Source organism: Camelus ferus, chromosome 9 (assembly GCF_009834535.1).
Source record: "Camelus ferus isolate YT-003-E chromosome 9, BCGSAC_Cfer_1.0, whole genome shotgun sequence".
Lineage (NCBI taxonomy): Eukaryota > Metazoa > Chordata > Mammalia > Artiodactyla > Camelidae > Camelus > Camelus ferus.
The window spans coordinates 12,159,524-12,228,925 of record NC_045704.1 but is presented as its reverse complement, the minus strand read 5'-3'; the positions used below and the strand labels follow the sequence as shown (position 1 = coordinate 12,228,925).

Below are 69,402 nucleotides of genomic sequence, written 5' to 3'. Positions count from 1 at the left end.
CTAGGGGGCTGGCAATATTATCATGCCCATTTTCCACACAAGGAAACTGAGGCCAAGAGACACAAAGTTACCATAGACACAGAGTCCTATAGCTGGAACGGGGAGTCAGGATTGGTGTTTGGGGTGCCTGGCTCCAGAACTTGCTGTCTTCACCATTATGCTATCACACCTTGATATTTCCCAACATGTGGCAGTTCAGGTGTGAGTTTTTCTTAGAATAAGAAATCCTGTTGGGGCTGCCATGTGTACCCAACACCCCCGCCACCACAGCTGACATCTTCTGAACGCCTACTATGTGCTTATGTGCATTTCAGAGACACCCAAGGACAACCCATCTCTTTTTAAAATATGTTTGTCTTTTCTTTTTTTTAAATGGAGTACCGGGGATTGAACCCAGGACCTCAAGCATGCTGAGCACGTGCTCTACCACTGAGCTCTACTCACCTCCCTGTTTGTCTTAAAAAAATTTTTTTTTTGCAGGGGGAGGGTAATTATGTTTATTTATTTATTTATTTATTTATTTATTTATTTATTTATTTATTCATTTATTTTTAAATGGTGGTACTGGAGATTGAACCTATGACCTCATCCATGCTAAACATGTGCTCTACCATTAAGCTATACCCACCTCCCTGTTTGTCTTTTTAAAAAAATTTTTTTCTGAGGGGTGGTATAAATTAAGATTTATTTAGAAGTGGCAGTACTGGGGATTGAACCCACGACCTTGTCCATGCTAAGCATGTGCTCTATGCTAAGCATGTGCTCTACCACTGAGCTGTACCCTCCCCTCACCAACCCAGCTCTTGAACTGAAGGTTTCTGGCTCATTCCATAACTGGTACCAAGAGTGGGGGTTTTCAAGGAAACGTGAATTTGTTTTAGGGTGGATTCCTGGGTCTCAGTGTGGTAGAACACAGGGGAAATTCCTGCTCCGTACAGCCTATGAGTCATGGGGAACTGGGGGGAGGAGCAGGCAACTCAACCACTGGCAGCAAGGACAGCTTAGCGGAACGGCTGTGTCCTGTGACATCAAGGGGCTCTTGGTGGTGAGGGGATGCCCTCCAGTCCTGAACTGCCCAGTGAATCTAAGTCAGTGGTCCATACACAAATCCTCATGACACTGTGTCCAGGGGTGGTTGATCCCATTTTACATATAAGGAAACTGAGGCTCTAAGAGAGCAGAAGTGACCCTGCAGGGCCATCCAGTAGGCAGTGGCAGAACTCTGAGTTTCACACCCCACCCTATACCCCATAGGCTGTTCCTTTTGAAGAGATTGACATCTGCTTAGAGTTCTGGGGGCCTGTTAGAAACCAGAGCAAGGACTTTCCAGCCTCCTGAACATGGGAAGAATTGAGAAAAGGGGGCTATTTTGGAAGAGAAAGGGGAGAAAAACTGAGCAGATACTTTCCCCCACTGTCAGCCTGACCCAGATCCTCTCCAAGTCAAAAGGTCAATTCTCCAAACTCTGGTAGACTTCTCATTCCTGCATTCCTGTCTTCCTGGATGGGGAGCTGTTCGGGCTGGGCAAGGCAGTGTAGCTATGCAGCAAAATGTTCACCTTGCCCAAAGAAACGTTTGGCTCTTGATTGCTCCTGTGGGTGAAACTCTAAGCCTTTAGAATGTTCTGCCTGAGGGTTTTTATTTAACTGAGAAATCTTGGGCCACACCAGATGGTCTAGGTAACAATGCGATTGATGGTGGGGTCTTTGGACCCCGTGATATCAGCTTGACCTCTGGAGGGGCTGAGCCTCAGGTCAGCACGTGGGCTGTCAGCCATGTCTACATGACTGAGCCATAATAAAAACCCTGGGTACTGAGGCTCAGGTGAGCATCCCTTGTGGGCAGTCCTCCGTGTGTGTTGTCACACATCATTGCTGAGAGAGTTAAGCCCTGTCCGCATAACTGCATCAGGAGAGGACCAGTGGAAGCTCCCGCCTGGTTGCTCCTGCACCCAACCTTATGCCTCTTTTCCCTTTGCTGATTTTAATCTTCATCCTTTTCCTGTTGTAAAATGTAACCATGTGTGTACAACAGCTTTTATGAGTTCTGTGAGTCTTTCTAGAGATCACTGAACCTGAGGGTGGTCTTGGGACACCCCCCCCCCCAAATTGCAGTAGTGTACTAGACTTCCTGGGGTTAAAATCTAGGGGTGGGAAGGTTATAGCTCAGTGGTAGAGTGCATGCTTAGCATGCATGGGGTTCAATCCCCAGTACCTCCATTAAATAAACAAAAAAAACTCCAAACCAACAAACCTAATTACCCCCCCCAGAAAAGAAAAAAATAGATAAAAATAAAAAATAAAAATATTAAAAAAAAATCTGGCTCTTCTGAGTACAGGCTTTGAGACAGTGCTCTCTGGACCTCGTTCCTCATCATGGTCCCCCGGACATCCTGCAAGTGAGATACTGAGCCCCACCCCAGCCCTCAGCAAGTGTGAGCATTGGTGTAACCTTCCAGCTCATGTTACCTCCAGACTCCTCATCTGGACGAGGGCACTCATGATTCTTCTAGCTCTCAGAACCCCGCTGCTTCCTAGCTGAGTGACCTGGAGCCAATCACCACCCTCCTGAGCCTGTTTCCTCTTCTGAAAATAGGGATTATAGGGACCACAAAGGGCCGTCGTGAGCAGTTGATGAAATACATAATGGACCTCGCACACTGCCTGGTACCCACTCGATGCTCAGTAAGGACATCCCAACATGTGTTGAATGACCACTGTGTGCTCAACTTGTTCTTAGCACTTCACCCCTGATATATCATTTGAGTTTGTCAGGTGCCCCAGGAAGTAGTCACTTTTATTATTCTCATTTTCCAGATAAGGAAATTGAGGTACAGAAGATGCCATCCATTTACTAAGTGGAGGAGGTGGGATTTGAACCCCGACAAGTCAGGCTGACTCGAGAGCCTGAGCTTCTAAGTAGCTATGTGAGGTGCTCAAAGATGCCTGAAGGGGATATATGGTAGCAGTGGGGTTGGGGGTGGGGGAGGGTGAGCAGGAGGCCCACAGAGTGAAATCCAAAAGGTCAAGGTCAAATGGACCACACAGCTCCTTCTCCTTAGATGAGAGGTTTGGGGGACCAGCAACAGGCAGGATGGAGGCAAGACTCTAGGAGGAACTGGCCCCACCAGGAACAGAAAACTGAATGTGTTCTCCTCTGAGACTCTGAAAATCCTGGTAGTAGTGGAAGCAGGGGGCTGGCCAAGATGGCTGGGGGTGCTGACCTGCATCTGGGCCCCGGGGATAGCCTCGGATTCGCAGGTCGTTGAACTCCTGGCACCTGTCACTGGTGTCGGCATCTCGGACCCGCGCACAGAGGTCTGAGACCAGGATGAGTGCCCGACGGCAGAGGTCATCCTCGTAGTCTCCTGACATGGTGGCCAGCGGGTCCTGCGCTTGGGAGGGGCCGGGCAAGGGTGCAGATGGGGAATGGGATGAGGGAGAGGGGGTGGGTAAAGGGTGAAAAGAGACAGAAAAGGAAGGATAGGCAAGGGAACAGAGATTGGGGGCAAAATGACAAGGGGACAGAGATTGAGGTTAGATGGACAAGGGGGTGGAGATTAAGGGAGGAGTAGACAAGAAAAAAGAAATTAGGGGCAAATGGACCAGAGGACTGAAATTCAAGGTAGACAGGCTAGAAGATAGTAACAGGGCTTGGGCAAGCAAGGGGTTGGGGAGTGGCGTGTAGAGAAGACAGAGAATAGAGACAGATGGACAAGGAGGAAGAGAATGGGAAGGCCAGTCAAGGGGCAGAGATTAAGGATGCACAAATAAAGGGATGGACAGACAAGGAGACAAAGATTAGGGGTGCATAGATGAAGAGACAGTATTTAGGGGTGGGCAGGCAAGGGAACAGCCATTCCTCATTCTTGCCTTCAATAAATATTCATTGAGCACCAACTACATGCCAGGGACCATGCCGGCTGCTGCAGATCCAGCAGGGGACAAACCCCATGCAGTCCCCAGCTTCCTGGTGTCACATTCCAATGAGAGGAGACAAAGAGTAAGCAAGTCAACAAACACACACAAACAAACATACACACATAAACACACAGTTCTCAGACTGTGAGAAGTGCTCTTAAAGAAACAGTTGGAAGATGTGTCACCAAGGGACCTGGAGGTGGGCAGTTGGGGGAGCTCTTTGAGACCTGAAGGGTGAGATGGAGCCAGGCAAGGGTAGTCGGGCTAGAACAGGGAAAAGCTTTCAAAGCAGCAGGAACAGCATAAGCAATGGCTCAGAGTGGGAAAGGGCTAGGCAGTTCCAAGGAACAGGAAGGTGTAGACAGGGAGAGGACAGAGAGAGGGATGGATGGGGATAGAGAGAGATAGGAGATGATAATGTGTGGTGCTGGCTGGGGAGGGATGGAGATGAAGGATGCAGAGATGGGGACCAAGTTGAGAGAGGGGGAGATGAGGGGAGGGTAGACTGAGGTAATGAGAAGGACAGACTGGGGCCCAGAAGACAGGAACACATGAACAGACAGAGAGAATGTTAGAGATACTTGGGATGGACAAGCCCTAAAGAATGGGCTGGTGTATAATTCATGGGAGTGTGAGAGATGGGCGGACAGAGGGGCAGTGATAAGTGCCAGGCGAGAGTATGGACAGAAATATCTTTGCGAGACAAACAGTGGACGGGAGAATGGATGGGATGCAGAGATAAAGGACAGCCAGATAAGGGCCAGAGATCACAGGTGGACAAAAGGATACAGAGGAGGGCTGGGAGGACAGACATGGGTGCAGAAAGAAGATTGGATGCCGGTGGCCATAAAAGAAAGGGGACCAAGAGAAAGAGCTGGCTGTGGGGAGAAGGGGAATTAGCCACACATGGTTTGGAGCTAGACATCAGAGATGTACTGGAAGGAGGGTGCAGAGGAAATCAGAGATGGACAGATCGGGGCTCACAGAAGGACAGGTGTCGTGGGGTGCAGCAGAAGGCCAGGACTCCGAGACAGTCATGGTCAGACTCACCTGCACTTATCCCTGCCGTGTCCTGGATGGCAGCCGAGGCGGCGGCTGGCGGTAGCCCATGGGGGTTGCAGAGTGGACAAGGGGCTGCGGACCTGTCCCCACGAGCCAGGTGGTGGGAGGGGGTGCCGGGTCTGGAGGCCGCGGCCGTGAGAAAAAGCTCAGTTCGAGCCTCACATCTTGTCCTACTCGGGCCAGCTGCTCGACCCCAGGCGACCCCCGGGAGGTCCAGCCACCCCCTCCCACCTCCGGGCCCCCAGCTCCCGTTAAGCTTAGAGACTACAATTCCCGGCAGGCCTTGCGCTCGCGTTGCTGCGGCTTCATAGGCCAGACGCTGCAAGGGCTGATGGGAATTGAAGTCCTTAATGCCTCTCCCGGCTGCAGAGAGGATGGGAATTTTTTTGGAGGTGGGGGGGTTAGGAGATGCCGGGGTCCCAAGGCGCTGCAGGGGAGAGGAATGATGTCTGGGACCTCGAGAGGCCGCGGAGTCCTAAGTTCTTAGGGGCCATGGAGTGGGTAAACCATCCCTACGCCCGGGGGAATCGGTGGGCGAGGTTGGGGTACACCCAGGTGTTTCGGGACCCCCCCTTCCAGGGCCACTTGCCCCTCCCCCGGGGCGGCCAGCAAGCGCTGCAGCACTCCCACTCCCCGGCCGGAGATTCGCGCACCTCTGCACCTATCCCCGCCCCCACTCGCAGGGGCTGCCCCCCAGGATCGGGCTGGGGCGGGGGCTGTGGCAGGGGGAAGGGGAGGAGCGGACTCACCCTGAGCCGCCGCCGCAGCCGCAGCAGCCCCGCGAGCCGGCCGCGGTGCCCGCTCGGCTCCTCCCCCCGCCCCTGTCGCAGGTCCGCGGCTCCTCCCCCTGCAACCCCTCCTTCTTTCCCTCGGAACCTGCGGCTTGAAAGCCGAAATCGCGCGGCTGCAGCGAGGAAAGAGGGAGGTTTCCTGGGACCCAGCATCAGAGACCCAGCTCACTTCCACAGCCAAGGATGCCGAGATCTGAGATCATGACCCTCTGCTCCCCCAGGATCCAGGGGTCACGGCCCCCCACTCACTCATCTCTCAGACTCAGAAGTCCAGGATCCCAGTCACCTCTTCCCCGAGGACCCAGGGTACTGACATTCCAACTCCTTCATTCTTAGATCCAGGAATCCATCCCTCCTTCTCCCTCCTCCCCCAGGAGTCTCGGCCCCCCAGCCCCTTTCTCCAGAGGACCCAGGACTTCAAGTCCTCTCGGAGGACCTCTGAGTGCTGATGATGGGAAGGGAGGCAGAGCCTCAGAATCAGCGGTCTCAAGTCTCAGCCCCGTGTGGAGATAGAAGCAAGGACCTGGATTTGAATCCTTCCTGGACCGGCTTCTGCCTTTGTGACCTCTCACTCTTTGCTCTGAGTTCCAGTTTCCTCATCAACAAAATCCAGACAATAAACTTGTTTCCTAAGGGACCCAGAGGTTTGAAAAAACAGTCACTATAGACGGAACATTGGCACCAAGTAGGTGCTTAATATTTTTTTAAAGCAGCATGTACACCTCTAGTGGTATATTAACAGCGGTTAATGATAATTGCCAGTGTGATCCAGACACCAAGCCAAGTGCTTTGAAAGCATTCTCTCATTTAATCTTCACTTTGGCCCTGTGAGGTGGGTACAATTATGTTATTCCCATTTCACGGAGGAGACGACTGAGGCCAGCAGAGGTCAAATCCCTTGAAGATCTAGAGCTCCGTAGCCTCAGTGGCAGATTTCAGGGATGGCTTGGAGGTCCCCCAATCTTCCTCAGTGCTGCCCCCTGCCTCCCAGTGACACCCATAAAATATAATATCTAAGTAAAAAATTGCTGCTGCTTCTGCAAACTTTAAGACGAGTTCCCTAGGCCCTCCCTTTAATTAGATGATCTCCCCAGTTGCTGCCTATGTATACATTTCGCAGTCATGTTGAATCTCTTGGAAATACCTCCCAGGTTCACTCTGAATGCTATCCTCTGTACTTCTTGCATTCTCCCAGATAGACCTACATTTGCACCCAGGGAAGCTTGCACAGGGTGGGGGTGGGGGTGGGGCAAGCCCACAGATATGTGCATGCAGGTGCTGGCACCCCAAATACCACTCTTACAGCCAGACCTCCCCCCATGCCCACCGCAGGGTCCACAGGCAGCTCTGTTCCATAGGGAGAGACACACAGAAGGAGTCTGCAGAAATACACACACTCAGAGAGGTATACATGGATGGGTTTGCCAGAATCCCATGACGTGTTCCCAAAGAGGCACCCAGGCGTCAGGGGGCGGCCGTGGCGCACTGGCCATGCGTGCGACTTTGGGAGTGGGAGCCCCTAGTCCAAATCCCAGCTTTGCTCTTTCGTCATTTGTGGCCTTGGACAGATGACTTGCGTTCTTATGCCTCAATTTCCCCATTTGTAAATGAGACTAATTTAAAAAAAAAACCAGATTCTGGGGCAGGTATATCTCAGTGGTAGACCTCATGCCTAGTGCCCATGAGGTCCTGGGTTCGATCCCCAGCACCTCCGTTAAAAAATAAAAAACAAAAACAGATTCCACTTCGATGTTATTCTGAGGATAAAATTAAATTCAAGAGAGGTGCTTAGAGTAAGTGGTTAATGTTTAGTGTTGTCGTAATTAGTAATTACATGAATTTGCTCAGGTACTCTTTAACTGCATTTTACAAGTGAGACTAACGGAGGCTCAGAGAGGGGACGTGCCCTGCCCCAGGTCACACAGCTGGGAAATGTCAGAGTTGAGATTCAAAGCCATGTGGTCTGAATCTAGACTCCTTGTGTACAGCCACTACATTGTTTGCATCTGGAAAGTTTGAGGTTCTTTCCTGTCATCACCACTGGGGATGTAGAAGAGTGCAGAGCACTTGACAGGGAACCAGAAGAGAAAGAGAGGCATTCATTCAATTCAATCCATGCAGCCATTGGTAGATACTTACTGAGCATTTACTGAGTGCCAGGCACTGTTCTGGGCACCAAGGATTTGCCTGGAACAAAGCAGACAAAAATCCCAGCCTTGGGAGGTCTCATGGTTTAGCGGAGGAGACAGACGGTGGTCAGATAACTGCATATGAGGATCAGTGCTAGGAAGGAAAGTCCAGGGTGCTGTGTGTCTAAGAAGAAGGTCATGGAAGGCTTCTCTGGGCAAGTAACTTTGGAGCTGAGCTCAGAAGGGTGAGTTGGCGTGAGCCAGGTGATGATGGGGGAGGGGAGGGGACTGCTCCAGGGAGAGGAAATTGTTGGTGCAAGGCCTGGGGTTGGAGGGAGTTTGGCACATTCAGAAACACCGCTGGGCACATAAGCTCCATGGGGGTAGTGCTTTGTTTGGTTTACTGCTGTGTCTCCACTGTCTGACATGGTGCCTGGCACACAGTAGACAATAAATATTGGTGGGTTGAGTAAATGAATGAACAAGTGGGTGGGTAAATAGAGAATTGTATGTGTGTATGTATGAGTTGGAAGGATAAATCAGTGGAAGGATGGATCAGTGGATGCTTGGAAGGATGGATGGATGGATAAGTGGGTGGATAGTTGAATGGGTGGATGGATGGATAATGGGTAGTTGAATGGGTAGATGAGTGGATGGATGGATGGAAGGGGGCATGAATGAATGGATGAGTTTGCAAAATAGCTATAGATTCACACGCAAATGTGCCTGGAAACAAATGCAGACACACACCCAGAGACATGCACAGTGTGTATAAACACAGGTTCACCTCTCCTCCTGGTGCTCCCCTGGGAGAACAAACACTGAGAACAGAGGTAAACCAAGCTGGCCTGGGCCTCTGTGGATGAAGACGCAGGGAGACAAACCCTCTAACCAGAGCTACAACCAGCCCCACCCCCACTGCGGTGCTGACACAATTTCTGGAATAGGAGGAAAATGCTGATTCAGGGATTTGTGTCCCAGGCTGCATGCCAGGCCAGGGAGTGGGACAGGGATGGCCCGAGAGAGATGGGGTGAGTGGTGGAGAGGGGCAGGTGGGGCTAAGGCAGAGAGACAGGAAAGGAAGCAGAGAGATAGAAACAGAAAGATGGCAAAATAAAGCGATTGAAACAGAGAGAGACACCACACAGAGACAAAAACAGAGAGACATGCAGAAAGGTATAGAGACACAGAGAATGAGAGACAGAGGAAGTCAGAGGGACATGGCATAGAAATTCAAGTTCAGACACAAGGAGAGATGAGGAAGGGTCCAGAGACAGAAAGGGGGAGAGAGAGGAAGAAAAATAAAGCCACAGAGAAAAGTGGAGACACAGAGATAGGAACATAGAGTCCCGGATTCCAGAGGGAGGAAGAGAGACAGGGACAGACAGACGTGCACACGCACACACAGATGCAGAGAGAGAGAGAGAGACAAAGACATTTAAAGGGGGATGAAAAGAGAGAGCTCCAGAAAAGGCAGCTAAAATTGGACACAGAGCAGAGAACTAGGAAAGGGAATATCCTTCAATTGTCTCCTCTGTGCCTGGCTCAGAGAAGGAAAGACATTTACTCAAGGTTGCACAGCCTGGACACAGCATTTAATGCCAGTCTGTTTGACTCCAGAGTCCACGTTCTCTTCTTCACCCTATGTTATCTCATGCGGATGAAGAGGGACAGGGTAGATGGGGTTGGAGGATGCTGAGTGTTAGAGGGAAATTGTCACTTGTTTATTAACTCAACTTACACATTCTGCACTTCCCTGATGCTGGAGAGCCAGAAATGAGTCAGAGCCCCCTGGTCTGGAGAGGGAGGCAGACACAGACCAAAATCCCTGAGCAAGACAGGGAGAGTGACAGTGTTCAGAGTTCTGGAAAAAAGAGCAGATAAAGAATGTGCAGGGGAAGGAGACAGAAAACGCAACTTGGAGGAAGAGGGCAGGCTTCCTGGAGGTGGGGGCACTTGAGCTTCTTATGAATGGATAAGGGCATATGGGCACCAGGAAAAGGGCAGAAGGCAGCACTTGGAGAGTGGAGACAGGAGTGGGGGTGGGTGGAGGAGGGATTAATTAAATAAAGCAATTAATAAAAGATGACTGAAGAATGTTTGAAGGGAGGAGGTGAGAGAGGAGGCTGGAACCAGATCATGCAGATCTCAAACGCCTGGCAGAGGGGCTGAAACATTGTCCAGGGGCACCTGGGAGCGGAGGGCTGGAGGCAGGGGAAGGGCAGGATTAGCTCTGGGTGGAGAAAGACCCCTCTGGAACCCTGTGGGGAGAGGAATGAGGAAGGGAAGAGACTGGAGGATGTGAGGGCAAGAAGGAGGCTGTGGTGAGGGTCTAGGCAGGAGAGGACCTTGAGTCCTGGGTAGGGGTCAGGGCCGTGGGGATGAAGAGGAGAAGAAGGAGCAGAGGCAGGAAGCAGAAGAGATAGAGCTTGGAGACTGACAGGCTGTGGGGGCTAGATGTGCTTGTCGTCATGGGAATGAAAGATGTCCCCTAACCTATAAGGATGGACTTGGTAACTGGAAGTGAAGGACAGCCTGATGGGAGAAAAAGAGACATAAGGATGCCATTAAGGAATCAGGGCCACAGAGGAACTGAGTCTGTTTAAGTATGGACTGTTTTAATTGCCAATGACAAAAACTCAAATGACCTAAGCATAAGAGGGAATTAATTGGGTGGATGAGGGCTTCAGGCACAGCTAGATCCAGGTGGCCCAATCATCATCAGGAATCTGACTGCCTGCATCCTTTGTCTCTGCTTTCCTTGTGTTGTCTTTGCTTCCAGGCAGGTTCTCTCCCCATATGGTGATGCGATGGACCCCAGCAGCTCCAACCTGGGCTCTGACCAGCCAGGCAGCCTCATTGGAAAAAGACAGATCCTCTTTTATAAGGTCCAGCAAAAGTTCAAAAACTGACTCTCTATTCTAGATTGAGTTTTAAGCTCAACCCTGAACAAATGACTGAGAAATCAAGATGCTCCCTAAAAAGCAGAGAACTGATGCTTATCAAGCAGGAATAAATGACAGTTAAGGCAGAGGCCTGCTGGTAGTGGAGAGAGACTAGAGGTACAGGTAACAGAGACTGGGAAGATAAAGAACTAAAAAAATCCAGGCTTCTCTCCCACAGTTTCGGCTAAGAGCTCTGAACAGAGAAGGGATGTCCAATGGGTACCTATGTGGCTAAACTCCTTCCCTCCTGCACTTTGGGCCTGGGAGTCCCCAGACCCTCCTCTTCCAGATCTAGGAATCCAGGCTCCCGGCTCCCTCCTCTCTTAGACCCAGGAGTTGGAGCCTCCAGCCCCTCCCCCACCCTCTGGTGGTACCATGGCAACCAGGCCCCTGGCCCACCTTTCCCTCCCCCATATAGAACTCAGTTTCTGTTTGAATCTCACCTGTGTCTAACCACTTCCTGCGTGTAACAGGGATGAGCGGAGGGCAAGTGGGAACAGAAAAGGGATGACAGAGGGAGGGAGTCAAGGAGCCCGGCAGAGGCAGATATGAGAGAACAGAGATGGGGACACATGGAAAAGGGACTGGGAGAGATGGGGAGAGAGATAAGGGGAGAGAGAGAGAATGATAGGGTTAGAGAGAGACAGAAAACTATGAAGAGAGGGAGGGATGTGGGGCTGGGCAGATGTCTGAAAAACTGATGGAGAAGGACACTGGGGAGATGGGACAAGGGAAGGGGAGAGAAGTGGGGAGAAACAGGATGGAGAAGTCGAGGGAAAGAGTGGAGGAGAGATGGGGAGAGAGACAAGGAGAAATCAGGGGAAAGAGATGGGGAGAGCAGGAGAGCGGGAGGAGGGCAGAGAGATGGGGAAATGATGAGGAAAAGAGTGTGAGAGAGAGGGATCAGGGAAGAAACTCAAGGAGACTAGGAGACATAGAGGAAGAAACAGAAAAATGGGAAAGAGGGAACTGGGGCACACAGGGAGTCCCAGAGGTTAGGGGAACCCTGATTCCAATGTGGTCTCAGCCTTCCATATTTTTGCCCCGGGGCTTTAAAGACAAGAAGGAGGCAGAAGTGGAGAGAAGGAGATGGGGTGGGTGGCCCAGTCAGAGCTCTTCTCCCCATCCTCCTGAGACAACCCCTACCCGCCTTCCCAGGATGCAACAAGAGGTGGAGCCCCCGCGCTCCTCCACCGCGGGCAACCTCAGCGTGCACAGGGAGGCAGGTACTGAGCTGTGTCTGTCTGTGTGTTTGTAAGCATGTGCGGGTGGGGGTCCTTCATTTGAGCATCATGTCACAGCCCTGGCTTGCAGCGTGACCTTAAGCAGATCACTGGCCTTCCAAAGAAAGCGCTAACACCCAAATTCTTATGTCCACCAGATTCCTGGGCAGTACCCTTTAGACCTCAAGCTACATTTCCCATGAGGCCCTGCAGTTCCCTGGCCAATGTTCTGGACTCAGAACTATATTTCCCATGAATCTTTGGGGCTTCAACAACTCTTCTAAGGCAATTATGCCCCTGCTAGACTCCCTGCCCTGGTCCCTCACACTCTCCTTGTCTCCCACACTGAACTCAGCTCTCCTAAAGCTGCTCCTACTCATTGCTTCCTATGTTTGAATGGACCCGGTCCCTGGGCTAGAATCCAGGCACTGTCCCCTCATTCCCTCCCACAGCCGTCAGTTCCCAGCCCCACCTTCCTGCTCATTCTCTCTGCCCTGTCCTTATCTCTCCATCCCCACAGCCCCAGGTCAGCTCTTGTCCTCTTCCATGTGGATCCTTTCTCCATCTGACTCCCTGGTCTCCAGTTTCCCCTCTCCACCCCATTCCCCATATAGCTCTAGAGGAATCCTTCCAGCACTCAGTGCTAACCCCATTTCTCCCCTGCTCGCATGTCACCCACATTCCCTATCACTTCCAGGACAGGGTCGCAGTCCCTCAACCCACTGTTTGACACCAGCTGACACATCTTCCAGGGCTCCTTATTTCCACTCTACTTCAGTACAGTTCACTCATTCATTCACTTATTCAACATTTCTTGAGTAATAGCTTGGTAAGGATTCATTTGGCTGGCAGGTAATAGAAACTTGGATTTAATGTGGTGCAAAGAATAGGAAAGTCATGATCTCATCCAAAGACCCGAGGTGGGGCAGGGTTTGTGTTTGGTTGGGTCAGCAGCTCAGTGATGTCACTGAGAACCTAGTTTCTATTTCCCTGCTTTTTAGTTTGGGATCTATTTATCCCTTTGCACACCAGCTTACATACCTCATGGTTACAAAATGGCTGCCACAGTTCCAGGCACCACTTCCAGAGGTCTTTCTCTTAAGAACCCCAGATGATCTCTCCTCATGTCTCATTGGCGAGCACTAAGTCACCCACTCACTCTTGTCTCAATCCCTGGCAAGAGGAATGAGATTATTATGATTATTTTAGTCAGTGGGGCTACACATTAGGTGGGAGAAACTTAAAAAAACCCATACCTAAATCTATTTCAGATCCCAATTAACCAAAATCTCTAGGGCTGGGGTCCTAGCATCTATATTTTTTGAAGGCTTGCCAGGTGACTTTGTTGAGCAGTAGGAGTCGGAAGGCATTGGTTTACACCAGATGAGACATTCCCGAGGATACTGGGGATTGGTGATCCTCGGCTAGTTGCATGGGTGGGGAGTGAACCCTCCTCAAATGGAGGAAGAAGGGTGGGAATGGCTGAGGGGGTCTCCTTTCTGGGTGTCTGCTATAAGCACCTACTCTGCACCGGCTGCTACACTAGACATAGCAAACGACCTAGTGGCAAAACAGTTTCTCTGTCCTCAGATTTCTTTTAGTGTCTTTGAAGATCTCTTTCATTTGGAGACCCCCCTACTCTCCAACATCTCTAACCTAGACTGAGTCACCTACCTGATAAATACACTCTATGTATAGTATAGCTTCAGAAAAGTTGAGTGGAATTGAGTTGACCAGTTGGCCTCTTTTGTAGATCGACATTTGTTCATTTCAGTGTTGCTGTTTCCTTTGTGGTATTTGGGAACCAACAACCTTGCTAAAAGCGTTGCTGTTAAGGCTGCAAACTTTGGCTTAGGCCATTAGAAAGCCTGTGGGTCCCAAGTGTTTTGCCTATAGTTCCTAATGAATGAAATGACCCAGCCTGTTCTCATGCAGGGAGGGCAGGCATGAAACACACCATCTCACAAATAATTAATAACCTACAATTGCAAATAAGCACTCTTTAGCTTTGGGCCTGAAGAGAATTCTGAGAATATTCTCTTTTGCTTAAGGACCTTAGCCCCAGATGGTGCTTCTGCATAAAACATCCTTTTCTCTGCCGTTTCTTTTCTTGGCAAACTCCTCCTTATTCCTTAGGTCTCACTGTAGACATCGCCTCCCCTAAGGAGCCTTCCCTGATTGCCCTCAGACTGGGCTTCCACTCCACCTCATGACACCCCCACTGTAGCAAGCATTGCCCTTTACAGTGACTGCTTCTCCCACCAGACTGGAAGCTCTTGGAGGGCAGGTGGGATCTTACTAACCTCTTGGTCTGCAGCACCCTCCAGGGTACACGTGGGGGCTTGGAAATACCGATAGAGGTTTGAAAGTGTTGTGTTTACTCAGTTATTCAAAACGTACTTTTTTTCCTCCTAACTTATTCCCCTATTTATTACATGATTGGGGGAGTGTGATTAGGTATTAATTAATTAATTAATTAATTAATTTAATGGAGGTACTGGGGACTGAACCCAGGACCTCGTGCATGCTAAGTAGGCACTTTACCACTGAGCTATACCCTCCCCCACCCCAATAAGTACTTGTTTTTAAATTTATGCTTTTATTAAGATATACATTGAAATGAATACATCAAAATCACAGTTGTGATTTAGAAATCTTTATGTCAAATGTCACATTTCATGAGAAACAGTTCATTCACATTTTAAACATACATCTTTGATGTTGCTAGAGTTGTTTTTGAGTCATTTAACACATTTCTCCAGGGCATATAATTTTCTTTCTAAGTTGCTTGTGATGGAAATTTGAAAGATTTTTTTATTATGGAAAATTTCTAACATACACAAAAATTGAGATAACAGTACAATGAGTCCACATGTTCCAATACCTAACTTCAGTTACTGTTAATATTTTGCTAATCTTGTTTCATCTAGGTATCTTCCCCAACACTTTCTTTTTAGGCAGACATTCTAGAGGACAAGTTTGTTTTCAAAAAAATCCCAGACGTAATTCCTTTTCACCCATAAATACTTCAGCACACGTTTCTAACTTCTAGGGATTTTTAGAAAACATACCTACCATGCAATAATTATACCTAACAAAAGCAACAATTTTTTCTTAAATATCATCTCATAAATTTACCAATTTAAATTATGCTAATTATTTTACAATTTCATTTTTCACAGTTGGTTTGTGTTAATTAAGACCCAAACCAAGATGACACATTACATTTGATAGTTATATCTCTTCAGTCTTTAGTCAATAAATATGAACCCAACTGTGTGCCTGGTGCTTTGCCAGATGCCAAGGGCAAAAGACAAGTCCTTGACCTCATCTTGCTCACAAGATACAGGGGAGACAGATGTTAATTAGAAATTCATAGAAATAAATGTAAAATTGCAACTGTGATGAGAGCAAATACATGGTGTTATGAGTTCATGACAGGAACTGTTCCCTGGACACTCAGGGAGACTTGATTAGCTAAGTGAGGGGGAAGAGAGTTTCACGTGGACTTGCAGCATGTGCCAAGGTCCTGTGACAGGAGGGAGCATGGAGAGTCAAGTCACAGAAGGGCAATGGTCCTGGAATGCAGCAAGTGAGGATGACGATAGTATCTGATCAGGCTTAAGACATCAGCCATGGGGGCGTGGGGAGGTGGGTAGAGCTCAGTAGTAGAGCACGTGCTTAGTATGCACAATGTCCTGGGTTCAATCCCCAGTGCCTCCATTTAAAAATTTTTTTTGAAATAAGTAAACCTAATTATGTCCCTTCCCTCCTCAAGAAAAATCAGAAACAAAATAAAGAGGGAGAAAAAAAGACATTCGCACAGTCTGATCATGTGTAGTCTTGGGGCCCACAGGGAGAACTTTGGACTTAATTTATCCCAAGACCATAAGCCCTGGGAGCCTTTTGAGGAAAGCAGGAGCAGGGGCAGCAATATGGTCAGATCTACATTTCAAAATGCTATTTGATGAAGTAAATGAAGAGAGAGCAAGTGAGGGGTTAGGAAGCTGTTGTCTAGACAATAGTGGGGTGAGAGGTAGTAGCATACTGAGGAATTGAGAGCACAGATTCTGGATCCAGATGCCTAGATTTTTTATCCTGATTATATCACTTGGGCTGTGTGATCTTGGGCAAGTCACTTAACCTCTCTGTGCTTCCACTGCATCATTTGTTAAACTACCGTATCTCAGAAGGTTGTTGTGAAGACTCAATGGAAAGAGCTTAAAAGGTGCTTGACTTTTTAAAAGGGACTCTAAACACATAGTTATTATTACTGTTAGGTGGACAGATTTGAGAAGGAGATGAATACGTTGGAGGGATGGAAGGGAGGCCAGGATGGCTGGAGAAAAATGATCAGAGAGATCAACATGCAGGGCAGATACTTCTCAAAGGGGATTTTGTTAAAATGCAGATTCTGATCCAGCAGGTCTGGGGTGGAACCTGAAATGCTCCCCAGACCACACACTGAGGAATGAGTCCCCATCACAGGGAGGACTTTATCCTGAAGGCAAGAGGAAGCCTCTGGCGATTTGTATGCTTCGGGTACTGAGTGGAAAAGATCACCCCAGCTGCCCTGCTGAAACAGATGGGAAGTGGGAGGATGGGGACCAGAGAAGGGCTTACTATGGTACAAGCTGAACTATGTTGATGCCCTGAAGCCAAAGACCGCCAGGAGCATAGCTGGCACAGCCATGTGCTGGAGATACCTGCCCCAGCTCACAAGAGACGACTGTTGAATTTTGCAAGCAGGTGGTTAAGACCATGGGTAGCATCATCATTATCTGAGTAAGAGGTTGCTAGAGAGGACTTGTTACAGGAATTGGGCTGTGTTGGGTGACTTGAGGAATCTGGGAAGCAGGCTTTGCTCTGGATTGGATGTTGGCAGGAAGCAGAGGTAAGTCCATGACAAGGGAGGAATGAATGACCCCAACACTGGTTGGGGAAGAAGCAGCATCAGCTCTGAGCAAAGACGGGGCTATTTGGTCAGTTTTGTGGTTTGGGTAGTGTTCATGTTTTGTTGTGTTGAGACATGACTCCAGAGGGTTCTCAAAGTCACAGAGTGGCCTTGGCTGTTGTTGGTGTTCCGTGAAATTGTTTATGTCCAACAGGAGGGCACCAGGGCCTCGCTGGGAGTGCCAGGTCAGCTCCTGGCTGTCAGGGGCTGCTTTCCACTTTCTTCAGCTGCCATAACAAAGAGACCCCCAAACTCAATGGCATTAAGAAAATAGTTGATTTCTCTCTCGTTTAATGGAAGGCAGGTGGTCGGGATGGGTGGGTAATCTCAGCCCCACGAGATGACTCAGGGATCCATGTTGCTCCATCATCTCTAGCAAGGATGAAGCTGGCTTATTGCTGCATCCACATTTCAGTCCAAGGGAAGGGGCATTGAGTCTAAGACAAGAAATTTTTTTTTAAGCAAATGATTTCAAAGTTGCACCCCTCATTCCTGCTAATGCTCTTGGCGAGAACTTGGTCACATGCCCACACCTAGCTGCAAGAGAGGCAGGCAGCTGTTGTCTCCTGCCAGGTGGCAGAGTAACACTCTAGGATGGTAGAGGAAGGGGAAATGATTTATGTGGGACAACTAGTGGTTGGGCATAAGAAAGACCAGTCAGCTGATGGAGGGGTTGTATAGAACAGCCTGATCTGAGAGCTGTTAGCAATCAAGTTCCAATCAGGAGGCCAGTTCTGAGAGTGTGGGAAAAATCACAAACTGGATTCAAATGCTGCTTGGTGAAGAAGCCAGACTGGGTGATTGGAATAGAAAACAAAAAGGGAATAGGAAACAAACAGAGATAGAATAGAAAATGGAATAGAAATCAAAAAGCCCCTTCCTCCTGCCTTGCAGTCTCCCTCTAGCGCCCCCTTTAGGCAGAGCCTAACAGGACCCCAACTATCAGAGAGGAAATGGGGTTGGTAGGGTCCCAGCCCTGGTGTGGTAGACCTGGGTGGAGTAGGGTGGAGTTTGGAGCTGAGAGACAACTGCTTAACAAGTGGCATAAGAACTATACTGGGGGTGGCATGGACAGCTATGGCGATGCTAATTAAGCAGAATCATGTGTGAGGAGTGTTCAGGGCAGCTGATGCTGGGTTTTCCATCCTCAGGAGCGCTCCTTGTGGACTTAGAGACCCAAGAGGAGACGCAGGCTCGGAACCTGGGCAGACCTGTCAAATCCTCGTGAGTGGTCCCTGGCCCCATGATTTCTGACCTCAGCAATTCTGTGTGTGATGGCAGTGACCCTGACCTTGGGAGGTCCCTGTCCCCTGGCTATCTTCTCAGGAAGCAGTACCTACGCCAGGTCATTGCAGAATATGAGGCGCTGGACCGGGAGCTCCCATGCATCCGCAAGTTCCCCATGCTGCCTGCTGCCCAGCCCCTCTGTCTGTGCATGGAGACCTTGGTGAGTGGCCCTGGCCCCTGTCACCTCAGGCTCCTGGTAGGGTGGCGGAAAGGGCATAGGCTCAGAAGCAAGGTGGACAGGGTTTGAACCTAGGCTCAGTGGCTTACTCGCTGTAAATCTGGCACCAGGATAAGCTGCTGAAAATTGATTGTGAATTTGTGAAAGGGTCAGTTGGCAAGTTTATTGCTGCTGATCCCAGAGGGGAGACCAAGAGGTAGAGAGAGGGGACACTGAGGACAGAGGGAATCCTGCTAATCCATCTACTATGAAATTCTGTAAAATTTACAAATATCGCCAACACTACCCCCCACCCCGCTCCTCTTCTTTGTGGCTTTGAACATGAGACACCCTCCCCAACACCCCCCCCCCAAGGCTTGCCTTTCTAGAGGTGACCATTTTCATGACTTCATTTTGGTTTCTCAGCAATTTTATATGCTATGACATATGGTATCCCCCTTTGACATGGTAATCTCAGACGGAAAACGTGGTTAATGATCAATATGTTTCTGAACGTTAAATAGATCGACAAGATGTCAAACCCCCCTACAATCCTTATTTTTTGACAACTGAACATTCTTTCAAATGCTAATATGACCATAAAAGGAAAAGTTTACGGCTTAGACCCTTGTGGAGATCTTCAGGAGCTGCCAAAAGCTCGCTATCCAACGCAGGTTGCTGGAAAAGTTTTCAGTAGATTGGCAAAGATGGCCATATTGGTGAATCACTCAGCCGACTGTTCATTGACTTTTGGCAAATCGGCTTGCTGAGAACTGATTTTTGGAGAATGACCTGGAATGACAGTAGAGATGCCTTGCTACCTGGAAGATTCCTATCCTCCCTGCTCCAGCAGGTTCTGCAGGTGGCGTCTAGGGTGAGGACTTCTTAACCCGGACTGAAGCCGGGTGTCACAGGCTGAGGCTCTCTCTGCAAACCCTCCCAGCCAGAAGAGGACCTTACCCACCTGGAGGTGCTGGAGGCCCTGGAGGCCGAGTTACCCGGGGCCATGGAGAGCGGGCATGTGAGCAGTATCCGCTTTGAGAACATGAACGTCATCTGTGGGACGGCTGGGCGCCGGGACCGGTGAGCCCGTGGCGGGAGCAGGGCCTGGAGCCACCGGGAGGGGCAGGACCTCAGAGAACGCGATGAGGGGACGGGGCCGGGAGAGGTGGGGAGGGGGCGGATCGAGGCGTTGGCGCCGTGTGGGCGTGGCCGGGAGCTAATAGGAGGTGCCCGCCAACCGTCGCGCGGGGAGGGGCCGGGCGGGGAAGCTGGGGCAGTGAGGGCCCCGGGCCTGGAGCGCCAGGAGAACTGCATGGTTGGTACTGGGGCCCCGAAAGGGCTAATAATGGGAAAGAAGAGGCGAAGCCGAGAGTGGGCGCAGGGAGGGGACAGGTGAGATCGGAAAAGAAGTTTGGATCTGGAGTGAGGAACCGGACTTTCAATGATCAAGGTGGGGACCGGGACGGGCAAGACCGAGCCGTGGGATCGGAGCAGGGGGAAGCAGCCATGATAGGGCGGACCCGGGACTGAGCATCTTAGGGGAGGGGCCAGAGTGATCGGGTGGGCCTGGGGCCTGAAGTGTCTAGTTGGGGGCAAGGCGGGGGGAGGGGACTGCGATCGGGGGACAGGCCTGAGAGCCACACTGAAGGGGCAGGACCCCCTGGAGTTGCTGGGTGAGGGTCGGGCCCTGGAACGGCGGCTTAAAAAGATGGAGCCTCGACAGAATCAAGCTGAGAGAGAAGACGGGGCCTAGACTGACCCAGGTGAGGATCGAAGTACGGGTTGACCTCGGCGAGAGTGCAGGGTTGGAGGGGAGTTTAGGGACGTAGTGACAGGTTGTGGGACTGGAATCGGTAAACGAACAATAAAGGCGGGGCTGAGGCCACCAGCGATTCCCCTTCCGTCTCCGCCCCGCCCCTCTCCTCTTGGCCTCGCCCTCTCGCAGGTGGCTCATCACTGTCGCAGATTTCCAGACTCGGTCGCGCCTGCTGCGCTCGGGGCTCTGCCTCCGCGGGCTTCCGCACCCTCTCGTGCGCCACGACGAACTGCTGCTGGGCGATTACCGCCTGCACCTGCGCCGCTCCCTGGTCCGAAGGCGCATGCTCGAGGCTCTGGGGGCGGAGCCGACCGAGGAAGACTGATGCTGGGGGGCTGGCCCTGACTGCGCCTGCGCACCGCCCAATTGGCTCGGGGGACCCCCCCCGGAACCAGGGAGGAAAGGGGCGTTGCCTCCCCAGGAAGGAGGCGGGGTCGGCTCGAGGGGTGGATACTGTGAGTTTAATTATAAAGAATGACCTGGTACAAAAGCCATTTCTCTCTGCAAAATCTTGGTGGGGAGTCAGGGGGAGGGAGGTGATGGGGGGGTAGGGACGAACCCCCATAAAATAATCCCGCCTCCCTAATCTTCCCCCAGTCCCTGCCAATAGACGCCCGGGTCCCAATCCTTTGAGGGATGAACTCTTGAGGCCCGAGAGAGGGACGACCAGGGCGCCGGGGCTTTCAACGTGTGCGATCCCAGTCCCAACGAGAACCAGAAGTCCTTATCCGCCCCCCCTCCTCTTCCTCCTCCCACCCCCCCTTGGAAGACAATTCTCGGGCTTTTATTTCAGGTTTTTTTTTTCTGGATTTTTTTGTGTGTGTGTTCTAGTTTTCTTTTTAAATATTTTCTTTTGTTATTGTTCCTCTTTTTGCTTTGTCTCTCCTCTCCGCCCCGCGCTGCCCCCCATCCAGTCCCTTTCCCCTCCCCACCCCAACCTCACCTCCCCCCTCCCCACCCCCTACACCCTCCCCAACCCCGCGGCACCCATCCAGAATGAACAAGCCCTTGATAGACGGGCGCCGCGCAGGCCCCCTGCGGACGGGGGGCATCCGACAAGGGGGAGGGGGCGGGTAGGGGCCCAGCGCGACCTCCGCCCCACTCCTTGCCACCCCTCCCCCCTCCCACGACCCTCCCACAAGGTTCCCCGCAGATCCCTGACATGGTGAGGGGAGAGGGCTGCAAGCACCCTCCCCCCATGGACGGAGCACCCCACCCCCCCGGGGGGGGGTAGGGGGCAGCAGAGGGGGAATGGGCTTAGGGGAAGGAGGGGGAGCTCCCTTCTTTGGCAGCTGAACATGGGGGAGACCTGAGGGCGATGCCCTCCCCTCTTTGCCCACAGTAGGGGAGGGGGCTTTCCAGGAGAAGGGGTGGCTTAAAATTCCCAAGCCCCAGGAATAAAGGGAGGGGGCAGCGTGCAGGAGGGAACAGCCATGCTGGTGGGAGGAGTTTCTTGGAGAGAGACCGGAAGGTTAGGAGATGGGGGGGGGGGTCATGTCTTCGTGCAAAATGGATGGACAGATGACCCAGGAAGGCCTGGGAAGAGGAAGAGGACGGAGAAGGTGAGAGAGGGCAAAGGCTGGCACAGGGGGAGGAGGAACTATGGAAGCAAGAGCTGTGTGCGCAGGGTCTTCTCCCGCCAGAAAGAGAGAGAGTGTAAAGAGCTAAGAGAACAGGCTGAGCGCGAAGGGCCGCCAGAGCCGGGCCTTCACAGGGACAAAAAAAAAAAAAGTGCCAGGAAAAGAAATGATACAGCCCAAGAGTATGCAATGGGACGAGTGTGCAGAGGAAAGAGGCGGTCGAGTTCCCCAAGGGAGGCAGGAAGAGTCACCCAAGAACCGACCAGAAGAAGTAGCATTTCAAGAATGAGTGTGCAAGCCGAGACACAGTGCGCGAGAACGTTGTTAAGGAAGAGAAAAAGGCTCTGAGAGATCTGCAGAAGTGCTGGAGGAGGAAGCGGGTGCAAGAGTGAGCGGTGCCATAAGATTCACGGAAGAGCTGACGATGGAGATGGACAAGGATTGGGGCCACAGGGGTGCAAGGGAAGTGGCAGCCTGGCAAAGGGGAGAGGCGTGAGCACTGGAGACAGAAACGGTTCCCAGGAGGCACGTGGGCAAGGAGGGAGAGGAGGAGGGGGTCAGAGTGTCACCGTGAGACGGAGGGGTGGGTAGAGTAAGGCTGTGGGGGTTCAGGAATAGGCAGGGAAAGGACTTGAAGAGAACAGAGGCAAGAGCTTCGGGAGAGGCGCAGAGGGCAGCGAGTGTGCGAGGGTTGAGCCAAGGGGAGGATGTTCCAGAGACTAAATCTGTGTACGCAGAGTCTCTGAATGGGTGAGGGAAAGGGTGTCCCAAGTGTGTCTGCAGCAAGGGTCCAGAGATTGTCTGGAGTGAGAGGTGGAAGGGAGGGCGCCAAGGGGAGGGTCGGCCAGGAAGCTTCGGAAAGAGCAGGAATGAGGGGGGTGGGGTGTGGGAAAAGTAATGCAGCTGTGCGCAAGAGAAAGGGAGCGTGAGTTCGACAGTGGAGAAGGCCTCGCAAGCCAGAGTGTGCAAGACAGCGAGAGGGCGAATTTGTGCAAAACTGTAGCCCAGGGAGGGAAGAGAGGTGAGCAGGCGTGCAAAGGAGCGTGCAGGAGGCTGGGGGGCTGCTGTGTGTGCTGGGGAGAAGGGGAGAGGAGGGGAGCCGAGGGACCTGGAGAGGGGGGAAGGGTTGTCAGAGGGGCGGCAGGTGGTGGAATCTGAGGGCACTCCCTTCCCCTGCGGCTTGGGGGACGACCCCCATCCAGTCAGGCTAAGGGCTGACCCTCTATGGCTCTGTCTGTTACCCCCTCCCCAGAATCGACCCTTCCCCCCTTGTCCATCCCCTTCTTCGATTTCTTCCATCCCCCCCTCCGCTCCCCACTTCCCACACACAGTCTTGTGTCAGCTGCCCCCTCCTGTGAGGTGCAAATGTCTGGCCGGGATCAGGCCACCTGGTGACCTCCAGGCTTGGGAGACAAGGGTCAGGGTGCAGTTTTAGCAGAGTCCCTGGCCTGGGGGGAGAATGATAGTCAGGGGTCAGAGGTCAAGAAGCCAGCAGGCTCAAGGGTTCCGTGGACGGGCTGGTCCGTCCAGGCCAGCCATCACCTCTCCAGGAAAAATTTGAGAGCCCGGTCGATGTTCATGCGGTGACCCACTCGGGTCACACCCAGATCGACGTAGTCCTCCTTGGTCAAGGCGGGCAGGTGAGAGCCATCAATTTCATGGTCCAGGAACCGGGCTCGGTGCTCAGACAAGCCCAGCCATTCAAGCCAATCAGCCACGTCGAACTTGGTCCAGAACCCCAGAGGTTTAGCGCCGAACGGCTTGTCCGGGGGCAAGGAAAGCAGGCGGGTGGGTGAGAGGGAGCGTGAGGCCCCTGACAAGGCTCCCCCAAGACCCCCGGACATCCCGGGGTGTGGTGGCACAAAGACAGGGGCGAAGGGATCAGCCGAGCCTCCTGCCCCTCCAGTGGGGGAGCCACGGATGTCGAAGAGGCCCGGATAGAGGGGTCCGGAAGGCAGGATGGGCAGGGATGAGGGCCGGGGCGCAGGGCTGACCTTGTGCTCCGAGGCAGGCAGCAGTGAGGGGCTGGGGGCCCGGCGGAGCAAAGGTGGCCGCATCTCGAACTCCACGCCCTGGAGGTGGCGGGTGGACGTGGAGGAGGAGGAGGAGGCCGACGGCGAGGTGGCCCCTGGGGCTGCAGCAGCTGAAGGGGGCACCCCGGTTCCTGTGGGGAGTGGCGGCAGAGGTGGTTTGGGCCAGTTCTGAAACAGGCTGCTGACGGGTTTGGAGAGGAGCGAGGACTGGGAGTCTTCGGAGAGTCTGGAATGTGACAAGGGGGCAAGGGTGGAGGTGACGGGTTTAGGGGGCAAGGGCGGGGTGAGAAAGAGGCAGAGGTCAAGATGTAGGAAGAGAGACATGGGGTGGGGAGGATAGAGAGATGGAGAAGAGAGATGGGAAGAGATAGAAGGGGCGAGGGGGTAAGATGTATGTCAGGACAGAGATGAAGGGAGAGAAAAATGAGAGGACAGGGAGAGGGTGACAGTCAAGAGAGAGATGAAAGAAAAAGAGACATTAAGTGATAAGATAATAATCGCCACCACTTACTGATGCTCATGTGTGCCAGGCATTGTTCTAAAGAGCTTTACATAGTGCATCTCAATTGAATTCCCCGCGACAGCCCTGATGCAGTTTACTATTATTATCATCATCATCATCGTCATCATCAGCACAGAGAGGTTACGTAACTTGCCTAAGGACACACAGCCAGGAAGTGGCAGAGCCCGGTTATATGGCACCAAAATCTGAGCTCTTAACCACTACCTTATACTGCCTTTCGGGTTATGGCCAGTCACAGCAGAGTGGAAGACAGGGAGACGGTGAGAGAGGAACAGAAAGAGGGTGAGCATTCCGGGGGAGAGATGGAAGGGGACAGGGGACAGAGAAAGAGAGAGAGAGATGAGGAGAGGGAAATGAAAGAGAGAAGAAACAAGGGGAGAAAAAGGTTCCCCTCATCCCTTTAGCTCCCTCCAGAACAGTCCTGCCTCAGGGCCTTTGCACTGCCTCAGAGCCTTTGAACTGTTCCCTCTGCCTAGCTCACTCTTCCTCCAGGTAGCCATACAATTTGCTCCCTCTCCTTCTGCTGTCTCTGCTCATCTCACCTGTTATTTGAGAGACCTTCTCTAATCATCCCGTTACTGCATTTTTCCCCCTAGGATGATGACAATGATTTTGTGTATTGTCTTGCCTCCACTTCTGCCTCATTGGGCTATGAGCTCTAGGAGGGCAATGCTCTGCTTGTTTTGTCCATTGTGGGGTCCCTCTCACCCTAAAAGGCACCTAGTACATGACAGATGGCAAATCAATAACTGGTGGGGATCTGTCAACAAAATTAAGCTTCCTTTCCTCTACCCAGAAGACTTAAGGATAATCAGTGAGTTGCCTTAAAATCTCAAAGACCTGATAAAACCCATTAGACTATCACCATAAGGATATCAAACTCTCAAACAGAATTAGAGTGAGCTCTGCAGATGGACAAGAGGATTGAAAACACCTCTTCCCATTCTCACTATGTGTCTGAATCAAGAATGTGAGTCTATACTTTCCCTAAGACTAGAAGGTCCCGAATGAGCTTGAACTTTGTGGCAATCCCAACCAGCTAGCTGCTTCAGAAAATTTCTGCATCTTCCCCTATTTCTGCATCTATACTGGCTGGACTTCTGTAAGTAATCCCTCTCCTTCCCCATCTCATGGTACAACAATGGTCTCAAAGCCCCTGTGGGTCCTGTGCTGTCCTGAAAGAGGTGAATTCCTTTGCTTAAGGTCACCCATTTAGAAACCAGGACCCAAAGAAGCGTGGCTCCAGAACCACTGTGCCTTAAAGCATCTTGTCTGGAGCCATACTGGGTTCAAGGGACTCAGATTTCAGGGATTGTCAGAACTGACACAACCCACCAAAGAAACGGACATCAGCAAGTTGTGCTCCAACCTCCTTTGTTAATAACGATTTTTGTGCATCATGGGATGTGGGTTGTCATGGTGATGGGAGGAGACCACAGAAGCTCCTGAGATAAACAGGATTTAAAGTATCTGTGCAAGCATGCTTCTTTGATGGCAAACTTCTCCAAGCCAGCTTGGTTTGTTTTCTTTCAACCACCTGGGACTCTAAAGGGACACAGCTATGGGGAAGGTGGACTCTGGTACCCACAGCATCAGCCCCTCCGGCCTCCACTGCCAACCGCCAGCCCCTCTGCTCACCTCTGCCGCTGCAGGGAGGAAGTCCTCTCGGGGACGTAGCTGGCTCCCCCGTGGTGGCTGTCCCCGCTTCCCCCGCTGCCTCCCCGGGCCCAGGGCAGAGCGCCACCAGCTGCCGAGGAGCCCCCAAACTGCTGAAGCTTGGAGCTGAGTTCACTGATGATGCTGGCTTTGACTGTGGCCAAGGCTGAGGCCTGAGGCTGGGCTAGGGGCCCGGGCAAGGGTGGTGGCGGTGGGCCCGGACCCTCCTCCCAGGGCAGCAGCTTCCGAGGCAGGGAGGAGGCTGACGGTAGGGGCACCGGTGGGCCTTCTGGCTCTACAGCCACTGGACCCCCGGATACACCTGCTGTTGAGGGTCCTGAGCAACCACTCAGGGCCAGCAGCCCATCGGTTCCAGCCCCCGTCACCGAGACAGTGGGGCTGGTGGAAGTGACAGGGTCTCGGAGTCCCCCACTGGGGCCAGGCCGCAGGCCTCCACTGGCCCCTAGTGCCCGGCCCCGGAGCTTAGAGGGAGTCATGAGCTGCGGTGGGTATGGTGGGCCAGGGGTACCGCTCCCCCCAAAGGCCTGACCATCCAGGTAGGCCACATATGTGTCCAGAAGCTCTGGCCCACTGGCTACACCAGCCCCACCACCAACACCACCGCCACCCCCTGCGCTGCCACCGCCTTCGGCAGACAGGCTGCTCAGCGTGGATGCGCTGCTGATGGTCTCCAGAGGGTGGTCACTGCTACTTCGACTGTCCACCTCCTCAATACCAGAATCCGTGCCAGGCGGAGGGTCTGGGCCAGGCTGTGGGGCGGGGGGAGCCGGGGCGGCTGGGGCTGGTGGGCCAGGCGGAGGCGGGTCGCCGGGAGCCGCAGGGGCCCCCTGGGTCAGCGTTGCCACCTCGCTGTCATAGGAAGTCAGGCTGGATGCGGTGGAGTCCAGGGTGGGAGGGGCGGCGGCAACAGCAGGGGGCGGCACAGGGGGCAGTGGTGTGGCCGGGGTGGGTGGGTCTGGCAGAGGGTGAGGAGGCCCAGGCGTGAGGGGCGACTCAGGTTTCTCGAAGCTGTTGGAGAACTCCAGAGGCGGGGGCAGGGGTTCCACAAAGAGGAATTCGCCGTCTTCCACGTCCACCGAGGGGGCGGGGGGCGGCAGGACTAGCAGGGGAAGCCCATTCTCTTCGCTGCCCCGCGGGGAGGTCGGCGAGGTGGGCACAGACCGGCGTGGGCTGGGCGGCGGGACCCCCGGCCCGTCCTCCGAGGGGGGCGCCCTTCCACTCGCCCCACCGGCCCGGGGCTGGCAGTTCTCAAGGAACCGCACGTGGAGGGGCAGCCGCTCGGGCTCCTCCGGGGCTCCGGACCTCCAGGCCTTGCTCACCCCGGGGTGCGGGGCGGGGGGCTCGGGCCCCAGCTGCAGCAAGAGGGGCCCGACCCCGGGAGCAGTGGGCGGCAGGCGGTGCAGCAAAGAGCGTCGGGCGGCTGGCGGGCTTCGCCGGAAGGGACTTCTCCTGGCTGCCCAGCCCTGCCCGGTACCCCAGCTCCCGGCGGGCCGGGTCCGGTGGGGGCGCCCCCCAGAGACGCAGCACCGGCTCATGGTGGGCGTGGGGCGAGTGGTGGTGCGGGGTGGGCGGCGGGGCCTCGTAGCGGGGCGACGGGGGCCTTGGAGGGGGCTGGGGGGTCCCACCGCCCTCCGAGGACTCCTTCAGCGCCCGCTCTCGGGCAGCCAGGGCCAGCCCGAGCGGGGAGGCTGGGTCCAGGGCCTTGCCGGTCAGCGGGTGGACCAGGGGTCGCGGCGGCAGGAAGCTGGTGAAGGCGCTGCTGCTCCCGCTGCTCCCGTAGGCTCGGCTGCCGGCTCCGTAGCCCGCATAGCCGCTGCCACTCCCGGCGCCTGCAGACTCCAGCCGGAGGTAGGGCTCGGCGGAAAACATGCCTTCGTCGATGGATTTGGAGTGGCGCAGCCGGGGGCCCGGGGGCGCCCCTGGGCCCAGCGAGCCGTCGCCGCCATCCTCATCCCCCGCGTCGGTGGAGAGGAAGAGCGTGGACCGCCGGCGGGCTTCGTTCTGCCAGCCGCCTTCTCTCCGAGCCGCCCCGACCAGGGCCGCTCCGAACTGGCTGGTGAAATCGAGGGTGGCCGGGCCGCTGGGCGAGGCGGGGGTGGGCACGGGCGAGGGGGACGGCGGCACCGGCGACATGGCCGGCGCGGGGCTCGGCGTGGAGGAGCCGCCGCCGCCACCAGCGCCGCCGCCGCCTGAGGTCTCGGGCTGGGCAGGGGGTTCCGCCTCGGTGCTGCTGCCCTGGCTGCTGCGGCCGCTGCTACTGGTGGATGGAGCCTTGATGATGATGGTGGGGATGGGGATGGAATTCTTCTCCGACGGGGCGGCCGCGGCCGGCGGCGGCTGCGGGGATGCCGGAGACGTGGGCGACGCGGCGGGCGGGAGGCCGCCGCCTTTCTGGGGCTCGCCTTCGACTTTGGTCTGTTTGACCAGCGGGCCCTTCCGCCCGCGGCCCGAACGGGCTGGGACGTACATGGCCGCGCTGGCCGCCCGGGGAGGCAGCTGGAAGTAGCGGAGGGCGGGGGCCTGGGAGGAGCCGCTACCCCCGCCCCCGCTGCCATGGTGCGACGGAGACAGGGCCCCCGCGGTCGGGCTGGGCCCGCCGCCCCGCCAGCCTCGCAAGCTGGGCTGGGGCCCCAGAGCCAGTCGGGGTGGGGGATCGTCGGGAGAACCGCCCGTCTCCATCTCCGGGGGATGAGGGGGGTGGGCGTGGTGGTGGTGTGGCTGGGGGGCGGAGCGTGGTGGTGGTGGTGGTGGGGCGGGTGGTGGTGGGCGGGGGGCAGGGGCCCGCTGTGGTACAAGCTCTTCTCACGGCTTCCTACACGGGTGTCAGGAGGGGAGGGCCCATCAAAGGATGCCGGGGAAGAGGCGGGGAGGGGGCCACCGGGGTTGAAGGGCCCAACCCGGGGAGACGGGGTAAGGCGACCGGAGGAGGAGGGGGCCGGAGGTGTGCTGTAGGGGGGCTCTGGTGGGGACGTGGTGGGCGGCGGGGGGATCTCCTCCGAACCAGGCACAGACAGGCTGCGGCTGAACTTCATGGCCGGGGGTGCTAGGTAGGGTCTGTCATCTTCTGCAGCCCCTGGGAAGACACAGAGGATCCAGGAGCAGGACAAGGGTGGGAGGGGGTGGTCTCCCTGTTTCCCTATTCCATAGAACTACACAATATTAGGATAATAATTAATAATAATAATAATAATAATAATAATAATAATAATAATAAGACATGCAGTATATGTTAAGAAGAACTTCACATGGATTAGTGCAGAGCTTTCCTAGCTGTGGTAAATCCAAATCCGCTGGAGAAAGTAATACAGGTTGTGCACTGCACAACAGCAAACAGCAGAGAGAACCGGATGGGGTGGGAGTGGAGTGAAATTCAGCTGAACTTCCTTCCCAGGCCAGGAGAGGGCGCCTTTTCTAATTCCCACAAAGGCACAGTATATACTACTGAGAGCTTGGGGTGAGCAAAAGTGGCTTGAGCCGGAAGAGATACCATGTTTATGGGCAGAGTTATAGATTTCTCTTCATGCATATGCAGAAAAGAAACGTAATTAGCATATCCAACCTGTGATTTCACAGACTGCTCAGAATGAGGCTCATGTTTAAAAGAGACAGTGGATTTATAAGTAAGCAATGTTAGGTAAATTTATAGGTAGCTGGTAGTAGGCAAATGACACACGCTGGTGGACCATGGGCACTGGAAGTTGGGGGAAAGCTAGATCCAAACAGCAAAACAACTTGGAGAAGCCCGGAGGAGTGAAGTCTCTTGCCTACTTATCAACTGTCAGGGCTCAGTCTTTGACCCTCTTTTCACCTCTGACTAGTCTCTCTCCCTTGAATATCTCAACCAGTGTCATGGCTTCATTTACTACTTCCCAGCTGATGACTCCATGTTTGTCTTGGGCCCAATACTTACCCTTGAGCTCTGAGCTCCTATATTGAAATGCTGCATCCACTTGCCTGGCATCTCAAACTCAGCATGCCCCAAACTGAGCTCCTGATCTCCTCCCACCATCTCCCCCAAGCTACTCTCTTAGCAAATGGCAGCTCAGTCCTACCCCAGGACCTTTGCACTGGCTGTTCCTGTGGCCTGGAATGCCTTACCTTCAGATATCCCCATGGCTCCCGGCTTCATCTCCAAGTTTCAGGTCAAGCCTGCCCCCCAGCTCTCCTGACCTCTCTTTTTCTTTTTTCCCCCATAGCACTTACCACAGTTAGCATACTACATATTTTTCTTTATTTCTTATCCTAATAATCTGTTGTCCGTCTCCCTCTGCTACAAGGTAAGCTTCATGATGGCAGGACCCTTTAGTCAGTTTTGTTCACTGACATATCCCCAGCAGTCTAGCCTGACCTATGGTATTGTTCAATAAACATTTGTAGACCGTTTGAATGAATGGAGTCAGGTATAAGAGAGAACAAACCAGGGTCTAAGGTTGGGGCTTTGACTTACAGCGTCCAGGCAGGGGCAATAATAATACCCCCATTTTCTAGATGCAGAGTCCTGAGCCCAGAAAAGTGAAGCTGCCTACCCCAGGTCACACAGCTGGGATGGACCAGAGCCAGGATTCAAACCCAGCTTTGTTCAGCAACAAAGTCTGAGCTCTCTGCCCAAGTTGACAGAACTGTGGTCACATGTGGAAGTAGAAAAGAACATTTCCAGGCTCCCTGGTTTTCCCTGTAAATTGTCACCCTCCCAGCCTCCCCACTCCTCAACGGCATCCCTTACATCCACCCTTGCAGGGGACATACCAATAGACTTTTGCCGGAGCATGAGCCCAGGTCCTGGAGGCAGGTAGGAGGGACGTTCGTAACTTGGCTGGGAGCGGTGGTGGGGGTCAAAGCTTGACTTTGGGTTGACAGTCAGAGGAGGAGAAAGAAAAGAGAGCAGAGAAAGATCAGTCAGGGCATGAAAATCCATGGCTTCCCCACCCAGCCATCCTTCATTCCTTCTCCAGCCTCTCCTGGAAGGGAGAGGGGCGTGAAGGAGGTGGAAGGGAATACCAGGAAAGGGAAAGGTTCCTGAGTCCTGGCAGCGGGAAGAAAGGGGGAAAAGACTGAGGGTCAACTGAGCCCGCGTGCCATGCCAGTCACTAATCTGGGCACTTTTCTCCATTCCTGCTGTCAGTGCCCAGGTCTGAGTTGCCACCATTGCCTGCTTGGATGACTGCAGTAGCCTCTTCTTTTGTCTCCCTGGTGCCACCCCTGTCCTGCCACCCCTTTCCGGTTTGCTTTCCACACAAGAGTCAGAGGGATCTTTCCAAAAGAAACTCAGCTCATGCTATTGCCCTGCTTAAAAGCCTACGGTAACACACCACATCAGTTGGAGGAGAATCCAAATTCCCAACTCTGGTTTCTGGTCTCTGGTCTCTGGTCTGTGCCCACACAGATCTCCTTGGCCAGAATGCTGTGCCCATCTCCAGCTGCTGCGAGGGTCACCAGCCTGCAGCCCTCGGCTGCCCCTTGCTCTGAAGAATCACCCACCCCCAAAAGAGTTGACATGTCCAAGCAATTATGTGTCCCCACTCCTGGGAGCTGTCTGCTGATACTAAGATCTAAAGTGGGATTAACTCTGTCCTGTAAGTTACACTCCAGAGCTCCCCTAAGGGATCAGGCTGAAAGCAAACACCAGTGGGGACCAGGTGTGCTGACCTCCACAGCCCATCCTGCCTGCCCTACTCCCTTAGAGGTTCCACCTTAGGAAATCTTTGTCTCCAGAATCCCTGTCTCAGGCTCCAATTCTAGGAAACCCAAACTAAGACACTCTGTATGATTGAGCAGCTGCCTGTATCTCTGACTTGCTCATTCTGGTCCCACCACATCCACTTTGGCTCCTCCAAGGCCCCAAGGTCCATCACTGCTTTGGTGATGCTTGTAAGTCTTACAAGTCCTGGATCTTCTCTCTGCAAGGGTTTCCTCCTAATCATTACAGGTTCCTTTCCATCTTTACATCCTCCACTCAAATATCCCTACCAGTCACTGTCTATTGTATTTTCCTGTCCTGTTTTCTTCACGGTGCTTCTCTCCATCTGGTTTGCTTGCTTATCGTCTGCCTCCCCAACTAGAATGCCAGCTCTCTGAAGGCATCAGATATTATCCTAGGCACCAAGGGGTCAGTGTCAAGGGCCCATGATACTTTTAGGGAAAATATTTTAATTGCTTTTAAAATAGGAAGGAAAAAAAGAATATAATTCATCCAGGATAATAGTCATCTTTGCATCAGCACAGTCAGAAAACATCGATTATGCATATACCTTTTTAGGAGGGAGGGGCTCTTCAAGGCAAAAGTGTCAAACATAGCCTACCTGAGGGTAGTGACTTTGTCAGTCTTGTTCCCTGCTAGGTCCCCAGTCCCCAAACAGGCCTGATGTTCTATAAGCTCGTGTGACATGAATGAGTAACCAAATGAGAACAAGCCAACATCAGGCACGGCAGGGTCCTGACTCCCCTGCTTCTGCCAGGTGGCCCCATATGTCTCCCATCTTTATCTTCGAGATCAGAAGTGCAGAGAAAGGAAACCCTCTTTGGCTGAAGTCCCCACCTTTGGGATGGGACCCTCACTGCCCTCACCTCCCACCATGCCCCTTCTTGCCCCCTTGCACTAACTACCTCCAGTTCTCTGAATTCCCTGTGCTGTTTCTCACCTCAGAGCCTCAGCATACACTGTTCCATCTGCCTGGAACATCCTTTCCCTGCGCTTTGCTTGGGAAAACTCCTTGTCATCCTGGCCACCCCCTTCCTCTAGGTCTGCACCACTTAATACAGTAGCCATTAGCCCTTCAGATGTAAATCTCAATTAATTAAAATAAATTAAAATTTAAAATTCCCTTTATCCATCATATTGGCCACATTTCAATAGTCACACGTGGCTGGTGGCTACTATACTGGACAGTGAAGATTGAGGACATTCCTATCATAACAGAAAGCTCTATTGGACAGGGCTGTTCGAGACCTTCATAGACTGTGCCCATGCTCCCTCCTCACTGCACTCACCCACCTGGATTGAGACTATTTCTGTGTTTATATCACCAGTTCATTCATTCCACAGATATTTACCAAGCACCTGTTCCAGGCGAGGGTCTGTTCTAGATGCTGCAGATGCAGTCATAAACAAACAGACAAAAGTCCCTGCCCACATGAAGGGCAGGCAGACCATAAACAAAATTAATTAGTAAAATATAACATGGGTCAGATGGGGGTAAGCAACAGAAGAAAGGGAGACTATAATTTAAAACAGAGCAGTCAAGGAAGACCTCACTGCGAAGGTATAATGAGCAAGCTCCTGAAGAAAGCCATGCATAAATCTAGGGGAAGAGTATTCTAGGCAGAAGGAACAGCAAGTACAAGGGTCCTGAGGTGCGAGTGAGCCCAAGGGATAGTTAGGAGGCCAATGTACCTGGAGTGGGTGAGCCAGAGGCTGAGGGATGGGAGATGATGTCAGACAGGTGGCAGCATGGTGGTATTGAGTGGGATCTGGTAGTTTTAGATGTCTCTTCCCTGGAAAGGCTTCCTTCTGTTACTCTGCATCATAACTTCCTCCACGTATCCCAGGTTAGAATTGTTAAAATTATTTGCTTACTTGTTTATTGTCTGTCTCTCTGGGCAGGTAGCTTACCCAATATCTAGTCTACTCTTCTCCTTTGATCAGAAAACCCCAATCTGATTTGGCACCTATTGAGAGACTACACTTCACAGCCTCCCATGTGGCTAGGTGTAGCCCTAGGACTCAGGCCAGTCCAGATGTGTAAGTTGAAGTGTTAGGTTTTACTTCAGGGAAGTCTCATTAGAGGTAGCCCAAGAAGCAACAATGTGCCCTCCATTGTACTTCTGCATTTCTGTTCTTCCTTGTTCCAGCTAACTGGAATGCTGGTGCAATAGCTAGAGCTCCAGCAGCCATCTTGGATTATGAGGTGACTTTGTGGCCAGGATGGTCCTGAATCTTCATGACCATGTAGGCTGCCACACTTGCCTGGGACTCCCTACTCTAGCCTTCAACATGACAGAGATACAAGTGTTTATATTATTCAAGCCATTGTTATTTGGAGGTTTCTCTTCATACAGCAAAACAATTCCACAAAACACTCCCACTCCCCCTGCCAATGTAAATTTTCTCAGGGAAGTGACTTTGACTGGTTCACTCCTATACTCCTAGAGCTGAGCAGCAGGTCCAGCACATAGTAGGTGCTCAGCAAGTATCTGTAGAACGAAGGATACCTTGACAAGATGAGGAGAGCACCCTGATGACATAACCCAGTCCTCTTCCTCTAAAAGAGTGATGGGAAAGGATCATAGTGACAAAGGAGGGGTCAGAGTGACAGGAGAGGGGACAGAATAATGGGGGAGGAGTTAGAGTGGCAGAGGAAGGGTGTTCCTAACTAAAGAGGGTCCAGACTGAAGGAAGAAGTGTCAGATTGGTACACTGACAGAAGACCTAACTGGAAGAGAAAGGATCAGATAATGGGTTAGCTTGACACTAGAGGGATCAGAGTGGCAGAGGAGATGTCAGACTGACAGAGTAGTCACAATAGCGTCTGAAGAGGCTAGGATTGCTTGCCTGAGGGGTGGATGGACTCAAGGTGGGACAGGCTGACCTCCATCAACAAAGGGGGAGCGTTCTTTCCCGCGCAGAGGGGAGCAGCCAATCAGGGTGCGCCAGATATGCGTGACAGTCACTGGCTGCCAGGCAGACTCCTCCCCAGAGAGTTGGCCAAAGGTCCCGCCCTCCTCCTGTGCCCCTTCAAGGGTCGGCTGTGGGTCTGGTGCCTCCAGGGCAGAGTGTGCCCTGGTGCTATGCACAAACTAGTCGCTGAAGATGGGCTGGGAAATTCATGTTACGGAGCCAGCCAGGAGGATTAGAGGCAGAAAATGCAACCGAGGGGTATGGTAAAAAATAATCAAAATAATCACAGGGAGAAACTGACTCCAGAGAAAGGCTGAAACCTGAACCCAGACTGAGACATGGGGACGAGGAGCATGGGACCCACCTGGGGGTCAGTGACCAGGTAACAGAGACAGTAGCCAAGAAAACCAAAGCCACACAGAGGAGAAGACAGACAGATGAACAGCCAAGCCCTAGGAGAAGACAGAGCCCAAGAGGGACCCTGACCTACAGTGGATCTGCCTGGGGTCTGTGTCCCCACTGTGGGTACAGTTGTTCTTCCCCAGTGCCCCTTAGGTGTTACACAGAGATGTATCTTTCAGGGAGGGCTGAAATCTCTCAGTTCTTAAGTTTTTAAACAGTGGTGTTTGCATGATCTCTTCCTCTGTCTACTGTGGTGCAGGCCTGTTAAAAGAAGCCTGGGGGAGCCACACTGGGTCTCCACATTGCCCACTTGCCCCCTGGTCTAGAGGCAGAGGAGTCCAAGCGGGAGAGTGAAGAAGGGAGAGACGGAAACAGATGGGAGATGGAGACAGAGGAGAACAAGACCACACATGGAGAGAGGCAAGGAGATGCAAGAAAGTCAGGAAGGAGTCCCTTTGTTGCCTCAGAGAGTGAGAAAGATCAGGACGGCTGGTAGGGGGTGGGGGCAGAGAGAGTCTGCAGTGTAAGAGGGAGGGCTTGGGGGAGGCCCAGGGACAGGCCCCAGGAGGGAGAAGAAAAGGGGAAATCACTGGCTTTCAGGACCTGGAGGAAGGGAAGGCCCTATGAAGACTTCAGGTGAGTTTCATTTCTAGAAGATGGGGGCGGGTGAGCAGCTGGGTTTCTTGTGGGCCAGTGTCTGGGCCCATCTGCGGGTGTCTCTGGAGCTCAAGATGTCAGCCAGTTCTGTGAGGGCCAGTATCTTGTCTGTCCTGTAATGGAGGTTCATGCAGGGAGGGCCTGGGACTCTGGCTACCTGGAACTTGGTGTGTATTCCACACCTTCACTGCATAAATGAAAATAGGACTTGCCCTAATCTGTTCCTGGGGACTCTGTTCGGAGCTTGATATGCTGTTGTGGGGTCTCTGGGGTGCATGCGGGGCTCCCAGGTGAGTCACGGTGGGGTCTCCAGTTTGTTGTTTTATGGCCTGGGGAAGTTCACCATCTCTTGAGAGCCTGCTGTGCTAAAAGCTGATCTCATTCAATCCTCCTAAGGACCAGCAAGATTGGCTTTAGCCTTGTATTACAGAACAGGAAACAGAGGCACAGAGAAATTAAAAAGTGTGGGCCAAGTGACAAAGTAAATTAGAGGAGGTCAGGCTTTGAAGGCAGGTCTGCCTGGCTCTACGGCTCATGTGCTTTTTTTTTGGATAGGTCATTTTTTTTTTTTTAACTGAAGGATTGTTGATTTACAATGTTGTATTAGTTTCAGGTGTACAGCATAGTGATTCAGATATCTATATATATGTATGTACGTATGTGTGTATATGTGTGTGTGTGTGTGTGTGTGTGTATGTTCTTTTTCAGATTCTTTCCCATTATAGGTTATTACAAGATATTGAATATAGTTTCCTGTGCTATATAGTAGGTCCTTGTTGTTTATCTATTTTATGTACAGTAGTGTATATCTGTTAACCCCAAATGCCTAATTTATCCCTCTCTGCCACCTATGCACATTTGATTCTTACACTGACTTTGGGGGAAGATGGGCACAAAAGATGACCCTAACAGGCCCAGAGATTTCAGATTCCTTGAGAAACCAAGGACAGGTGTGTTGTGAGGGCCTAATGCACGCAGGACCGTTTGCCAAGCCCTGAGAATTGGCCAAGGACCACTTGGCCTCCAAATCGGAAAGAAATTCTAGGACTCTGGGTGTAAAATTTGCCACCTGCATTTGGCTCTTGTAAAAGTACTAGACCTTCCAGAGTAGGTGGTCAAACCCTTAGAAGGGCTGTGGATAGACATCAGGGGGCCTGTGCACTTGGATGATGGGGGAACAAAACTTACATTTTTATTCTAATTATTCTCCAACTAAATATCACATTTCCTTAATTAATGATGTGGGCAACAGATGATTCCAGTCTCATCAAGACCTGTGACTGTATTCCCAACAGAAATCACAGGTATTTCTGTATCCTTCATTGCAGTGGCTGCAGATTTCTCTAAATAATGTTTATGTTTCTCATGACTTTGAAATTAAGAGTAGTTAAGATCCACCACCAGATCGTGTTGGCTACTGTGTTGTCAAAAAGGCACTGACATTACGATATGACAAATTTTGCTTTTTAAAAATGTTCTGATGACTGTATTTCAGTGTAACTGGCTTTTTTAGTTATCTTCTGTATTTTTTCTTTTTCTTCGTCTTTTTGTGGGCAGAGATAATTAGATTTTTATTTATTTATCTATAATGTAAGTACTGAGGATTGAACCCAGGATCTCGTGCATGCTAAGCAGGCGCTCTACCATTGAGCTATACCCTTCACCACCTGGTGGGTGTGGCCTGTGAAGAGGGGGTCAGAGGGCGGGGTCAGAGGGCAGCATCAGAGGGCAGGGGCTGGGCAGAGAAGAAAGAAGTGTTGAGAGAGAGGTAGTGCTGCCTGTGACCTCTGGAGGGTGAGGGAGGCATGGGCAGGGCTGGTGTGGGATGTGTCCCTGTGAAGGGGTACAGCCCAGTGAGAAGGATAGTCAGGGGGGGACCAGCAGGTCCCCATCAGAAGGGCCAGGGCCATGGCTGGACCACAGATCAGTTGCCTGACTGCCTGGGGTTTTACTCTTGGCTCCCTCTCTGAGCCTCAGTTTCCCTTCTGTATAACAACTGAGTGTGGCTCCTAGGATGATGCTAAGGAATGAATGAGGTAATCCGCGTAAAAACAGTGTTAGAAATATGATCAACACTCACTATAGGTTAGCAGGCAGAGCGGAGATGGAGGTGATAATTAATATTTTAATAACTACCACTTGTTGAGGACCTATTATTACATGCTGGACCTGTGCCTGGGAGCTCCATCCATACATTCCCTTGAGGTGGGACAGAGATGGACAGGAAGAGGTGGGACAAGAGAGAGAACAAGTGAGGAGTAGGGATGGAGAGTGGAGGGAGGTGAGAGAGATGGGATTTGGGGGAACAACAAGGAGGAACAGGATAGGTAGAGAGGAAAGGGAGCCCCCAGAGTGGAGAGAAAAGAGTGGACCCCAGGAAGTACAGTACCCCTTTAGGACGGGCATTAAACACATGGGAGTCAGGAGAGGTTTTCAAGGAGAAGGATAGAGGCTCCAAGTTGCCCTACCTCAAGCTTCCTTCCCTCCCAGGTCCCCAGTTCCCCAGACCAGGCTGCCTACCTCAGTGGCAAAGAAGCCTTTGGGTCGGTGTTTGCCCAGGGACGCGAGGCCACCAGGCCCAGGACTCTCGCTTGCACTGATGGTCTGCTGAGCTGCCGCCAAAATTTCATCCAGTTTGTCTAGGAGGAAGGCGGGAGAGGGGCGGAGAGACAGTGAAATGAAGTTTGCTTTGGCCTGGGGCACAGACAGAGCTACCGGGAGCCCATTCAGTGCCTTGTACGAACCAGAAAAGGGCACCCCTGTCTCCATCCCAGAGGACAGGAGACACAGTCTCCAGCCCAGGAGGCAGGACCCAGCGATGGGAAGGGGAGGGCGGTGAGGAGGGCACAGCCATTGTGTGAGGGAGCGTGGAGAGGGGGCAGAAGGGACTGGGGAGAGGCTGAAGGCAGAGCAGAGGTGGTTGGAACTCAGACTTGATGGCTGGGGCAAAGTTGGGGTGTGAAGGTGACCAGCTGAAGGGCGCGCATGCGCGGGCGGGAAAAGGTATGGAGCAGATGCAGCCCTGCAAGGGGCGTGGAGTCGGGGTCTTGGGCATGGGCAGCCTGGGGAGCAGGGCTGGGCCATCTTACTGAGAGCCATCTGATACACGGTCCGCTTTTTCTCCATGCTGGGCACCGGCGCAGGCTGCTGCTCGTACTCTGTGGGCAAAGGATGCAGATGAAGCCCAGGGGCGCCCCCGGGGGGCGGGGCGGAGCGGGCTCGGCCAGCGGGCGTGGCCAGCGGGTACGGCTAGCAGGCGTGCGCAAGCGCGTGTGGGGCAGTGAGGGGCCGGGATCGGGGAAGGGCGAGTCCGCCGGCGGGATCGGGACGGGGGCCCTCCCGCCAGTCCTGTGCCCACTCACCACTCTTCTTCTTCCAGGGGGAGACTAGCCCGGGGGAGAGGCAGTAGAGGAGCCAAGAGTTAGGACTTCAGGGGGAGGCGAGGGGCCCCCTTTCTGGAACGCCCGCCTCCCTCAGGGCCCCGGGGTGGGGGCGGTCAGCTGCCTGATCCACCCCAGTCAGAGGAAACGGGACACCCCAGGTCCAGTCGGCCTTGTCTGGAGGGAGGGGCTCGCCTTCCTGTCTGTTAGTGGGGGTGGGGAGAGCTGGTGGAGGGAGAGATGGAGGATGGGGTGAGGTGGGACAGATGGAGAGGAGCCAGAAAGGAAACAGGGACCCGCAGAGAGACCCAGAGAGAGATCCTGAGACAGAAAAACAGACATAAGAGGACAAGGGGAAATCCACTCTCAGACGCCCTTTCCCAGCGACACACACGCAGGCCAGAGAGAGAGTCTGACCCATGGACTGGGGACAGGATGAGAACGAGGACCCCTGGTCACTAACATCACTAACAAACTCAAGGGATGGTCCAGCCCGCCTCTGCCCCTCTCCCTCCCCAGCACCTGGGCTCCGGCAGCCCCACAAGCTCACCCATCTCCTCCAGCTCTGAGGTCATAGACTTGGAACGCAGGGAGATGGTTGGGGGTGGGAGCCTCTTAGCCTGCTGGGGTGCTGAAAAAAAAAATGACAGTGGGGTCTGGCATCAGTACCATGGAGAGAAGCCCCAGGACCTGGCCCCGCCCACTACCGTGCTCTGAGAGCTCAAAGAGCCGCTACCGGCGCGCTGAGCCCTCCCCGCCTAAGATCCTCCCCAGAGGGTCGTGAACAAGAAGCGTTGGGGAAGGGGAGGCTGCTGCTGGTGGCAGGAGCCATTTGGCCATTAGGGATCCTGAGGGACTTAGTCTAGTAGCAGTGGGGGGCCCAGGCCTGGCCACACAAGTGGAGAGAGACGCACCTTTCTTATGTACAGCCTCATCCATGTCTGGGTGCCTTGTGACCATCACCACCTTGACCATCAGCGTGTTGCCCCCTTGGCGGATCATGTTCACCACCTGTCGGTGGCCAACCTTCACCACATTCTGCCCATTCACCTGTAGCACAGACACCCCCAAACCACACTGAAGAAGTGAGGAGAGAGATGCTTTCCATTTCAGAATCTCCAGAGACGTGGCCTCCTCCTGCCTTGCCCTGTCTGTGGCACTGGCGGTCACCCTTCTCTCCCTCTGACCCTCTCCACCAGCCCCTCCTCTTACAAGGTCTCCGTTCCTGTAACTCTCCTGGCTTCAAAGCCCACCCTATTTGCCTCTCTTTCCCTCCTTGCCCTCCAACATTGTGTGTGTGTGTGTGTGTGTGTTTGTGTGTGTGTGTGTGTGTGTGTTTGCGTGCATGCGCGCGCCCTGGGGGACAGCTCTGTCCTCTTCTGAGATGCTTCAGAAAGGCTTTCAGATGGAATCACTAAGAAAGCAGAGCCTGGCTGGAGAGGGTAGACCGAGGGGGCTGGGAAGCTTGGTGCCAAAGGAGAATCTGGATTTGGGCAACCACATCCTGGCATGGATCACGAAGGATCTGGGAATGGTCATCAGGGTCCCAGGGGAGAGCGAGGTGTCTGTGGAAGGTGGAGAAGAGGCTGGGTCTTTGGAGAGGCCCCTGGGGCTGGGGGCCAGGACTCACCTCGATGAGGAAGTCTCCCATTCGCAGTCCAGCTCGCCATGCCACACCACCCTCGTCCACTGACTCCAGATACTGCAGCGCCGGGAAGGCTGGGGTAGGGGTGAACTCCTCGATGGGGGTCTGCGCTGCAGATGGGGAGGAGCCGGCGGGGTCGGAGGGGAGGGGGTGGAGAGGCCGAGCAGGGGATGGGGCTCAGACCCAAGTCACAAAGGCCTCACCGTAGCTGAGGGACCAGCACCCTGGGGTGGGCTGGTGGGTGGGCTAGGGTCCCTTTCCCTGTCCATCCCCCTGGGTCAAGGGCCCTTCTCCCATCCCCTCCCCAGCTGGCACTCACCCTTGGCCCCCCGGAGCACGAACCCAAACCCCTCACTGTCCTTCTTCTGCAGCAGAACTGTCTTCTCCTTAATGATGTAATCGCTGGCAGGGGAGAGTGGGGGAAGGGCAGGGGTGGGGCGGGTGGAAAAGGGATCATGAGACGTAGAGCCAGTGCCCCATCAGCCACCTGGTGACCCGAGCCCAAGATCCAGAACCATTCAACCCACCTCCGAGGAGCTTCCTCAGCCACTCCACGTGCATCTGCCTAGAGCAGCCCTGACAGGCCTCCCCCTCAGAACCTGGAGTGCTCGCTCTCCCACTCACTCTTTCCTCATTCATCCGTCCGTGCATCCATCCACCCATCCATTCAGCAAGCAGTTCCCGAGCCCACTGTGCTTGAGAAGGAAGCTGCCATGTCATCAGACAGCCTGGCTGGAGTCCCCTGTGAGCCACTTCCTGTCTGTGACCTTGAGCCCACGACTTTAACCTTTGGGTCCTCGGTTTCCTTACCTAGAATGGGGGATGACAACAAGCCCTACCTGACAGGGTCTTTGTGGGAATTCTGTATATACAGGATTCAGCACAGTGCTGAGTACATAGTAAGTGCACCATAGAATTTGCTCCCTTTCTTTGGTCTTTTGGTCCAGAGGACACATGTGCTTGGATGCTACCTCTCCCAAATCCTTGCCTATATATACACTACAGGAACACCTCCCCAGGTCCCCAAGCATAATGTAACATGGCTTATTCAGCACTGTCCAATACGGTGGCCACTAACTGCCTGTGGCTATTTATATGCAAATTAATTAAAGATTAAATTGAAAAACTCAGTTCCACTATCTCCCTAGCCACGTTTCAAAGTGCCCAGCAGCCACATGAAGCTAGTGGCTACCACGCTGGACAGCACAGATACAGAACATCTCCACCGCTGTGGAAAATTCTAGCAGACAGTGCTAACATCTATTCCCTGGTCTAGCTCAAATGGATCTCCTTCACACAGTGGGTAGAGTCTAGCAAAATGCATACTATGCATGAATATGGGGAGGGTTCCCTGTAAGGCCACCAAAGCCCACCAGCAATTCAGGTCATGCTCACACACTCAGTAAAGTTTACTTAAACTCAAAGCTATTCCATGTACCTTAACACCCTTAACATCTCATCCACTCGGGGCTCATTCAGATAACAGCCCCAAACTCTTGACATCACCATTGTGCACCTCGGGATACACATCCATTCCATTCCAGGCACAACAGGAATACCCAGACACTCTGGTTCCAACCCCAGTCCCCTCAGAGTCCCCTAGATATATCTTCTAGAGCCATCAGAACGCATGCCCTTGCTGGGCCCAGAGCTGCCTGCAGTCATGTCTGAAACCCGGCCCAGCACAGGTACAGACCCCCTCGGCATACCCCCATAATATCCACGGGCCCTAATACACTACAATAATAGCCAAGCGTGCTCCCCCCACGCACTCCAATTACCTACCCCCACGGATTCGGCAAAACAGCTCTCCATGAATACTCCAGTATATTTCAGTAACACCCCCACACATCCCAGTATGCTCCAATAATAACTCCCCCTCACTTCGATCTCAGTCTACTCCCATAACACGCCCCCCTAAACACATCCCAGCATACGCCAATAATCCTTAATGTGCTCCTACTGGATTTGGGTACCGCCCATCCCTTCTACCCACACAAGTACTCCTCTATACTCCTATGACCCCCATGACTTCCACTGTCAAATCCATACATTTGTAATGTAAGGATAGTGTTCTGTGCATGAATGCCAGCCCTGTCCCCACTCCCACTCCTTGTAACTTGGTGTACCCAACAGCATGCATGTACACGTAGACCTAGTCCACAACTGCCCTTGCTCAGAGCTCGCGACAGTCCAGTAAACACATCCACACCATACCCGCTGTGTCTTCCTGGTCTTATAGTCAACCCAGGGATCAGCCACCTTTGTAGCTGAGTAGAGGGGATGTTGGAAGAGAAAGAGGAAAGGGGTTGAAAGGCATGAGGGAGGGGAGGAGAGGAGAGGAAAGAGGCCAAGAAGGCTCAAAGAGTGAGTGGTCACGGCCAACAGCAGTTAGTTGAGAGGTCACAGTTGCCTGCTCATGACCACACACTCCTCTGTCCCCACCACATCACCTAGCATCCTCCTCTGAGCCCTCATGCCCTTGTACCCCCACATCCCTTCCAGACCTCCAGGGCCCCGCAGCAGACAGTATTGCTCTTCAGATCACCCTTACTCCTCATTTACAGCAATTTCATCAACCTCTGCCTTCTCCACATTTCCCTCCTGCCCCTGGAATCTCTCTTTGACCCCAACACTATCCTCACACTTCATACATACGTCTTCCCCAAATACCCCATCTCCCAATACAATTCGCTAAAGCTCTCATATCTGTCATATGCCAAGAAGAAGCACTTGCTACACGCGAGGCAGTATTTGAAGCCTCTCACAGGTAAATGACAGTTCTCTCCTACAGCCAGCCTCTGAGGTAGGTACAAGTACCATTTCCACTTTACAAATGAGGAGATAGAAGCACAGAAAGGCGAAGCAACTTGCCTGAGGTCACACAGTGAATAACATTCTTCAACAATACCCAAGAAAGTAACTGCAGTAGTAATAATCTCCACTCCACTGCACCCAAATACCCCAGCACAAATACATCTGCCCCACATTCACCGTAAGCCTGCCCCTCCAGTGCCTGAAATTTATCCCAGGCTCTGCCAATAGCACAACACCGAGTAACATTTATTGAACCATTGCTGAATGCCAGATGGTGTTCCAAGCACTTTACATTTATTTATTCATTCAATCCTTACAACACCCCTGGGAGGGGTTGATTGTTATCCTTTCCATTTTATTGATGAGGAAACTGAGGCACAGAGAAACAACTTGCTCAAGATTACAGCACCTAGAAGAATGTCAACGCCAAGATTTGAATGCCCCACAGGCAGCCCAGACACCCCAATAATGTCCACCCCCCAGATCATCGCAGCGCCGCAAGCCCTCATCACACCCCATATCTTTCCCAAAGTGTCTTCCTCAGACTTTTGTGACCTCTTCACCCATCTCAGGGCACCTCTCCCTCTCCCTTGCCCTCATCCCTCCCACACCCTCTTGCACCTCCGTACAGAACTCCATGAGGTCCCCTTCAGAAACTAGGTTTCTTTCATACTCCTTCTCATCCGTGGAAACCTCCTCCTACTTTTGCATCCTCAGTTCACTTCATCACACACCCTTCCTTCCGCCTCCTTTTACTTGCAGCTGCATTTCATTTACATTCTCTGCATCCTCTCTCTAAACTGCCTAAATCCCCACCCCCAAAGCCTCTTCACATTTCCTGCATTCCCTCCTCACCCCATGTCTCCGCACACTCCACACACACTCCATGCTCCGATATTCCCCACTCCTCCCCCCACCCGACTCTCCCAGGTTCCATTATCGGCCCGCCACCCTCCTACCCAGACCTTCTAACCCCGCCCCCTGCCCCAGTGTTCGCTACCCACGCAGCACCCCATTCATGCTCCGTATTGCTGACTACCTGCCCTGCGGGAGCACACACAATGCTCTCCCCCAGGCCATCCCTCACGACCCTGAGCAGCCTCTGGAGCTCAGCAGCCAGCTCTTGTTCGCCGGATCCCCACACACAGAGACTGCAGCAGCGTCCACTCCCCCCACCCCCACCTCAAAGGTCCCTCTCACACACACAGGAGCCCACAGTCCAGAGCCAGCGGCTGTGCAAGGCGCCCCCTCCGGTACTCAGCCCCTCCCCATGTACCCATCTCCACGGTCCTCTCCACAGCCTGCACAGAGGCCCCCACGAAGGGAGGCCAGCCCCCTCCCATGCTGAGAAGTGGCACACACAAGCAGATGCAGCTCCCCGTGCAGAAGCTCAGCCGTGTCTCAGCACACGTGCCCCACTCAGGCACAGACCCCCTGGGGGCAGGGAGAGGGGCGCATGGGGACAGAGACACACAGAGAGACTGGTGAAGGGGGTTGTAGCGGGGAGGACAGGCCTGGCAAAGGAGGGTGGATGCTGGGAAACACAGCCGCAGTCCCTGGGACAGACCCACTTCATCTCTCTCTCTCTCTCTCTCTCTCTCTCTCTCTCTCTCTCTCTCTCTCTCACACACACACACACACTCACACACACACACGCACACACAAACACACGAGTCCCCAGACAGCCTCGCTATGGCTCCAAGTCACACACAGAGACAGACGCCGTCAAACAGGGACACACAGATGGACACAGTTGGGGGGTGGGCTGAGAGCCCACCATCTCTCCATCAGTGTCTCTCTCTCAAACATATGCGCATGCACACACACACACACACACACACACACACACACATACACGGCTGCAGGCAGCCACACACACGCACGCACACCGACACAGCCACACGGACACACGCACAGTCGCACAGTGACACGCAGCGGAAAAAGAGGAGGGGAGGGGAGGCCGGGGGCGGGATGCGTGTGTGATGGGGGGGGGGATGACTGTGAATGGGAGAGAGGGGTATGAATGGGGGGACTTGCCAACTCCGTGAAGGGCTGTGGGGATATAGGGATCAGAGGAACGCGGGCCTGGGGTGTAGGCACCTGAGGGGAGGGCTCCACAGAGTTGGGGCGCTAAGGGTGGCAGAAAGGGCAAGTGGGGGCCGAACCTTGGAGTGGAGTCCCTTTGGAGGACCTGACTTTGGTGAAGGTCTCAGAGGAGGAGCTGAAGGGGGCCTGGAAGGGCCTGTGAGGGGGCTGAGGAATGTGTGCGGGGCGGGTGGGGGGGGGGGCGCTCGGGGAGAGCGGCCCAGGGAGGAGACAGAAAAAGAAGGGTTGAGAAGAGGGGTCGCGAAAGGGTTTAGTGCGGAGAGAAGGTTAGGGGAGAGGAGAGGAGGGGGCGGCTTGGGGGCAGGGGAGGAGTCCCAGGGGTCCGAGATTAGAGGCTAGGGGAGGGTCGTCACAGCGGGCCGGGGCCTCCTGGTCGGGCCGCGGAGAAAAGGGGCGGCGCACTCCGTTACCTGTAGATGTACCAGACGCTGCGCCGCCGGGGCCCCAGGGCCGGCCAGCTGGAGGAGAGCGCGGGGGGCGGCTGCGGCAAGGAGCCCCCACCGGGGCCGCCCCCGAGACCCCCGCCGCCGCCGACCGCAGACAAAGCCATCGCCGCCGCGGCCCGGGCCCCGGCCCCGGTCCCGGTGCCGGCCGCCCCCGCCGCCGCCGCCGCCGCGTCCCCGTCCCCGCTCGGCCGAACCCCCGTGTCCGGGCCCCCAGGCCCCGCCTCATGCTGACCCGCACCGGGAGGGGGGAGGGGGAGGGGGCGCGCACCCTCCCGCGGGAGGGAGGGCAGGGCCGGGGGCTCACATGCCGGGGGGCGCGGGGGCGCGGGGCGCGGGGCGCGGGGTCGGGCCGCGGCGGGAGCGCGAGGACGGCGGACGGCGCCGGCTTCAGCACCGCGGACAGCTCCGGAGGCGGGCGCGAGGCTTAACCCCTTGGCGTCCTGCGCCGGGCGGTGGAGGGGGCCGGGCAGGGGGGAGGGGGCCGGGAGGGGAACGCGGGGGCCCCCTTGGCGGGAGAAGGGGGAGGGGCGAGGCGCCAGGGGAGGAGAAGGGGAGGCACTTCCGGTCTGGGCCCCCCCTTAACCCCCCTCCCCCCTCCAGAGCCCTCCCGCGCAGGTGCAGAGAGAGGGAGAGCAGGGAGAGGGACGCACAACATCACACAAGATGCCTCGCAACCGCGTGCGGGGACGCGCGGACCGAGCCCCACTTCCCCAGCACGGACACAGCGGTAAGAGAGGCCCCAGGAAGGGACACAGAGCTCCCCACCGCAGACCAACACACGATGCACCCCAAGACAGTCTGGAAGGGCCGGAAAACGGAAGGCCAGGACGTTCAGACTGAGCGCCAGAGCAGTGAGAGACACCCCTCCCCCACCAAGAATCCCAGGCGGAGGGACATCCATACACTACAGCTCACACGAGAGCCGCAGACCCCCAGGGAGAGGAGAGAGGGCAGCACAGGCCAGGAGGGACTACACATGGCAGGACTGCACAGCTCCAGCAGGGTTGCAGGGTCACAACACAAGCCAGGCCACCCCAGACAGGGTCGAGGAGAGCAGGGGGGAGGCGGGAGGAGAAGCTCAGACACACCACACACACACAGCAGCACATGCCAGTGGGCACAAGGAGGGGAGAAAATGCACTTGAAAAGACAGAGCTAGAGGGAGGAGATGGAAGAAGCCGAGGATGAGAGGGACCACCCCCAACAAATTGGTAGAGCAATTGATTCCCAAACCAAAGCCAAGGGGAGACCCAGAGAGACACTGCCAGAGACAAGAAGCAGAGGCTGATGGGGAGACTCAGAGTGGGGGACCTCAATACTCACCCAGTGCCCAGAGCCGGAGACGTGCCAGGCGAACATGCACAATGGTCAAGCGCCTCAGACACTCGGGGCGCAGGGTGGCACCCCAGTCTCACCCTCCCTTCCCATATTGTCATTTCTCCTCTTCCCACTCCCGACCCATCCCCACTGGCCAGAACACAGACACATAGGTTTGGACACATTTAATGGAAGGATGCTACGAACAAGGAGACCCTTCCCTGGATTAGGGGGAACGGTGGGGGAGGGTGTCATCTTTCAGATGCCCATTTATGACCCTCTCTTCCCCACAGCCTTGCCCTTCTGGAAGCCCAAGCCCCGGAATCCTCCGCTTTTCTGCCCTCCCCTCCCCCAACACCCCAGGTCCTGTATTCCAGATCAATCAGACAGATGTAAATGCATGCACACAATTTTATGTGTTAATGCACACACACACAGTGACATGCATTAAGAGGAACAGGCGTGTGCAGAGACCCACCTGTCCACATGTGGTAAGCAGACACACTGGACATCTCTGGAAACATGACCCTCATTCTCAGACACACAGATTCAGAGAAATAGATGTGCAGAGCCAGCTGCACGATTAGCTACAATCATGCACCCGTAAATGATAGCCACAAATGCACCTATCTATACAGAATGAGACAGACCCTCTCGCTGTCACGGGCATATGCACAGGGCTACACATCTAGGGGCCTCCAGCCACACATGCACCCAGACGCATGTCATGTGCACCTACAGAGACACGGGCAAGAACACACTCAGGGAATCTGTACAGGGACGCGCGCCTGTGGAAGACGTTCACGCACAGGGAAACTTCAGCTCTGGTCGTGCACACATCCATAGTCCATACACCCCCAGGCACCCCTTCCTTCCCATTTCTGACCCCATCCCCTCCCTTCCCCTCCCCTCTCACCTCCCTGGGCCAATCCCATCCATTAAGCTTCCGAAGCAAGTCAGCCAGCAGCCAGGGAGGGGAAAGGTGTCAGTGTGCCTTCTCTCTGCCCCTACCCCGCATGGCCCCGCTCTGCCCGCTCCCCTTCCCATACCGGTGCAGGCATGGGATTGCATACACTTCCACTGCACAGGACCGCACAGAGATGGGGCACATGAAGGAGACTGGAGCCTCGAGCCAGCCATACACACGAGCTCCCCAGCCCCCCAGGCATCCCCACCCTGCTCCATCCACCTCTTTGGTCTCTGGCTACCCCAGAGCTGGGCAGTCTCAGTGGCTGCCAAAGATGGTTTGGGGTTGGGCTGTGTGGTCTGAAGCTAAGTCTGCCTTCCCCTACCCCTTGGATCAGACTTTAGAGGGAGCGGACGAGAAAGGGCTAGAGGTGGTGGAGATATTTAAAAGGTGGAGTGTCAGGGAGGTTGGGGTGTGAGGGGCATCCGAGGGTGTAAGGACATTTACCTTGGGGCATCAAAGCTGTCATAGGAGCCCACGGTATAATGCCGGAAGAGTCTCTTTGCCTTGTCACTTCGGCTTTCTGCAGGGGGACAAAGGACGACCTTGGACCCTCAGTCTGGAAACCATGGGCCAGCTCCCAGGGTTCCCCCTTCTGCTTCCCAGCACCCACCCACATCAAGAGGGGGAAAGGAATGGACAGAACCCTAGGGGACAATTGTTCCTCATTACCTTGCTTTCCCTCCTGGGAGCGGTTTGCCACCTCTTCCAGGCAGTCAGAGGGGAACCAGCCAATGCGACCTTTGACCTGGCCTTCCCAGAAGCCTCCTTCCCCGATGCTAAGCACTGGATGGGGAGCAGGGACATAGAGACATCTCTACATTTCCATGCTGCCCACCCCTACTCCCCCCTGCCCACTCCCAATACTTGATGCACAGCCTTTCCCCAATTCTCAGCACCTAAGAACCTAGCCCAAGGGCATCCTTAATAAATGTCCCAGGAAGGGGGAAGAGGGAGAAATAAATCATGTCATTCCTGCATGTTAGCTTCTTGGAACGAATGAGGACATCACGAGGCAATGGGGAAAAGAGCTGTGTCCCATAAGACAGTCTTCACAGGTTAGGGACATGTCCACAAATGGCTCTCCACTCCCCTGGTAACCGGTCACAGCTCAGTTGTTCTGTAATTTCCCTAAACCCTCCTAGGCCCCTAGATCAAGTTTTACACCCTCATCACTGCCCCTGCCACTTCCCACCATCTCCTTGCCACTTAATTTTTTGTCATCTGTTCCCAGACCCCTCCTTCTGCCTCTCTTTGATTCCCCTGGCTCTAGAGGGAGAAGAGATTAGAATCACCTCTTTCTTTTTCTCCACTGGAAGCCCCTTCCTGCCATGCCTCTTAGCCACCAAGCACACACTGACCGATGACAGCCTGCTACCCTGCTACGTGCTACAGCAAAGATGGGCAGCAGGGACAGCTAATGTTTATCCAGCTCTCACTTGGGGCCAGGACCCTCAGAGGGGCACCTACATTAGCCCCATTTTATGGGTAGGGAGACTGAGGCTCAGATTGCCGAGGTCATCTGCACAAGTTTGCAATTGACAGAGCCTGGATTTGAACACAGCTCTGTCCATTTCGAGAGCAAATGCTTTTAGTCACTCATGTTTTGCTACCTCTCTGCTCAAGCACTTTGTTGCTGCCATTTCGGATGATGGTGACAGTGACAGTAACAAGCACACAGTCTTCCTTTGCTACAGTTTTTCACAGCTCTGTCTCCACTCTGTCCTTCACGCACTCCACTCATCTGATCCTTACACCTAGCTGGTAGGGAACAACTTATTTCCCGTTTTACAGAGGAAGTTGAAGCTAGAGCAGAAGAATCTTTTGCTTAGGGATGGCTCGAGCCACGCTAGGATTGGGGTTGGGACCTTCTGATGCTTTTCCCTGCACAAACCACCTCCTCTGAGAGGATCTGGGGAGACCAAATCGAGGAGACACTCAAGGTCATGGAAGAGAGCAAGAGATGGGATGTCAAGGGGTCCAGGTTCTTGGCTGGCTCTGCCGTGCTTGGCTGGGTGGTCATGGAATCAATTATTCATTCATCAAACAAATATGTACTTAGTGCCAGTCATGAATTGGACGTCAGTCTAGACACAGGATAAAAGGACAGGGTGTTTGGAGAAAGGTCAGATGGGAATATATAAATCTAATGGCAAAGGGGAACCAGGAAGGCATCCCAGAGGATGTGACACATGGGCTGAGACCTGAAGGATGCTAGGAGTTGAGGAGGCAAAGAGAGGGAGGAAAGGTTTTCCAAAAAGAAGGAACAGCATGAGCCAAGGGTTTGGTATGGAAAAGTACATGGGGCATCTGAGGGATGGAAAGGAGGATGAGGTCCCAGGAACCCTGTGGGTGAAGGAAAGAGTAACATGAGATGAAGTTGGTGGGTGGGCAGAGGAGGGATGTGCAAGTCAGGCTAAGGCACTGGGCTTTGATCCTGAGAGCAGAGGGAGTCTGGGACCTCACTGGGCTGTGGCAAAGCTCAGTGACATCGTGGATGTGGGTGTGCTTTGAGGCAATTAAGCATCTTCTAATGAAAGGGAAGGACCTGAAAACAGGGCAGTGCAGAGAATGACTGGGCTTGAAGTTCAGAAAGACACATGGAAGAGACAGCCTGTGACCCTCTGTCTGTGGGAAGGTCCCTCACCCTGGCTTCAGCTTCCTCCTTTTGCAGTCTTCAAAGCACAGACCCAACCCCCCTATACACACACACACACACACACACACACACACACACACACACACACACCAGGCATGCTGCCTCCAGAGGCACTGCCCCAGCCCCCACAGTTATTCATTCATTCACTCAGCAGGTAAGCATTGAGGCCTCCTGGGTGTTGGGTCATTGAACTGGCTCCTGGAGACCCAGACCTTGGCGATATGTGACCTTGTCTTCAGAAACTTAGGTGAGAGGGAGATAGACTTCACAACAGATGCAGTTACACAACCTGCCTGATACTCTGATCCCTGAACATCCTTCAAGAGCCACTTAAACTGTCTTCTATGGGAGGACCCTCTCTCCAACTTTCCCAGTGCCTAGGGTCTCTCTCCTCTAAGAGCCTATAGTGGGGACTGCTTATGATAATGATGACTGCTGCTTATTATGTGTGAATCATGGTTCTAAGGGCTTTATGTGAACTTACTCTTTTAATCTCTGCAAGGGTCCCATTGTACAGATGAGGAAACTGAGGCCCAGAGAAGTCACTTGCCTGAGGTTGCCCAGCTGGGAAGTGATGGAGCTAGGATTTGAACCCAGGCAGCCTGGCTCTCAGTCTCTATGCTAGTCGGCTCCTCTGCAGCTGGGAGTCAGGCAAAGATTTGTTCCTCAGCCTGGGATTAACTACCACATCTGCAGGGTGCTTCCTGTCTCCAAAGCACCATTCTATCCAAGAATACACGTCAACAGCCCCGCGGAGTCTGCACACATGGGGGATCCTGGCATGGTTTTCCAGATGAAGACAGGAAAACCAAAGAGACGCAGACCTCCATGACAGCAGCCTCTGCTGAGGGAGCCCTCAGCATGGACCAGGCTTCACCCACCTGCCATCTCATCAGAGCCCCAGGAAATGGACACCACCCCATTTCTCAGGTGAGAACATCTGGCAGAGGCAGGAGGTGAAGTCGAAGCAACTTGGCCTCATGCTCCACACAAGGTAGCAGGAAAGACCATGGGCTCGGACTGGGGGCCTCAGGCAAGTCATTTCACCCATTTGAGGCTCCGCTCCTCCAGCCATAAGGTGGGCTCAAGACACCCTCCTGAAAGGGCAGTCATAGTGAGATGGGACCACTTGGGGGAAGCGCTCCAGGAGCTACTTGGCTGGCGTTGGCATCCCACAAACGCTCATATCCCTGTTTTGCCTAACAGCGCCCCTCCTGCTCCCAGCTGCCCTTCCTGCTCTTCTGAGGTGGAAGGGGCACCTAGGGCTCTTGGAGGTCTCCAGCGTGCCCTGGACAGCCTAGGTGCTGGAGAACTATTTGTCACGGATGGAGTTCGTTCAGCTGCCCATGCCTCGCCCACAGCCCAGCCAGGCCCCAGTACCTTTGATCTTCTCGCCCTTGCTCAGGGAGATCTCCCCCTCCGCTTGGGCCTGGTAGGACTTCACAGCCATGAAGGAGCGTCCAGGGACTGCTGAGTAGAGCTTCCGGCGTCTCCCACGGCTGCCCAGGGAGCCCCCGGGCCCCCCTGAGCCCCCTGTGCCCCCAGCTGGCCCTTCCCGGGGTGTTCCGCTGGAGCTGCATACACAGAGGGCGTGAGAGGCAGGGGAGAGTGGAGGGAGGGGGCACCTCTGGGAGAACAAGGGTCCTTGGGTGGGGGGGGGAGATGGAGCATCAGAGTGGGGGAAGGGGTTTGAGTGTGTTTTCCAGCTCTGGTATCCTCGGCAGGGAATGGGGGGAAAAGGACACTTGGGGGCTCCCCCTGCCTGCCGACTCCTGCTCCCCAGCCCCCTCTTCTGCCTCCTGGCTTCCAGCTCTGCCCCCTCCCACAGTCCTGCACGCTCTGCCTGATTCAGCTTCCTGAAGCTCAGCTCCAACTGTGTCATCCCTGGCTCACGAGCCTTCAGCGACTCCCAGCTTCCTCCCAGGTTAATTCCAACTCCTCTGCCCGCCATTCCCAGCCTGCCATGAACTTCCTCCCTCCAATGTCCTCGGGACATGCTGGCCAGCCACAGCCCCCCATCTCATCCTCCTCGAGTCAGCCCAGCCTCTCTACCCGAGAATATCCCCTGCCCATCCTCCCCGCCTCAGGCCTCCTCTCCAAGCTTGAAACCCCCTCCCTGACTCCCTCACCCACCCCCAGCCTCCTCTCACTTGGCCCTGTCTTTCTGTCTGTCCTCAGAGGCTGGGACTAACATTTCTTTTGGGTACCCCTCCAGACCCCTGACATGGAGCAGGTGTTCAGCTAAACTTTGCTGCATTTGGATACGGGCGCAAGACTGGTTCACGATGCCTTCACTTCTTCAAGGGTCAGGAGAGAGATCTGGTGGTCTGAGGTTGGGAATCACTGAATTGGATGGATGGGAGACCAGCCATATGCAGGACAGGAGGTAGGCAGCTGGGCTGGCCTGGAGGGGCAGCTGTGGCTCTGAGGAGGGGATTCAGTTGGGATGGGGTCTGTGAGACCAGGGCTGAGCCCTCCCCTACCTGGGCCGTCCACGGGGCTGCCTCTTGGCCTCCTCGGGGTGCCTCCCACGAGATGGGGAGCGGGCCCGGGCGCCCCGGGGGCTGCTGGCACTTCGGAGGGTCCCACTGCTGAGCTTGGTGCTGGGGGCCGAGGGCTGCGACTGGCCCTGGGGCCCTGAGGTAGGGCCAGGAGCCCCGGCAGATGAGGTCCCCGGAGCGGCAAACACCATCCAGTCTGGCAGGGCCATGCTGGTATCACTGTTGGCCCGGAGCAGCGCGGGGGGCACCGTCAGCCCTGCGCCTGGGGGTCCCCGTCGCCGGGCTGCGTACTTGGGGGACTCCTGGAAGGGCACTGAGAGGGCACGGTGGCAGGAGGCCAGAGGGAGACAGAGGTGGGTGGGGAAGGCATGCGGGCAAGAGATGGTGGGGGAGAGGCATGAGGGGAGAAAGACAGAGATGAGAAACAGTGGAGTGCCTGAAACTGTACCCCTACCACAATTCAAATGTTCCCCTAATCCTGGCCCCCAAATCAGATCCACTGACTCCCCCATCCCACCGCTGGCACTAAGGACCCCAGCTTCTCTCCTTAGTGCCAGCCCCGCCTAACTCACCCACGTCCTGTTCTCGGTGGTTTCGGATCAGCTCCCCCAGTTCAAAATTCCCAGCAATCACTGCCACCTGGGGTGGGGGTGCAGGGAGGTGGGGGGTGCAGGCAGGAGAGAAAGAGAGAGAGCAGGAAACACTGTGAGGTCTGCGGCCAGCTGCCTTCCCCAACCTTCACCCCTGCAACTCCATCCTCCCCCGTCTAACACAGACGTGACCCCCAAGCAGCCCTGACAGCCTCACACCTGGAAGGGGGTCTGTCCATTGTTATTCTTTACATCCTTGTTGGCACCTCGATAGAGGAGGATCCGAGCACAGGTCTCCTGAGAGTGGTGGTCAGTGGCACAGGGTCAAAGGGGAAAAAAAAAAGAACTGAACAGTTAAGGTCACCATGAGTGGACATAGACACTGTGTTAAGAACTTCAGGAATAATCTGATTGAAACCTGTCTTGCCCAGGACAGCAGCCACTCGCCCTTTAAATGTGGCCAGTCTGAACTGAGAGGTGTTGTGCATGCAAAATACACACCAGATTTCAAGGACCTGGCATGAAAAAGTAATTTAAATATCTCTGAGGGATATTTCTACTGATTACATGTTGAAATGGTAATATTTGTGGATATATGGGGTTAAGTAAAATTTGCTACTAAAATTAATGTCACCTGTTTATTTTTCCTTTTTTAATTCTAAACATTTATTTTATTTTATTTAGAACCTTTTTATTGAAAAAGTGGCTCCTGGGATATTTAAAATTACATGTGTGACTTGAGTTATATTCTATTGGCCCACATCAACCTAGACCAGGGTTTTTCATCTTCATACTGACATTTGGGACTGGACAATTCTTTGTATCGGGGCCATTCTGTGCATTGTAGGATGCTGAATCGCATCCCTGGGCTCTGCCACTAGATGCCAGTAGCATTCCCCTCCCCAGTCGTGACAACCCAGAATATCTACAGACACTGCCAACTGTCCCCTAGGGGGCAGAAGCATGCGGGTTGAGAGCCACCAATCCAAAGCTCTTGGAGGGCTTCCCCTGTTGCCTGCCAGGCGCTCAGCGCTGGAGAGGCAGAAGCTCGCTTAATCGCCCAATAATCCCATGAGACGGAAATATTGTCCCCATTTTACGGACGAGGAAACTAAGGCTTCAAAAGGAGCTCAAGGTCATGTAGCTGGTGACTGAACAGCACTCGGATGTGAACTCAGGTTTGTCTGGCCTCTGAGCCTCTGCTCTTTTTTCTTTTTTAATTTTTTTTGGGGGGAGGTAATTAGGTTTATTTATTTATTTTATTTTATTACTTTTAAAATGGAGGTACTGAGGATTGAACCCAGGACCTCATGCATGCTAAGCTCATGCTCTACCACTGAGCTCTACCCTCTCCCTGCTCTCCCCCACAGCCTTTGCTCTTAATCGCACACTCTGCTAAACCCAAAAGGAAGTGGGGGCAGTGGGGCCAGGGTTGGACAGTGAGGGGCAGGGATGCCATCCACACCCAGATCAATTCCTTACTAGTGTCAATCACAACATGTCACTCTCTCTCACTCTTTGGGTCAAACCCAATGTCCCTGCCCTGGCCGAGGAGGCCCCAGGTGATCTACTGGCCCAGCCATCCCCATCCCCAGTCTCACCAACTTCCTTGCTCCCCATACTCCAGCCACCCTGGCCTCCTTCTTCCTCTGCCTGGCAGGCTCCTGCCCCAGGGCCTTTGCACTTGCTGCTCCCTCTGCTTGGAATTCTCTGCCCCTAGATCTCCATGCAGCTCGCTTTCTCACTTCATTCATGTTTTTGCACAAATGCCACTTCTTCAGAAAGGGCCTCTCTGACTACCCTGTCGAAAAGAATCACTTTTTGTCTTCCCGGCTTTATTTTTATTTATATGACACTATGTGCCAGGTATTCTTCTAAGCCAGAATTAACTCCTTTTCCTTATCACACTGCCTCCCTGAAATTATAGTTGTATTTTATTTGTGTCTAGCATCTTTTCCCCACTACACTGTTCATTTCATAGGGGCAGGGTTTTGCCTGTGGCACCCGCCACCTGGAGTAGTGCCTGGCTCACAGGAGTTGTTCAATAAACAGTTTCTGGATGGGGGACTGTCCTCCCTCTTTGTCTTGGTCTGGCCCAATCCAACCTGGGCCCCTGCTCAGCTCCACTCCAGATCCTCCAGATGCTAATTTAACCAGAATTCACCAAACACCTTCTTGGTCTCATCCTCTTCATGTGACAAACCCACCAAGGAAGCTTGTATGGGTCCATCCTATAGGACAGGCTCAAAGAGGGAAAATCTGTGCCCAAGGTCACACAGTCAGTCAGTGGGGCAGCTAAGACTCAAATCAAGCCTTCTAATCCTAGTGCTCATCTCTCTCCTGTGAAAGCACAACTCTGATTATCCAAGTAAGTCCGCTGGATAGCAAAGTTAGCCCGGGTTGTTTTCTGGGTGTGTGTGTGAGTGTGAGTGTGAGTGTGTGCCCATGTGTGCACCTGCTGTCCCCCCAATCAGACTGTTAACTAGTGCCATGTGTGTCTTTGCGTATCTGCCTGCCCCCACCACCACCTTGCCTAGCATGAGGCCAGAGCATCTCTTTCAGCTTAAAGAGATATTCACCCCACTTCTAGAGACCCTCGTATTTACTGGTGTCCTAGCACTTATCTCACCATATTGCCGATTTGTTTACACGTCTGCCTCTTCACCAGACTGTGAACTCCCCCCACCCTCCTGAGCGCAGGCGCCATGGCGTGCCTGATTCATCTCCCATCCGGGCACATAGTAGGTGTTCAAGAAAGAGGCACGGAAAGGATGAGGATGGAGTCATTCAAAATTCATTCGTTCAAGTCATGCATTCATTCACGGAGTGTCAATCTAGCTCGAAGCAAACACCTGTTGAATGTTCTGAGCTGTTTGCTGTGCATGGTCTTGGAGAAAATCCAAGGCATCTGCCCCATCATTCATTCATTCATTCATTCACTCGCTCACTCACTCATTCAACAAAGATGCATCTAAGCTTACTATCTGCTGGGGCCTTGGGACAGAGCAATTGATCAGACTGAGGCTCTGTCCTTGAGGAGCTCACAGCCTGGACACGGACCTAACTTTCACCACCAGAGGCGAGATGATCAGGCCAGGGGGGTCAGGAGAGCAGAGAGTGAGAAAATCTCTCAGACTCAGCTCTGGGCCTTGGGAAGCTTAAGGTCTGGGAGGGAAGATAAGGGGAGAGAAATAGAAAAAGAATTCATGTTTGTCAAGTGTTATTCACTAACCACCATGCCAAGAGCAAGCAGAACATTTGCCTCCCCGATCCTTTGCAAGGTAGGTGTTACAGATCCATTTCACAGGTCAGAAAGGGGAAGCTCAAGGTGGGGGACATGGCTAGCTCATCCGACCCACTCAGAATAATTATTCCCACTCTAAAACTATATACACTACGTTTTCCCTGTTCGAAACCAGGGCAGGGTAAAGATAACAGCTCAGTGGTAGAGCACGTGCTTAGCAGGCACAAGGTCCTGGGTTCAATCCCCGGTCCCTCCATTAAAAAAAAAAAAAAATTACTGGTATGGTTTCTGTCTCCTGACCGGATCCTGACCGCTAATGGTGATAATGATAATAATAATAATCATTATTAAAGCTGCCTTCTATACGCCTGGCATTTCATCCCCTTTAATCAGCTGACTATTCCCATTTCAGGGAGGGGAGTGGAGCCTCAGAGATGGGATGGGATTTGTTTGGGGTGCCCTGCCCTGCACAGGCCCTGGAGTCAGGGCATCTGGACACGAGGCGAGGCCCGTGTCTGGGAGCAGGAGAGACAGACACACTGGGGAGGGGAAGTGACGGCACTGGTTGGTACAATCTGACAAACACTGAGTTCTCTCTCCCTCTGCGGGCGCCGAGCAGACTTGCTGCCACAAGGCGGCACGTGGCTACCTGCCACATCCTGGCACTGCAAGTTCTCATGAGGCAGAAGGGGCTGAGGCTGTTCTGGAAGACTTCCTGGAGGAGGGGTGAGGGAAAGGGCTGATGGACCGGCTGCAGCATGCCAGGCCCTGTCCTCCTAAGTCCCTGCAGCCTTGGGAAGCAGGTGGGGAGACTGAGGCTCCGAGGTGGCTAACCTGCCCCAGATCACCTGGTGCATGAGTGGCAAAGGGGCCAAAGTCATCAGGCTAAAAGCCCAGGCTCTTGCCAACCCAACTGCCCACTACAGCATAACTGGTGCAGGTACATGAGGACCCCCGCCCCCTGGCCAGTTCTTTCCTACTCCCCTCCACTCAGAACTCCCAAAGTGGGGACCATCCACCCAACCCTGAACTGCTATAACTTGCAACACACTCTTGTCCCCTTTGGGGACTGTGATTTGACCTGTCCCCTGTGCCCTGCAGTAAGTGCGTCACTGGCAGCTGAACAGAGACCCATTAGAAACAGGACCCTCAGAGTTTCTTGTATGTCCAGTAATGATCCTGACTCTCTCCCCTCTGGTCTGGTTTTGGTTTTTGGTTTGTTTGTTTGTTTGTTTGTTTTGCGCAGGCTATGCCCTCCACCTGGAACACTCTTTCTCCCCTCTTCTACTCGGCCAACTCCTGCTCACCTTAGCACAGGTGGCACATCTTCCCAAGAGCCACCTCCACCCCAGCTCCAAGGCCAAGCCCAGATTTGGGCTCCCACAGGGACCTGGATTCCCCATGACCTCCCTCTGAACCCCAGGGACTGTAACCGTAGGGTGGGTCCCTTGAAGGAGGGGCTGTCTGTCTTGCTCACTACTGTGTCCTCAGCACCCAGCTCTGGGCCTGACACAGGGAAGGGGCTCCAAAAATATTCACCGATTGAATGAATGAATGAATGAATGAAATAGTCAATGCGCAGAGGGCACAGGGAGGCTGGGAGGCTGGGACGCTGGAGTCAGGAGAAGGGCCTGGGGCGGGTGCCGCAGGGCAGACCTTATTGTAGAGGGCACAGATGTGCAGGGCCGTGTTCCCCGAGGCGTTCTGCGCTCCAGGCTCAGCCCCGTAGAAGAGCAGGTGTTCCAGATGCTGAGAGTGACCCCGCTGGCAGGCCTGGAGAGGACAGGGAGCCCAGGAGGCCTGATCAGACACTTGTGACCATGGCATCTGTCTGTATCTTTCACCTCGAGGTCAAGAAGCCCCGCCTCCACCTCCCCTCCTCCTTTCAGTCCCCATTCCCACTTAGGAGCCTAGGTTGTCAGCTTCACAAGTTATCCAAGGCCCAGGTCTCTGAGCTGGCTCCTCAGGAGAGCCAGGAGGCCATCCTCACTCATTTCAGAGATCCAGGTTTCCAGTTCCCACTCCACACCCTGTGAGAGTCCCAGTATTGACATTCTGATCTTTTCCTCTTTAGGGACCTGCTACTACTACCCCCACCCTCTGTGAGGACCCCAGCATCTGGATCCCTGCCCCGCTCAGGGTCCAGGCATGTCTCACACCGCCCCCAGCCTCTCCTGACCAAGTCCAGAGCACCTGGTGGATCTCCTGCCAGCCGTTCTCATCAGCTATGCCTAGCTGGGCCCTGTTGTATAGGAGCAGCTCACAGCAGCGGGGGTCGCCCCCCACCATAGCCGTATGGAACAGAGGAGTCAGCCCCCGGCGATCCTTGTAGTTGGGGGAGCCCCCAAGGTCCAGGAGCGCCTAGGAAGGGAAACAAGACAGATGACAGTCACACAAGGACTGGCTCATTCTGAAGGGCCAGTTGGGCAGGGAGTCCTGGGTGATCCACGCTGGCCAGTGCCAAACCAGGTTCTGCCGTGATGCCCTTGAGCGACCTTGAGACTGGCCTTTCCCTTCTCTGGACCTCTCCCATCCCTGTGAAGGAAGGGACTGGGAAGATGCCTCCAGAGGACCCTTCCACTTTGAAATCCTGCCCAACCTTCCTTCATGGGCGACTTCAGATGAACCACTGAAGGAGCTGAATGCCTTACTGCCCACCTACTCAGCAGGCTGGTTGTGGGGGACAAACGAGAGAATGGAGTCTGGCTGCAGGAGGGCCCCTGGCTGAGTGGGAGGTGTTATTAGGACCAGGATCCCAAGGATAAGGCACAGACAGAGGCCTGGGAGAGGGCAAGCTTGGGTGAAGGCAACTTGGGCCAACCTTCCTGGGGCTGGGGGGTTGGGGCAGGGAGCGCTTTCACTCAAGAACAGCTCTGGGCACGGAAGGCTGGTGGCATCAAGCCTGTTAGGGAAGAGTGTTGGCGGCTGTCCTGCAAGAGGAGAGCCTGCAGGGGCACTGTCCAACACAACATTTGTGGTAATGGAAACAGCCTACTACTGCACCATCCAGTATGGCAGCTGTGTGTGGGCTACTGAGCACCTGAATGGGGCTAGTGAGCCTGAGAAACGGAAGTTTTAATTCTAGTTCATTTTAATCGATTTAAATAGAAACAGCCCCCGTTTGGCTAGTGGCTACTGGATAGGACAGCGAAAGCCTGGGAGTGTGAGCAAGGCCTGGGTCCCGGGCGGGGGTATGCACTCGGGGGGGGCGGTGTGTCGGTGCCCGGGTATAAGGCAGACCTCTGCGGCTGGTGTCTGATTGCCTTTAGGGGTCTTCAAGGAAGGGATGGAGAAAGGGAGGGCCTGTTAAGCGGAAGCATCTACGAATCAAGGTGTTTATTATCACCTATGTATCTTTGGAGGCAGTCTGTCCTGACCTGTGTATGAAGAGGCATCAGGTACCCTTGGGCGGCGGGGAGGGGAGAGGAAGAGTGTTTTAAAATAAGACTGGGAAAGCTGACTCTTTGTATGTATTTTGAAGGTCTATGAGGCTCACCTATTTGGGTACTTTAAGAAAAAATTGTAATGGAGATACTAGGGATTGAGCCCAGGACCTCACGGATGCTGTGCATGCTAAGCATACACTCTACCACTGAGCTATACCCACCCCCCAGGGTTACCTATTTGGGAAAGTATATTTTAGGCACTGTACTAGGGGAGGGGCTGTATTTCATGTGAGAGAGGGGATATATTTGGGGTGTGAGCCACTAGATTAGAAAGGGTAGATGGAGGGTCTGTGTTGGGAAGCGCAAGGGTCAGTGTGTGGAGGAGGCAGGTGGAGGGGCTGTGTTTGTAGGATATGTATGGAGGAGGGTCTGTATCTGGGGAGCTCATTCTGTATTTTAAAGGACACTAGGAGGGTGTACACCTCAGGCAGACAGAGGTAGGTGTTGGTGTTGAGGTCGGTCAGAGGGAATGGAAACGTTCCAGCTGTCAGGAGATTAATGTGATCTATCTGAGTGTAGGGCAACGGTCCATGTGACCATCAGCTGTAATTGATCATGAGCCTTGAGCTGCGGAGGGTGGGTGTGCCTGGAGGTCCAAGAAGGGTCTCAGATTCAGTCAGAGGAGTAACAATGAAGGGGAGGTGGAGGAAGGGTCTGAGGCAATTCGCTGGGTGCAGTCTGAATGGGAAACATGGTCATTTTGGGGTGTCTCTGGGCTCTGGGGAGGGTCCCGGGAGGATCTGGCACCTCACCGTGAGAGCGAGGCAGTGACGGGCACACGCGGCCTTGTGCAGCGCTGTCATGCCATCCCGGGCCCGGAAGTCGATGTGGGCCCCGCCCAGGCACAGGGTTCGAATCACCTCTACAGAGCCTTCTGTCTGGGCAGCCAGCGTCAAGGGGGTCTCTGGGGGGGCGGGAAAGGCTAGTCACATGCAGTCCCCAGGCCTCGTTCTTGACACCCCAGTTCTCCCAAAACCCCTGGCCTCCTTCCTTACCTCCTGAATCCGAGTCATGGTAATTGGGGTCCAGCCCCTTGTCCAGCAGCCGTGCCACCTTGTCGGACGTCCCGAGCTGCACGTACTCCAGGAACTTCTTCAACCCCGTCTGAGCCATAGACAAGAGAGAAGACAGGCTGGTCAGGGAGCACAAGAGCAAAGCTGAGTTCTAGAGCAACGCTGTCCAGTGGAAATACACAGCAAGCCACACATGTCATTGTACAGTCTCTGGTATCCACCTTTAAAATGAAAAAAAGTTGGGGAAGGGGAACTTCCAATTGTATTGAAATTCACTTTAATGACCTGTCTCTTTTTAGTCTACTAAATCCACAACATTACTGTTTCAATGGGTAATTCACATGAAATTTATTAATGGGATATTTTACTTTTGGTGGGTATTGAGTCTTTGAAATCTGTGTGTATTTCACACTCGCAGTGAGGCTCAGTTCAGACCGCGGGTACCTGGGAGCAGTATGTGGCTGGCGGCTCCCAACTCCCTGCTCCCACAGAGGATGTCTGATGGATAGAATATTCAGGGAAAGACAGAGACAAATGTGTGGTGCGGTGGGGTAGGGTTGGGGTGGGACAGGGGTGAGGATGAGAATGAGCCAGAGGGCTTTCTTTCCAAATATCAAGAATCCTTCACTTTGCTTCTGACCAAAGTAGCCCCCTGGCTTCCTCCTAGCTACTAGGGGACCAGAGGAGACACAGGGGACATATGGTCTGAGGACTGGAGGGCAAGGTACCAGGAGGATAAATGTGGCTGGGGCGGGGAGCCTCCTTGGATCTGGTATAGATTCAGGCTATGGGATTGGGGAAGCTGCAGGGTGTCTATGAAACAGCCCCTAGGCAGAGGGACACTAGATGTCAGAGTCACAGGCCAAGGAGAGGGGCCCAGGAGAGAGGAGAGAATCCAAATACGAAGGAAGTGGGAACCAGGTATGGGTCTGGGCAGAGCCACAAGGAGCAAAGAGAGAAGTTAAAAAAGGTTATGATGGGGGTGCCTGGGGCATCTGAGGTTGTCCCAAATGAGACACAGCATCCCAAGTTAAGTGGGAGCCATTCCCAGACAATGGCTGGGGAATGTGGAGGGCTGTGGGAAGAGGTGGGGGAGGAAGCGGCTGGGGAGGGGGGCCCAGAGCAGGGGGTAAGTGCCAGCAGAGTCCTCTCACCTTGGTGTGCAACTTGGCCAGCTGCTTCTCATCCAGGTTGGTCTGTTTGTAAACTCGGGTCTTGTATCGGAACTGAGGTCGGGGTGGGGTGAAGGGAGAGACAGAGACTTGGAGTCAGGGGGCTGGAGGAGGAGGCTGGACCCTCCTTCTGAGCCAGGGCTCAGCTCAGGGTGAGGGTGGAAACAGCAGCAGAGCCTTGGCTGGGTGGACAGAGGGGTGCTGGGCCACTCTGGGTATGTGAATTGCAACCCCTAAGGAGTCTGGACCCCACAGGGAATGTTCTAGAACGCTTACTGTAATTGGGACTCCTTTCCCAATTGAATTTGCAAGGGGAAGCTTGGGGCAAGGAAATGACTTGCCTCAGGCCAGTCCGCTGGTCAGAGGCACAACGGATGGTAATTTGAACTTAAACCTCTCTGACTCTGATTCTTAAGTGGCCCCGAAAAATCCAGAGATGTCCACTGGGTTTTCCCTTGCTAAGGTCTGGGCTGGGAGAAGACCCAGGAGGGGACAGATGTTTCAGGACACACGTTCTCTCATCTGTGAAGGGGCCAGGAAGTTGTTGGGCCTCACCTCCAGGTAGGGCACCCCCTTCTCGAAGGACTGGGGGTACTCCCGCAGCAGCCGCTCCTCCTCCAGGAAATTGGCATCCCGGCCCGAGGTGGCCGGCTGGAATAGGCCGTAGTTGAGCACGTCCTGCAGGCTCTCGCTCAGGGCACAAAGTACCTGCTGCTTGGCTGTCCAGATGGTGGCATCAGGGTTAAAGCGCAGGCATTTCTGGTGGGGGAGGCAACAGAGAGGATCCTGAGGTGGTTTGGGAAGTGGGTGTGGGTGATTCTGGGGATAGAGCGGGATTAGGGGAAATCCATGGGGGTCTGGAAATGGGGGCCACACATGAGGACCCTCAGCACCAGAGGCCTCCCCATGGGGGCTTGGGCCGCTGTCCACCCCGCCCCCGCCGGCCAGTGGGCAGTCGCTCACCGTCTGGTGCAGGTCCGGGATGCCAATCCTAAAGACCATCATGCTGAAGTGGGCGTCGTCCGGGACAGACATGGAGCGGCCCTGGAGGCCTCGGATTGAGGCCAGGCTACCAGGTGCCCCGCTGCCCCGGCCCCGGGTCCCCCGGGGGCCTCTCCCTGGCCCGTCTGGGGAGCTGTCGGACTCTGAGCCCCCCTCGGGACACTCGCTGGCACTGTGGCGTTCCTCGTCCTCGCTTGTCGCGGGGCTGTGGGTCATCGTGGGGCCACGGGGCGACGGGGCACGGCAGCATCACAGGCGGCTGCGGGGGGGGGGGTGTGTGGCAAGGGTGGCTGTCAGTCTAGAAGCCCAGACCCCTCGGAGGCCACAGGCACATTTGGTGGACCAGTGGTCAGGGGCAGCCACCCCACACTGCCTGAGGTAGGCAGGAAGGAAGCTGGACACACCCCCCCAGACACTCCTCCTGCTGCCAAGCTCTCTGGCGGTGTACACACCTCCCCAGCCCTGCCACGCCACCAGCACGTGTCTCCTTCCCTGCCCTTGGCCCTGCTCACAGCCCCCCACCCCTCCTGCGCCCCACTTTGCTGCTGACCCAGCGTGGTGATGTCCCAGAAACCGCAGAATCACCGCGGGAGCTACTGGCCCACTTTGCCAGGCCACACATAATGCAGCTAAAATTAGCTCAGGACAGACAGGTGGACGACCCACCGGCACCCTGCCCTCCTGGCCCCAGCCTGGCCCCTCACCTGAGGCCCTCCCATCTTGCTCCTGGATAGCTGGTGTGGGGTGGGGGAAGGCTGACATGTAGTAAGGGGGAGAGGGAGGTGCCTTGAGCTTAGGGTTGGCAGGAGCAGGAGGCCATGTGGTGCCGGTAGAGCTGGTGGAGCTGGTGACTTCACTGAAGTGTGGCTGAGCGCTGCTGGGGAACCAGGGGAACAGGGGCACTGGGATGAGGGTGTCATGGGGCAGAGTACCATGCATGGGGTGTCCTGGGGGAAACCACAAAAGGTGGCCTAGGCGAGTTACTGAGGGACATCTTGAGAGGGTGTGTGGGTGGCTGGGTAGTCTGGTCCCTGGAAGGCTGTCCAGGTGACAGCAGAGTGATGGCCTGGGTTGCTGTGGGGTGGCTGCAGATGACCTGCGGGTTGTGTTTGAGGCTCAGTGCTGCTGGGTGGGTGGATTGGAATTGCCTGGTACTGGGGCCCCACTGTGAGGGAGACTAGGGGGGCTGGGAGGGAGGCTAAGAAGTGGGGTGAGGGTCTGGGGGACTGGGGAGGGAAGTCCTCTCCAGATCCCCACGATTCTTCATCTGTGAGGTGGCCTTACAAGTATGGTCCCAAATGGGGTCCTCTTTTCCTCATTTTCTCCCCCACTCCCACCCCAGCACCGGAAACCAGAATGTCTGGTCTGGTCCCTCCCCCCCACACCAGGCCCAGCTCCTGCACGTTGCCATGGAGATGGGAAACAGTGGAGGGTACTGCTGACTTTGGGGGAGTGGGGACGGGCTGGGGGGTTGGGGGAGGGAAGACAAAATGTGTGCGAGGTGGGGAGAAGGGTTCCAACAGCTGTGGGCGAGCCAGCATCTAACCAGGGGTCAGCCAGCCCCTCCCCCAAGCACGGCCACAGCTTCGAAGCCCCCTCCTCCTCTAGGTTCCCAGCAGAGCTGCCCCCACTTTGCCCTTGCGGAGACCCAGGCCGCCTCCTACCCTTGGACTCCACATCCCACCTCCGGACCTAGGGCCCGCAGCCACTCCCCCTCGGCTGACCCTGGCTGACCCCCCAGCCTCAACCGGGCACTGATGGGGTAGCCGGAGGCCTGAAAGCAAAGCTAGCCGGGTCTGCCCGCGCGTGCGGCTACCCCGCAACCCCCAGGACCAGCTCCGGCCCCTCCCCCTCAGGCCCCGAGGGAGGGAGCGGGCACACTCCGCCGGGGCGGCATGAATCAAACGCTCCGCGGCTAAGAATAGCTGGCACGCAGCTGGTACTGAGACGGGCTGAGGAATCGGCGAGGGGGGGGGGCGGGAGAAGGGGAGAGAGGGGTGCCCTGGGAGGCTGCGGGGGGACGGGGGGCGGCTGGCGTGGCCGAGAGCCGGACCGGGAGAATGAATGGAGGCGGGGAAAGGCGGGGAGAGGCGGGGAGACGGAGCCGGGGCTGGGGCCGAGAAACTGGTGGGGGAGAGCCCGGGTCCGGGAGAGGGGGCGGGGGCACCCGAGAGCAGGACTCGGGGGCGGGAGCCGAGGGGGCGCGCCGGCCGCTGGAGAAGGAAGAGGGGACAGGGTGGGGGTGGGGGGAGCTTGTGAAGAGGGTGGGAGGGGATTGGAGGATCCTGGAAGGAGAAGCAGGAGCTACAGGGGGTCGAAGGGGGCGGAGGAGGCCGAGGCCCAGACCCCTGTTGGAGAGGATGGGCTTCAGGAAGACCTGGGGAAGGGGCCTAGAGGGGTGGGGCCGCAGGAGGGGGTCAAGGGGCCCAGGTGGGCAGGGATGGGCGAGGCGGGGGAGTGGCCGGGCAGGGCCAGGAGGCGGGTACAGCGACCGAGCCCTTGGCTCAGGAGCGCGGGGAGGCGGGTTCGGGCAGGGGGCTCTGCCGGCGGGGAATGGGGGGCGCATCTTCCCATCAAGTCTGCGATCTGGGACGGGGCACCGGGGACCCGGGCGTAACCCAATTTGGCGTCGCCCGGGGCAACGCTCCCCTCCTCACCCCCACCCCCCACCGCACACCCGGGCAGGGAGCCCGGCGCTCGGCCAAGGACGTCCGGGGCGCCCCCGCCCCCTCTCGAGGCCCCGGCCCCGCAGTTCCCCCAAACCCCCGGTTTTCGGCCCCCTTACCTGCCTGGCGGGGCTGCTGAGTCCCGGTCGGCGGCGCCCGCGGCCCCTCCCCCCTCCCCCCACCCCCCACCCCCCCGGAGACGGGGGACCCTCAGGCCATGCCCCACCGCCCCGGAGGGCGAGCGGGCCCGGGGAGGGGGCGGGTGGGGGCCGGGGGGGCGGGCGGGGGGCGGGGGGGCCGAGGACCTCACCCCCCCCGCGGGCCGGGCCTGGCCATCCGCAGAGCGCCCCCCCTTCCGCCGCGGCCGCCGCGCCCCTCCGAGCTAGCCCGCCCCCGGCTCGGTCCGGCCGGCTCCGGGCGCCGCGTCTCCGCCTGCTCTTCCTCCTCCTCTTCCTCAGGCCGCCGCCGCCGCCGCCCGCTCCGCGCCTCCTCTGCTTGCCTTCTCGCTCTCTCGCTCTTGCTGTCTCTCCCTCACCCTGTCTCTCTCTCTCTCCCTCCCTTTCTCCCTCCCTCCCCTCCCTCCGCCCTCTCCCCTCCCTCCAGGAGCCGGCGGAGGAGACATCGCCCCTCCCCGCGCCCCCAAACCTCGCCCATCCCCCACCCCGCCACCGCCGGCTCCGCCCCCTCCCCCTGCCCTCCCCCCTACTCCTCTCCTCCACCAGATCCCCGAACCTGACTCCACCCCTGCTGCCCCTGTACCCCGAGGATGGAGCCCCGCCCCCCTAAGGGTATCTCTCCACACACCCCAGGACCTGCGCTTCGCAGAGCGCCCCTACCCCCTAGACACACAGCAGGGCGCAATATATATTTGTTGCTAGACTCGACACCCCTAAATTGGATTGTGAGAGCTGTAGATTCCTGTCTCCCCCAACACACACACACACACACACACACACACACACACACCCCTTCCCCCTAAGCACAGGTGCACAGAGTCGATAGCTCGCCCTGCACCTGCAGACCTCCCCACACATACATTTTCTCCACGCGTGCACGACCCGACCACCTGAGTGTACATTACCACAAACACACCCAGCTACAACATGTACATATCACACCCGTGCGCCAGAGCATGCACACGGCACACGCGTTTACCCACCCCACACACAGCAGGCAGGCAGCCGGGTGTGCCTGCTTCGAATTCCAGCTCACACGCCACCCTGAAACGGAGACACAAAACTGTAGGGAGATGTGTGCTTCCGTCTCCATCATACTCACCCACCTCGCCACCCATTGCACAGGTGTGCACACGCCCATTCAGAGGCACGACACTGCGCCATCGCTCCCCTCTGTGCTAATTATTGCTGACATTTTTTCAGTACTTCCTCCATGCCAGGCTCTGTTCTGGATTTACTCATCAACTTCTGACACCAGTCCTCTGGCCTGGGGAATTTCACTATCCCCATTTACCAGGGGTGAGGGGTGGTGGGGGTGGGGGTGGGGAACCCAGACACAGAGAGATGAAGTAACTTGCCCAAGGTCACTCAGCTAGGAAGAGGTGGTGGCCAGGATCACGACAGCCTGGTTCAAAGTCTTCAGACTGCCGTTGTTCAGTACTGGCCACTCCATAGTTGCATATCTCCCTTCCTCACACAAGGATATGCCCAAGCATCTCAGCAGCGGGTGCAGGGGACACACCCATGGAGACAGGGCAGATCCCATAGGGCAGTGATGAGAATATCCCTTCTCCCAGCTCCAGCAGCTCCTCCAGGGCCACCAGCTGGAGCTCAGGCACCTGCAGAGGGCAGTTCCAAGCAGCCTCTGGATGTTGCTCCCGCTGTGGGCTCCGGGGTACCACATATGAGCTGATGCAGGTGCCAGCCCAGCCCCGGGAGCCCAGGTGCTAAGCAGCTGGGCCTGGGGAGAGAACAGCTGCCCGTGTTGGTGCCAGCAGCCAGAGGGGGTGGGTACCCTTCTACAAGTTACAAAGCCCTTCCTGGGCCTGTGCATTGTCTCCCAGTGAGGGGTCCCCAACCCCTGATAGGCACCCAAGAGGCTTGGGCTCTGCGGGAGTCGGGCAGCCTGTCCAAGGTCACACTGTCCTCTGCTTTCTTGGAAGACGGAAGGCTGGCTGCGTGGATTTCCAAGGCCCCTCCTGGGGTTCCCAACAGCTGAGGGCAGATGCCCTGCTTTTGCTTAGAGCCAGAAGCCTTGGCTGGCTGCCGCCACGCTGGTGACCTCCAGCAGGCTGCGCTATCCCCTCTCCGAGCCTCGGTTTCCTCCCTTGAAGAGTGGGCCCTGTGATCCCTGGCGGGTGAGCTCTGCTGGCATTGGCACAACCAGCCAGGCTGAGCTGGGGAAAGCCCTCCATGACTCACGGGTCTGGCATAGAGTGGGCATGGCATGGCCTCCCACTTCCTTTCCCTCTACAGCCTCTCTCCCACTGCCCTCACCACTTCCACCCCAGCTGCCACCCCCCAGTGCTTCAGGGAAGTCGGGTTGCCACCTAGATACAACCGTCAAGCCTTTGGCTGAGCTGTTACCCTGCTAGGAATGGGCTGCTTTGTTCCCGGCTGAATAGATGGATTGAGGACCTACTAAGTGCTTGGTTGGCCCTATTCTACCTCTGGGGATACAGCAGTGAACAGGGATGCCTGC

At 54.8% G+C, this 69,402-nt stretch overlaps 3 protein-coding genes across 7 annotated transcripts in view; 1 reads left to right on the top strand and 2 right to left on the bottom strand.

Annotated features, from left to right (window-relative positions):
- The window catches only part of SYT3 (synaptotagmin 3), a 16,235-nt gene extending 10,101 nt beyond the window's left edge, over window positions 1-6,134 (bottom strand). Inside the window, exons 1-3 of one of the 4 annotated variants that reach the window (XM_032487743.1) lie at window positions 6,023-6,134; window positions 4,971-5,101; window positions 3,224-3,389 (exon numbers count right to left, since the gene is read on the bottom strand). In XM_032487743.1, coding sequence (XP_032343634.1) covers window positions 3,224-3,374 — 151 coding nt within the window. In that variant the 5' untranslated portion in view covers window positions 3,375-3,389; window positions 4,971-5,101; window positions 6,023-6,134. Of the gene's footprint in view, window positions 1-3,223; window positions 3,395-4,970; window positions 5,550-5,731; window positions 5,792-6,022 lie in introns of those variants that run through there. The other 3 variants (XM_032487742.1, XM_032487744.1, XM_032487741.1) reach the window with 3 other exon arrangements.
- An 11,939-nt stretch (window positions 6,135-18,073) lies between these two features.
- On the top strand, window positions 18,074-20,777 carry C9H19orf81 (chromosome 9 C19orf81 homolog). 2 transcript variants are annotated; one of them, XM_032487977.1, is made up of 3 exons: window positions 18,074-18,471; window positions 19,412-19,551; window positions 20,417-20,777. In XM_032487977.1, exons 1-3 carry the CDS (start codon window positions 18,268-18,270, stop codon window positions 20,610-20,612), a joined length of 540 nt encoding a protein of 179 aa, XP_032343868.1. In that variant the 5' UTR covers window positions 18,074-18,267; the 3' UTR covers window positions 20,613-20,777. The 2 variants fall into 2 exon arrangements, 1 of the variants encoding a protein (XP_032343868.1); XR_001366934.2 differs by lacking the exons at window positions 18,074-18,471; window positions 19,412-19,551 and adding an exon at window positions 19,746-19,921.
- Window positions 20,778-23,226: 2,449 nt separating this feature from the next.
- On the bottom strand, window positions 23,227-66,167 carry SHANK1 (SH3 and multiple ankyrin repeat domains 1). The gene is given in 25 exon segments (XM_032487631.1): window positions 23,227-24,126; window positions 26,062-27,530; window positions 27,532-28,820; window positions 28,823-29,173; window positions 30,847-30,943; window positions 38,294-38,412; window positions 38,863-38,931; window positions 39,704-39,784; window positions 40,068-40,203; window positions 40,784-40,908; window positions 41,118-41,200; window positions 48,899-48,974; window positions 49,124-49,237; window positions 52,491-52,684; window positions 53,594-53,924; window positions 54,184-54,250; window positions 54,421-54,498; window positions 59,102-59,218; window positions 59,639-59,806; window positions 61,644-61,795; window positions 61,887-61,995; window positions 63,059-63,130; window positions 63,632-63,835; window positions 64,040-64,337; window positions 64,783-66,167. Coding segments are annotated over 24 exon segments (6,477 nt in total). The 5' UTR covers window positions 64,295-64,337; window positions 64,783-66,167; the 3' UTR covers window positions 23,227-23,405.
- Window positions 66,168-69,402: the final 3,235 nt, after the last annotated feature.

Bases quoted from the DNA above. Each gene is read 5' to 3' on its own strand.
- C9H19orf81 (XM_032487977.1), top strand. From the start codon at position 18,268: ATGATTTCTGACCTCAGCAATTCTGTGTGTGATGGCAGTGACCCTGAC. The intron at 18,472-19,411 runs GTGAGTGGCCCT...AAACCCTCCCAG, and splicing joins GTCTGTGCATGGAGACCTTG to CCAGAAGAGGACCTTACCCA. The intron at 19,552-20,416 runs GTGAGCCCGTGG...GCCCTCTCGCAG, and splicing joins ACGGCTGGGCGCCGGGACCG to GTGGCTCATCACTGTCGCAG.